The following is a 72089-nucleotide window of genomic DNA, read 5'->3' on the forward strand; positions in this document are numbered from 1 at the left end:
ACACACACACACACACACCCTAGCCAAGCAGAGGAAACATCTGGCCAGGATGCTAAGACAACACATACAAACATACACATATACACACCCACAAATACACACACGCGTGTGTGTGTGTGTGTGTGTGTGTGTGTGTGTGTGTGTGTGTGTGTGTGTGTGTGTGTGTGTGTGTGTGTGTGTGTGTGTGTGTGTGTGTGTGTGTGTGTGTGTGTGTGTGTGTGCGTGCATGCGTGCATGCTTCACTAATGTAATTTCCATACAGACAAGAGCTACTTGTGTGTCATATAAATGGAATGTTGTTTGTCAGCATGTTGACATCCCCTAATGAACAAACATCTAGTGCACCTGCGAATGTTGCTCTAATCCATAAATTACTTTTCTTATAAAACCCATTCATCATACATCAAGTGAACATCATTAAGAAAATCAGACTGAGTTTACTGTAAAGTATTTGTTAATTGTTCCTGTTTTTGTAGATCCATTGAATCAGTGAGTTATAACATGGTTCTGGCAACACCAGTTGCGTTTTATTCCTGCATGGGTCATATATTAATGTTTGCCTGAGTTATTAACCCTGTAAATCGCTTTGGATAAATCCACAAAACTATCGATCGTTTTTTATATATATAAGTAAGTTGGTTATAAGGAACTTTATAAACCAAATCTATGATTCTCATTGATTCTCATGCAGGCAGTTCAGGCAGTGGTGTAGACCAACAAAACATCCACAACAAACACAAACATCACGTCTTGTTTTGTCATTCTCTCTCCTGTTTAAGACAGAGTTGTTATCTGTGAGCCCCGGGCTTCCCCCCTCTATCCCTGTCTGCCTGTGTGTCTGTGTGTGTGTTTATCGGCCATGGTGCCACTGACTGAGAAATATGCCTCTACAATAGATCAGCCCCACAGCTCACTTTTACAAGAACACGGAAGGCATTAGTGTGGTTAAGAGTATTTCGTTTTGCCACAAGTTAATTTAGTAATTAGGCATTGTCCACATAGTTATCAACACACATCACTTCTCTCTGCAGTAAACGCTGTAGGGTCCACAGTAACCCTCTCACACACACACACACACACACACACACACACACACACACACACACACACACACACACACACACACACACACACACACACACACACACACACACACACACACACACACACACACACACACACACACACACATACACACACACACGCACGCACGCACACACACGCATGCACGTGCACACACACATGCACACACAAACACACACACAATGCTGAGCTTGCATCTTCTTACAATGTGTAAGAAGACACACGAACACAGTAAATCAGTCTGATTGTTACTTAGCCTAATTGGTCACTTAAGTCCAGTGTCACCAGACACTAATAAGAGAGCGTTGAGAGAACGTTTCATCAACCCTGTCGGAACACAATAGTGAGGACCAACAGAGCCCTATGGATAGTATCCTGTCTGCCTCTGTTTGTTTGGCCTGTCAGACTGATATGAGTGACAACCTCCATTCGTGCAGTAGCATTTCTCTACTAAGTCAACAGTTAGCTTGCCTCCATGCGGACCAGATATCCAGATATCACAGATTCAAAACTCTTGGAATCTCTCCATTGTCTTGCTGAAGTTAACATTCCTTCTTATCGTCTTTCTTTCACCATCCCTCCAACAGTCCATTCTCTCCCACCTCTCCCCAGTGGTGTAAAGTACTTAAGTAAAAATACTTTGAAATATTACTTAAGTCGTTTTTTGGGGTATCTGTACTTTACTTTACTTTTTCTATTTTTAACAACGTTTACTTTTACTTCACCACATTCCTTAAAATAATGTACTTTTTACTCCAAACATTTTCCTTGACACCCAAAAGTACACGTTACATTTTAAATGCTTAGCAGGACAGGAAAATGGTCCAATTCACACACTTATCAACAGAACATCCCTGGTCATCTCTACTGCATCTGATCAGGCGGACTCACTAAACACACATGCTTCGTTTGTAAATGATGTCTGATTGTTGGAGTGTGCCCCTGGCTATCCGTAAATTAAATAAAAACAAGAAAATGGTCCCGTCTGGTTTGCTTAATATAAGGAATTTTAAATCATTTATACTTTTCCTTTCATATATTTTTGCAATTACATTTACTTTTGATACTTAAGTATATTTGAAACCAAATACTTTTAGACTTTTACTCAAGTAGAATTTTACTCTGTAACTTTTACTTTTACTTGAGTCATTTTATATGAAGGTATATTTACTTTTACTCAAGTATGACAATTGGATATTTTTCCACCACTGCCTCTCCCTCCCTCTCCATCACTCTTTCCATCCCTCATTCTCTGCGCAGCTGTGTCCAGTGCTAGGGCAGAGAATGACACAGCAGACAACACTTCCTGTCTATGCATTTCCCAAATGTCTCCAGATAGACGAAGTGGACACAAGCTGGGAAAGGAACTAGAAACAAACTTGGTCCGACATTGGCTTGGGGAACACACACACACACTATAGTTTGCAAATATAACAACAAATTAAATCTGTTTTCTCCTATTCGAAACAATATCAGATAGCATAAATAGCTGACCATGTTTGTTTCTGCTCTGACCTCACATCACTGTTATTGTTTTCTTTCCTCCTCAGAATTTGTATTTCATTTAATCTTTATTTTATCAGAGTCATACTGAGACCAAGGTCTCGTTTACAAATGAGCCCTGAAATTACAGAAAATACAGAAAATCCACACATCAAAATATAAATACAACATGCAAGAAGAAAGAAAAAAATCATTCATCAGTAACAGGGTCCTCAATCAGCTTTCTGAATTACCCTAGAGGCACCAGAACTACCAACATATAAACATTCATCAGTAACAGGGTCCTCAATCAGCTTTCTGAATTACCCTAGAGGCACCAGGACTACCAACATATAAACATTCATCAGTAACAGGGTCCTCAGTCAGCTTTCTGAATTACCCTAGAGGCACCAGAACTACCAACATATAAACATTCATCAGTAACAGGGTCCTCAATCAGCTTTCTGAATTACCCTAGAGGCACCAGGACTACCAACATATAAACAGTCATCAGTAACAGGGTCCTCAATCAGCTTTCTGAATTACCCTAGAGGCACCAGAACTACCAACATATAAACATTCATCAGTAACAGGGTCCTCAATCAGCTTTCTGAATTACCCTAGAGGCACCAGGACTACCAACATATAAACATTCATCAGTAACAGGGTCCTCAGTCAGCTTTCTGAATTACCCTAGAGGTACCAGAACTACCAACATATAAACAGTCATCAGTAACAGGGTCCTCAATCAGCTTTCTGAATTACCCTAGAGGCACCAGGACTACCAACATATAAACAGTCATCAGTAACAGGGTCCTCAATCAGCTTTCTGAATTACCCTAGAGCACAGGTGTCAAACTCATTCCACGGAGGGCCGAGTGTCTGCGGGTTTTCGCTCCTCCCTTGTACTTGATTGATGAATTAACATCACTAATTAGTTAGGAACTCCCCACACCTGGTTGTCTAGGGCTTTATTGAAAGGAAAAACCAAAAACCTGCAGACACTAGGCCCTCCGTGGAATGAGTTTGACACCCCTGCCCTAGAGGCACCAGGACTACCAACATATAAACATTCATCAGTAACAAGGTCCTCAATCAGCTTTCTGAATTACCCTAGAGGCACCAGGACTATCAACATATAAACATTCATCAGTAACAGGGTCCTCAGTCAGCTTTCTGAATTACCCTAGAGGCACCAGAACTACCAACATATAAACATTCATCAGTAACAGGGTCCTCAATCAGCTTTCTGAATTACCCTAGAGGCACCAGGACTACCAACATATAAACATTCATCAGTAACAGGGTCCTCAATCAGCTTTCTGAATTACCCTAGAGGCACCAGAACTATCAACATATAAACATTCATCAGTACAAGGGTCCTCAATCAGCTTTCTGAATTGTTCCACAAATAAGGTGCAAGAACACTAAAAGCTGATTTACCTAACTCAGTAGAGACCAAAGGCATTTCCAGAGCTGGCCATCTCTGAGACCGGTGTGGTAACTCATAAGTCTAAAGTTTAATAATAATAATGATGTTAGGTACAGTTGGAGGTTTTGTAAAAGGGCTTTATAAATTAACATATAGAAATGTATCAACCTATGTGACATCAAAGAGGGCCAACCAACTTTCTGGTAGAGAATGCAGTGATGAGTACTAAAATTGTTGCCCATAATAAAGCACAGTGCTCTATGATGAACTGCATCTAGTGGCTTTAATGAAGTGGCAGCTGTGTTCATATAGATGGTGTCGCCATAGTCTAGGACCGAGAGGAACGTCGACTGAATAATCAACTTTCTACTATTTAGCGAGAGGCATGATCTATTTCGATAGAAGAAGCCCATGTTTACTCTCAGCTTAATAAACTCATCAATATGCTTTTTAAAATACAGCTTTTCATTTATCCAAATGCCCAGATATTTGTAAGCAGGGACAAGATCAATATAGGCACCACCCAAAGTACATACAGTGCCTTCGGAAAGTATTCAGACCCCTTGACTTTTTTAAACATTTTGTTATGTTACAGGCTTATTCTAAAATCGAATAATAAAAATAAACCCTCTGCAATTTACACACAATACCCCATAATGACAAAGCGAAAACAGGTTTTTAGATTTTAAAATACAAAAAAAAAATGAAATACCTTATCTACATAAGCATTAAGATCCTTTGCTATGAGACTTGAAATTGAGCTCAGATGCATCCTGTTTCCATTGATCATCCTTGAGATGTTTCTACAACTTGATTGGAGTCCACCTGTGGTAAATTCAATTGATTGGACATGATTTAGAATGGCACACACCAGTCTATATAAGGTCCCACAGTTGACAGAGCATATCAGAGCAGAAACAAAGCCATGAGGTTGAAGGAATTCTCCGTAGAGCTCCGAGACAGAATTGTGTATTTGTGTTGACACCGATGTTCCCATTTTCCACAGCACTTCAAACTAGTTTTTCCTTCCACAGTGCAGTGCATTTCAAATGCTCTTTGTATGATAACTGCCTAGCAAATCTGAAATATTTGGTACTATCAATAGCATTCATCCAGTTAAAATAATCAGCTTGAGTGAAGGCCTTGTCTGCGTTAGCAGTGGATCCAACAGAGAACTTTCGACATGGGAAACAAAATGCTGCATCTGCATCAAGCAAGTATTCCGGGCACTCTCTTCCTATGAACCCGTTGCTATTAAATTAATGTTTTTGGACAGAAAACCGGCGGCTAGTGTAGGATTTTAGGCTAACCTGGGCAGGCTCCTCCAATACTGCTGGTGACCTCGGTGGTTTGATGCTGCTGCTACTGCTCATCACTCTCCTTCTCCATTGTTTGGGTACTTTGGCGAAGCAAATTTCTGATGTCCATCGTGGCAGATTAGCTGGTTTGAGCTAGCTAAATAGGCTAAAGGTAATAATGCTTACACTTTGTACAGCTAGCTAAGAAGCAAACTAACTTGGTAGTGGTGTGGTGTGAGACACAGTTGAGTGAAGCAGCTTCACCAGTAAACTTATAAATCTAAATCAAATATTACATGCGGAAGCGTATCACGTTTTTTTCACTTAGCCTACCACGGAGATGACAAGCATTGGAGATAAATGTTTTAACTTGCTATTTTTACATAGGGACATAAAACTAAAACTGAGGAGGCTAGGCCCCTGTTTGCCCCCTCGTGGAGCCGGATCCTTGTGTACTGCTAGGGCAAAAACAAAAATGTGCACCCATTTCGGTCCCAAGGACCAGGATTGAGAACCACTGCTCTAAAGAACAACATATACAGTTGAAGTCGGAAGTTTACATATACTTAGGTTGGAGTCATTAAAAATCGTTTTTCAACCACTCCACACATTTCTTGTTAACAAACTATAGTTTTGGCAAGTCGTTTGGGACATCTACTTTATGCATGACACAAGTAATTTTTCCAACAATTGTTTACAGACAGATTATTTCACTTATAATTCACTGTATCACAATTCCAGTTGGTCAGAAGTTTACATACACTAAGTTGATTGTGACTTTAAACAGCTTGGAAAATTCCAGATAATGGTATCATGGCTTTGGAAGCTTCTGATCTAATTGACATCATTTGAGGCTAATTGACATAATTTGAGTCAATTGGAGGTGTACTTGTGGATGTATTTCAAAGCCTACCTTCAAACTCAGTGCCTCTTACCTTGACATCATGGGAAAATCAAAAGAAATCACCCAAGACCTCAGAAAAAAAATTGTAGACCTCCAAAAGTCTAGTTCATCCTTGGGAGCAATTTCCAAATGCCTGAAGGTACCACGTTCATCTGTACAAACAATAGTATGCAAGTATAAACACCATGGGACCACGCAGCCGTCATTGCTATGCAGACGACACACAATTAATCTTCTCCTTTCCCCCTTCTGATGACCAGGTGGCGAATCGCATCTCTGCATGTCTGGCAGACATATCAGTGTGGATGACGGATCACCACCTCAAGCTGAACCTCGGCAAGACGGAGCTGCTCTTCCTCCCGGGGAAGGACTGTCCGTTCCATGATCTCGCCATCACGGTTGACAACTCCATTGTGTCCTCCTCCCAGAGCGCTAAGAACCTTGGCGTGATCCTGGACAACACCCTGTTGTTCTCCACCAACATCAAGGCGGTGGCCCGTTCCTGTAGGTTCATGCTCTACAACATCCGCAGAGTACGACCCTGCCTCACACAGGAAGCGGCGCAGGTCCTAATCCAGGCACTTGTCATCTCCCGTCTGGATTACTGCAACTCGCTGTTGGCTGGGCTCCCTGCCTGTGCCATTAAACCCCTACAACTCATCCAGAACTCCGCAGCCCGTCTGGTGTTCAACCTTCCCAAGTTCTCTCACGTCACCCCGCTCCTCCGCTCTCTCCACTGGCTTCCAGTTGAAGCTCGCATCCGCTACAAGACCATGGTGCTTGCCTACGGAGCTGTGAGGGGAACGGCACCTCAGTACCTTCAGGCTCTGATCAGGCCCTACACCCAAACCAGGGCACTGCGTTCATCCACCTCTGGCCTGCTCGCCTCCCTACCACTGAGGAAGTACAGTTCCCGCTCAGCCCAGTCAAAACTGTTCGCTGCTCTGGCACCCCAATGGTGGAACAAACTCCCTCACGACGCCAGGACAGCGGAGTCAATCACCACCTTCCGGAGACACCTGAAACCCCACCTCTTCAAGGAATACCTAGGATAGGATAAAGCAATCCTTCTGCCCCCCCCCCCCCCCCCCCCCCTTAAAAGATCTAGATGCACTATTGTAAAGTGGCTGTTCCACTGGATGTCATTAGGTGAATGCACCAATTTGTAAGTCGCTCTGGATAAGAGCGTCTGCTAAATGACTTAAATGTAAATGTAAATACCGCCCAGGAAGAAGACGCGTTCTGTCTCCTAGAGATGAACATACTTTGGTGTGAGAAGTGCAAATCAATCCCAGAACAACAGCAAAGGACCTTGTGAAGATGCTGGAGGAAACAGGTACAAAAGTATCTATATCTGTCACGCCCTGGCCTTAGTATTCTTTGTTTTCTTTATTATTTTAGTTAGGTCAGGGTGTGACATGGGGAATGTTTGTGTTTTGTTGGTTTTGGGTGTTTCTATGGTAAAGGGGTTGTTGGTGTAGTATATGGGTTTGTGTTGAGTACATGTGTCTAGCGTTGTCTATGTATGTTTAGTTGTCTAGGAGAGTCTATGGTTACCTGAATGAGTTCCCAATTAGAGACAGCTGATTTCGGTTGTCTCTGATTGGGAGCCTTATTTAGGGTAGCCATAGGCTTTCATTTGTTGTGAGTAGTTGTCTATGTGATACGTTTGTCTCCTGTGTCGTCAAATGTATGTACCATACGGGACTGTTTGGCTGTTCGTTTATTTTGATGTCGTCTGTTTCCTGTCCGTGAGTTTACGTTTAGTTATGTAAGTTTATGTTCAGGTTACGTCAACGTCGTTTTCTTGTTTTGTATTTTTGAAAGTGTTTTGGTTTTTCGTGTTGCCATCATAGTTTTTTCTAATAAAGAGATGGCCTATTTCCCTACTGCTGCATTTTGGTCCGTCAATCCTCCAAACAGTCGTAACAATATCCACAGTAAAATGAGTCCTATATCGACATAACCTGAAAGGCCGCTCAGCAAGGAAGAAGCCACTGCTCCAAAACCGCCATAAAAAAGCCAGACTACGGTTTGCAACTGCACATGGGGACAAAGTTCGTACTTTTTGGAGAAATGTCCTCTGGTCTGATGAAACAAAAATAGAACTGTTTGGCCATAATGACCATCGTTATGTTTGGAAGAAAAAGTTGGAGGCTTACAAGCCGAAGAACACGATCCCAACCGTGAAGCACGGGGGTACAGCATCATGTTGTGGAGGTACTTTGCTACAGGAGAGACTGGTGCACTTCACAAAATAGATGGCACCATTTGGAAGAAAATTATGTGGATATATTGAAGCAACATCTCAAGACATCAGTCAGGAAGTTAATTCTTAAGGCTAGCCTAGACAACATCCGCTGAAATGGCAGATTAAAGCTTAACTTCTTGTTAATCTACCTATCGTGTCAGATTTCAAAAAGGCTTTACAGCGAAAGCACACCATTCGATTATGTTAGGTCAGTGCCTAGTCACAGAAAAACATACAGCCATTTTCCAGCCAAAGAGAGGAGTCACAAAAAGCAGAAATAGAGATAAAATGAATCACTAACATTTGATGATCTTCATCAGATGCCACTCATAGGACTTCATGTTATACAATACATTTATGTTTTGTTCGATAAAGTACATATTTATATCCAAAAATCTCAGTTTACATTGGCGAGTTATGTTCAGTAATGTTGTGCCTCAAAAACATCTGGTGAATTTGCAGAGAGCCACATCAATTTACAGAAATACTCATCATAAACTTTGATAAAAGATACAAGTGTTATGCATAGAATTAAATATATATACTTCTCCTTAATGCAACTGCTGTGTCAGATTTCAAAAAAGCTTCACGGAAAAAGCACACCATGCAATAATCTGAGTACAGCGCTATGCCACAAAAACAAGCCATACAGATACCCGCCATGTTGTGGAGTCAGTAAAAGTCATAATTAGCGTTATAAATATTCACTTACCTTTGATGATCTTCATCGGAATGCACTCGCAGGAATCCCAGTTCCACAATAAATGTTTGTTTTGTTCGATAAAGTTCATCTTTATGTCCAAATACCTCCTTTTTATTACCGCGTTTAGTTCACCAATCAAAATTCACAAGGCGGGCAAGTCCAGACGAAAGTCCAGACGAAAAGTCAAAAAAGTTATATTACAGTTCGTAGAAACATGTCAAACGATGTATAGAATCAATCTTTAGGATGTTTTTATCATAAATCTTCAATAATGTTTCAACCCGGACAATTCCTTTGTCTTTAGAAATGAAAAGGAACGCAGCTCGCGCGCGAGACTTAGCTCATGGCATTCTGCCAGACCCCGTAGTCAAACAGCTCTTATTCACTCCCCCTTCATAGTAGAAGCCTGAAACAAGGTTCTAAAGACTGTTGACATCTAGTGGAAGCCTTAGGAAGTGCAATATGACCCCATAGACACTGTATATTCGAAAGGCAATGACTTGAAAACTATAAACCTAAGATTTCCCACTTCCTGGTTGGATTTTTCTCAGGTTTTCGCCTGCCATATGAGTTATGTTATACTCACAGACATCATTCTCAATTGGCTCATTCATCCCCCTCCTCTCCCTTGTAACTATTCCCCAGGTCGTTGCTGCAAATGAGAACGTGTTCTCAGTCAACTTACCTGGTAAAATAATGGATAAATAAATAAAAAATAAAAATTCAAACAGTTTTAGAAACTTCAGAGTGTTTTCTATCCAAATCTACTAATAATGTGCATATATTAGCTTCTGGGCCTGAGTAGCAGGCAGTTTACTCTGGGCACGCTTTTCATCCGAACGTGAAAATGCTGCCCCCTATCCCAATTAAAGCTTGGTCGCAAATGGGTCTTCCAAATGCACAATGACCCCAAGCATACTTCCAAAGTTGTGGCAAAAGGACAACAAAGTCAAGGTATTGGAGTGGCCATCACAAAGCCCTGACCTCAATCCCATAGAAAATTTGTGGGCAGAACTGAAAAAGCGTGTGCGAGCAAGGAGGCCTACAAACTTGACAAAATTCCCCCAACTTATTGTGGGAAGCTAACTGAAACGTTTGACCAAAGTTAAACATTTTAAAGGCAATGCTACCACATACTAATTGAGTGTGTGTAAACTTCCGACTCACTGGGAATGTGATGAAAGAAATTAAAGCTGAAATAAATCATTCTCTCTACTATTATTCGGACATTTCACATTCTTAAAATAAAGTGGTGATCCTAACTGACCTAAAACAGGGAACTCTTACTAGGATTAAATGTCAAGAATTGTAAAAAACTGAGTTTAAATGTATTTGGCTAAGGTGTATGTAAACTTCCGACTTCAACTGTACTTAGTTTACCTGCATTCAATACTAATTTCTGTAATACAATGAAGGTAGACTGTAGTTCATATAGAGCCTGGTCAATCATGGGGCAACCTGCACATATGTTGGGTTTATTTTTCTGTTACTGCCACACACTCACCATCTCCCTCTCTCGCTCTCTCCTCATGAAACTCTTGTCTCTCTGGATGCAACTTCTGCCTGCTCATTGGCTGAAGCGGAGATTGCCCTTGCCGCCGGTTGGCTTAAAGTCTGTCCACTTTGTTTTGACATATAAGTGTCACTGTTTATCTGAACTGTGGCGTACGAATAGCCGTCCCACAAATGACAAACCCCGCACCCCATCCTGCACAGAGTGGATTCAGACAGCGATGTACATAGATCCTGTCCTGCTAGACAGCCTATATACCTTACTAAACTGGTTAATCTCCTAACATATAATATATTACAAGCCTAACATTTCTACAGCGAATAGGAGAAGAGATTTTTCTGATATTCTAGTGGATATTAAATTACATTTTTATTCAATCACCTCTTTGTATTTGAAGAAGAAAAAGGCTCACCATGCTCTCTGCTTGTCTGGAGTTCCTGGGGATGGGGTTGTGCCTACTGGGCTCGCTCCTGGTCATGATCGCGTGTGGGCTGCCCATGTGGAAGGTGACGGCGTTCATCGATATGAATATCGTAGTCGCGCAGACCACTTGGGACGGGCTCTGGATGTCATGCGTGGTGCAAAGCACCGGCCAGATGCAGTGCAAGATGCACGACTCGGTGTTGGCGCTCAGCCATGACCTGCAGACAGCGCGCGCCCTCACGGTGATCGCGGCGGTTCTTGGGGTGGCGGGTCTGGTGGTGACTATTGCCGGGGCGCAGTGCACTAACTGTATCAAGACCGAATTGGTGAAAGCAAAAGTGGTGCACGCCGGTGGGGTGGTCTACATAATCAGCGGTCTATTGGTGTTGGTTCCCCTCTGTTGGATGGCCAATAACATCATAGTAGACTTTTACAACCCAGATGTGTCCTCGTCCAAGAAGAGGGAGATAGGAGCGGCCATCTATATCGGCTGGGCCGCCACAGCCCTGCTCCTTCTGGGGGGAACCCTGCTGTGCTGTTCTTGTCCCCAGGGGGCCAAGAGTGCCTATCCCATCAATTATGCCCCCACCAAGACCATCTCGGCCAACGGAGACTTCGACAAGAGACATTATGTGTAGGCGATGAGAAGAGAGTTTTGCGCACATCCACACTTGCCACAGGAGCCGGACAGACAAGTTAATGTCCACCATTCCTGTTTGATGTCCATCACATACGTTATCTTTATTGTGGTCACTTAGAACGGAGGCTTTGATAAGGGAAATTATGTGTAGGCTAGACGCTAGACAATATCAGGATACTTTTTTCATTTGGTTTGATTGTCTGTTATGCATGCCGACTTCACCAAACGTTAACTTCCTCAGTTTGAAATCAGTGTATTTTTTTCGAACATATATTTCTGTGTGTTGTAGGCTACACCGTTGTATAGGGGTCTGGCGACCAGAAAATAAAAACAAAAATGTTGCCAATGAAACCATTCCCCCCGAGAGCGCAGCTAACGACCAAAACATTGAAACAGTGATCATCAACTAAGGGAATTTCGTATTTTTTACCCAACTTGTAACCTAAATCCAATGACATGGTTACATTTTTGGTTGATCTCAAGTTAAATTCACGTTAGTTGACAAATCAACCATATGTAAATCAAAACTAGACATTGAACGATGTCTGTGCCCAGTGGGACCTACTTGTTGTGTAGCCTATCCATTGTGTAGCGTTTTTATAAACTCTTGTATTTGCATATTACTATTTCATCAGTATTATATAGGCTTATTGTAAAGATGTTTTAAAGTTGATGTTATCATTTGACACTAGGCTATTGTCTGGCCAGAGTGGTCTGTCACTTCTGTGTGCAATGTGAATAAAGCCTATTGTTCTCAACTGGCTTTAGTGTCTGTATGTAAGTTGTAAATAGCTACATACATAGAAGCAGGGACTGGTTTTCAACATAGTTAATAAGTTTAGGTTCCCACACTGGACGTGTCCTTTGTAAGCAGTGAATGCTACTCAGAAAAATGTGTCCTCATATGATGATCAAATTAGCTTATTTGCATTTGAATGCTGTTGTATTGTACTGTATAACTAGCTGATTGTGGATCTGTTTTCCTAGCCCTCTTTAAACTATTGGGCAATTAATGTTTTATAATAAAAATGAAATCACAAACCCCCTTGTGTTTCTGTGTAGTATTATTGTCTGTTACATGTGCATTAGGCTATTTTTATTCTAATAGTATGTACTATTGACTGTTTATTAAGCACAGTTCACAATACAGTTTCAGTCGGATTACTGAGGTTTCTCTACATTGACCTTCTACCACACACACAAACATACAATATACAGTGCATTCAGGAAAGTATTCACTTTTTCCACATGTTGTTACATTACAGCCTTATTCTACAATGGAGTCAATAAAAGAAAAATCCTCATCAATCTACACACAAAACCCCATAATGATGAAGTGAAAACAGTTTTTAAGAACTTTTTAAGAAAACACAAATTCCTTATTTACATTAGTATTCAGTCCCTTTGCAATTAGACTCTAAATTGAACTCAGGTGCATCCTGTTCCATTGATCATCCTTGATACGTTTCTTCAACTTGATTGGAGTCCACCTGTGGTAAATGCAATTGATTGGACATGATTTGGAAAGGCACACACCTGTCTATATAATGTCCCACAGTTGACAGCGCATGTCAGAGCAAAAACCAAGCCATGAGGTTGAAGGAATTGCCCGTAGAGCTCCGAGACAGGATTGTATCGAGGCACAGATCAGAGATGTTCGATCGGGTTCAAGTCCATTCTCTGGCTGTGCCACTCAAGGACATTCAGAGACTTGTCCCGAAGCCACTCTTGCATTGTCTTGGCTGTGTGCTCAGGGTCATTGTCCTGGAAGGTGAACCTTTGCCCCAGTCTGAGGTCCTGAGCACTCTGGAGCAGGTTTTCATCAAGGATCTCTGTACTTTGCGCCATTCATCTTTCCCTTGATCCTGGCTCCCCATCCAACCTGACAGAGCTTGAGAGGATCTGCAGAGAAGAATGGGAGAAATTCCCCAAATACAGGTGTGCCAAGCTTGTATTGTCATACCTAAGAACACTTGAGGCTGTAATTGCTGCCAAAGGTGCTTCAACAAAGTACTGAATAAAAGATCTGAATACTTATGTAAATATGATATTTCAGATTTTTATATTTAATACATTTGCAAAAATTTCTAAACTGTTTTTGTTTTGTCATTATGGAGTATTGTGTGTAGATTGATAAGGTGGGAAAAACAATTTAATCCATTTTAGAATAAGGCTGTAACAAAATTTGGAAAAAGTGAAGTGGGCTGAATATTTTCTGAATGTACTGTGAATACATAAACATAGGACTGTGTGTAATCCTAGTCTCTGCTAACTCAGCACACCCCAACTATCACCTTCTGGTTTACAATGACATAAACAAGGACTGATGAATGTATTACTGGTTGTTAAACTTGAATCAAAGTGACTGTGAAACACAAACTAATAACACAGTGGTCCACAAACATGTATTACCCTGTGGCTCAAACATTTGTCATATGTTACTTAAAGCAGCAAGTGTGAGTCTAACAGAAAGGGAAAACTACAGGACTGTTCTCTGAACACAGTACAGCACATCTCAAATAGCAATGTATAATTAAAGAAGGAAATGGAAAAACAAACAACCTGACAATTGTTCACCCATTGTTAAACTCTCAGATTTTCACTACAGGATAGGGGATAGGAGTTAGGGATTAGGTGCTAGGGGGTAGGAGCAAGGGGGTAGAGGGTATAGAGCAGGGGTGCATTGTCGTAAACAACAGGTGTAGACTAACAGGGAAATGCTTACTTATGGAACCTTCCCAACAATGCAGAGAAAAATAGACAGAAGAAAAATTTTGAAAATTAAAAATACAAATGATATACACACACACGGGGGTACCAGTACCGAGTCGATGTGCAGGTTTGAGATCATTAAGGTAGATATGTACATACAGGTAGGAATAAAATGACTAGGCAACAGGATAGATAATAAACAGTAGCAGCAGTATGCGATGAGTCAAATGTAGCCATTGAGTCAAACTCAATGTCTGGACACCCGAGTATCTGCGGGTTTTCGCTACTCCCTTTGCTTGATTAGGAACTCCCCTCACCTGGTTGTCTAGGTGTTAATTGGACACAAATGGAAAGGTAATAATAAAAACCACTAAGTGTTTCCGCACTTTCATATGACTTAGTTGTGCTGCTTTAGAGAAACACTCATCACAGTTAGTGCAATGCTATGATTTGTCAGTCATATGGCTTCGCTAGTGTTTTTTCAAATGTTCTGGTCGGGTGAAGCTTTTACCACAATCAGAGCATTGGTGAGATTTTTCTTTATGTTTTCTTGTGTCTTTTTAAATTATTGACACAAGTAAAACTCTTACCACAAAGCAGTGGTAGGGCTTGTCTCTGGTTTTAGAACTGTTGTCACAACCATCACAATCATCACCATCATAATCATAATTATCAGAGATTGGGGCCATTTTCTTCACTTTCTCCAACGTTCTCTGACGCAGTTGTCTGTCTATATGTAAACTGTCCTCAAACATTGTATATGTAGAAGCGTTGTTTACTGTATCCATTAAACGCTTTTGATGATTTGGCTAGATTTGGCCCACAGTGAAGGAAAGCTAAGAGTCCCGATGCTGCTGTGTTGTCCTGGACTCGTGATATAACCGACAACTCTTTACTGCAACCAGTCAATTTTATATTCGGAAAGTGAAAGAAAAAAATATCGGTAGTCAGTTAACTCAACAAGAAATATGATTAACGAAATTACAAAGTAAACTATAGTCTTCGCAAACGTGCTTGTTAGCTACGGAAGTATGCAAACGTCAACCGTGTGACGTCATCGTACGCTTATCACGTGGTTTATGTTATAATAACCTGAGCCGCAGTGCACAGGTCAATGGGCAAAAGCGGTGCCGGGGAGCGCCATTCTCAAATGGATCAGTGATCTGCAGCGCTCGGTCATGTTGTCTACAAGGCAGACTGTTGCATCGTCTAGAAACATACAACATATTTTTTCCATAAAATATATGTTCGAATTGTCAAACTAGTTTTCATTGGGAAGGCAGATAAAGCGTTTGTATCAAAAGCAATCTCCTTTGTATGTGAAAACAGAATCCAACTCCTTACTCCATGTCCTTATTAATCTAGCTCAGGCTACGTCAGTTTTGTTTTGAGCCAACTGCGCAGTGAGCTTTGAACGGGGCACCACCCCGGTGGCAGCCCGGTTCCAAAAAGAATGCTATCACTTTTCACCAGGTGCAACCTCCGGGGTAACCCGGGACAGATAATCGAATCCATCAGTAGTGTGTGATTGCGGTCCGCAATTCTGTGTATTCCAGTATGTGGACATTCATACATTGATCGCCCCCCCTTGAGCGTCCCATTGGTTCCTGCTTGTGTTTAAGTGACACTTTTGATATTCTCCATTTCCCTTATTTGTCTATGCGATTAAAATGTGGGTCAAATGGAATTACAAGTATTATCAGAGTTTTTCGTTTAGGCTATGCCATCATTGTAGTATAATTAATGTGCAACGTTTTATCTTAAAATTAACGTGTAATCTGTTGATGCGTTGGATGCCAGATGTAACAGATATAACAGCCACCTAACCCCTCTATTTTTTAAAGCTGTGAGGAGGTGATGTAATGAACAAAACAGACACAGAAGCCCCAAACGTAACATTAACAGAACTGCAGGAAGGCAGTGCTCAGTAGACAGGGGCGAAGGACACTTTCTACCGGTGTTTTAGCTAGCTAGCAGTGTCGTCCTTTTTTTGGTATTTTTATGGCGGACTACATCCTATAAACTGTATTGCCGCCGCCTACTAAGTTAGCTGTGTAGCCCCCGCCTCCCATATGTGTACCGGAGTCCTAATTTAAACATGGACCAATAGAAGTATAAAGACGAGTACCTGCAGATACAGGAATGGCCACAAGCAGGAACGCTCTGAATTGCAGGCAGCAATCACAGCCTTCTCCATAATGTAGCCTACTGAGATAAATGACTGTAGTAGCCTTAACTGTTAATCCTTTGTTATGGGTCAGTTTAATGCACCATGCAAACTGTACAAAATGGATAGAAATATTGAATTATGAAGAAAATTGTGAATTATAAAATAAGGAATGAACATAAAGCACTTTGAGATCCAAGTGAAAAAATTCCACACACACACAGACAGAGAGAGACAGAGAAATTGAATAACGGCCTCAGAGGGAAATGTCTGTCTCTGGTCTATGCTGGGAGACTGGAGCTGACTGAATAAACAATACAGATTACACACACACATAATAATACACACAAACATACAATATAAATACATACATTGGAGAGACTGTGTGTAACCCTAGTCTCTGCTAACTCAGCACACCCCAACTATCACCTTCTGGTTTACAATGACATAAACAAGGACTGATGAATGTATTACTGGTTGTTAAACTTGAATCAAAGTGACTGTAAAAACACAAACTAATAACAGTGGTCTACAAACATGTATTACCCTGTGGCTCAAACATTTGTCAAATGTTATTTGGAAAGCAGCAAGTGTGAGTCTAACAGAAAGGGAACTACAGGACTGTTCTCTGAACACAGTACAGCAGATCTCAAATAGCAATGTATAATTAAAGGAGGAAATGGAAAAGCAAACAAAACAAACAACCTGACATAAAATGGTTCACATTTCAGCTGTTCTTTAAACCAGATTTTCACTAGAGGGCAGGGGCTAGCAAGGGGGTAGGAGCTAGGGAGTAGGAGCTAGAGGTTAGGAGCTAGGTGTATGAGCTAGGGGATGGAGGGTATAGGGCAGGGATGTCAACTCAATATCTGGTGGGTCGAGTGTCTGCCGGTTGTCGCTCCTCCCTTGTACTTGATTAGGAACTCCCCTCACCTGGTTGTCTAGGTGTTAATTGGACACAAATGGAAAGGAAATAATAAAAACCACTAGACCCTCCAGGAATGAGTTTGCCACCCCCTGGTATAGGGGCTAGGGGGTAAGAGCTCAGAAGGTAGTGGCTGAGGGTGGATTTGGGATCGGTGTGCCTCTACTGAAACCTGCCTGTGCCTGCTGTTCTCTTCAGGTCAGAGGTCAGGGTGGTGTCTTATCTGGTGTCGTTTCCGGTCGCCATCTTGGGAGAATCTCTTCCCACACTCAGAACAAATGTATGGTTTCTCTCCAGTGTGAATCCTCATATGTATGATCAGAGCACTCCGTCGAAAGCAGCGTTTTCCACAGCAGGGGCACTCATGAGGTCTCTCTCCTGTGTGAACCATCTGGTGTCTCCTCACGCTGTTAGAGCGAGAGAAAGTCTTCCCACAGACAGGGCAGGAGTAGCTGGCCCTCTCCCCAGCGTGCCACTGGAGGTGGATCCGGAGTGTGGTGGACTGAGCAAAACTCTTCCCGCACTCTGAGCAGCTGTATGGTTTTTCTCCTGTGTGAGATCTCTGGTGCACCTTAAATGCGCTTGGCTTGCTGAAAGTCATTCCACAGTCACTGCAAAGGTAAGACCTCTCTTTTACAGTTTTTCGCTGATGTCTATTCTGGTGGATCTCAAATTGTCTTTTGTCTGAGAACGCCTTTCCACAGTCAGAGCAATGGTGAGGTAGCTCTCCAACATGTACCTGCAGGTGACTATTTAACATTGCCTGTGTAGAGAACTTCTCCTCACACATAGAGCAGTGGTAACGTGTCTTCTCTTTGTGTTTCCGCTGGTGTCTTTTTAGATGTTCCAATCGAGTGAAGCTCTTACCACAATCGGAGCAGTGATTAGACTTCTCTTTATGTGTATACTGGTGTCTTCTCAAGTGATAGGCTCTGGTAAAAACTTTACCACAGTCTGAGCATTGGTGAAGCATCTTTCCAGCATGTTTCTGCTGGTGTCTTTCAAATGCGTGTAAGGACTGGAATAGTTTCCCACAGTCGGTGCAGAGATGAGGCTTTTCCCCGGCATGCACTTTCATGTGACTTCTTAGTTGTGCTGCTTTAGAGAAACACTCATCACAGTTAGTGCAATGGTATGATTTGTCAGTCATATGGCTTCGCTGGTGTTTTTTCAAATGTTCCGGTCGAGTGAAACTTTTACCACAATCAGAGCAGTGATGACATTTTTCTTTGTTATGTGTTTGCTTGTGTCTCTTTAAATGATAGACTCGGGTAAAACTCTTACCACAGTCTAAGCAGTGGTAGGGCTTGTCTCTGGTTTTTGAACTGTTGTCACAGACATCATCATCACCATCTTTATCACTACTGTCACTAGCAACATAATGATCATTACCATTATTATCATCATCATCATAATCGTCATCACCATCATCACCGTTATAATCATAATCATAATCGTCATCACCATCATCACCGTTATAATCATAATCATAATCGTCATCATCATCAACACCACCATCATCATCAGAGATTGTGGCCATTTCCTTCCCTTTCTCCAACGTTTTCTGACGCAATTGTCTATCTGTATGTAAACTGCTGTCCTTGCTGTCAAACATTGTGCAATTTAGTGCCACCCCCTCTACCTCAGGTGTCACACAGATTATTTTGCGATCTGTCTCTTTAAGAGAGAAAAGGTCAAGACATGACATGTCTTCTTCATCAGAGTCATTTGAATCAGTTTCAGTAACCTGATGCACTTTTCCATCTCTCTTTCCTGTTTTGGGTGACTTTTTTTCACTCTGCTTCGATTTGCACATTTTCTGTATGTGTCCTCTTTTGTTACATTGTCTACAGTCTTTGTCTTTAAACCAGCAATCGACAGGGTCATGTGCCTTTTTACCACACCGAAAGCATGCCTGTGATTTCGCTTGACGTCGGGTGTTAAACTTGTTCACTGTGCATTCCACTGTATTTTTCCTCTGTAACTCTCCTGCATCTTTTGCGGCAGTTTCCATTGATATGGCTATGTCCAATGCGCGCGCCAATGTCAGATCTATTTCTGATAAGAGCCGTTTCTGTGTGCTCTCGTTGTGTAACCCGAATACAAGCCTGTCTCTGAGCGCATCCGACAATCCCTGTCCGAACTGACAATACTGCGAGAGCTGGCGGAGCTCCGCAATGTACTCCGGTATTGACTCTGTCTTTTGCTGATTCCGTTTGTGAAATCGGAAACGTTCGGCTATGACCAGCGGCTTTGGATTTAGATGAGTCTGTAACGCATTTACAATCTCTTTGAAGGTCTTCTCTTCTGGCTTTGTCGGTGCTGTAAGGGTACATAGCAAGTTATATGTCTTAGCTCCCATTATACCCAGAAGTACCCCTACTTTCCTTTCACCTTCTACATCGTTAGCAAGGCAATACTGCTCAAGTCTCTCGATGTATGTAGCCCAATCCTCCATGGTGCTATCGAAATTGTCAATTTGCAGCAGCAGGTCCATTTTGGGGTAGAGCTATCAACGTAATATCCTCAATATCAAGCAAATAAAGTATGTTTTAGTCCATTTTTCTCCCCGATTTTGGTGTTCATTGCACGGTAGGAATTGTACTTCAAGCATAGATAACGTTTACATGACTTCTTTCTTCTTATGAGTTTCCGGCAGACGAGACGTTGTGTTGCGTATTGCTGCCATTCACAGGTCGGAGTGTGAATTGCACATTTTGTTACAAAAAAAGGTGAGTTTACATAACTTCATCTTGTACGATGTAAGAAATTGTAATAGATACTGGAAACTTGTTATAACAAAATTCTCAACACAAGCTATACTTGACACAACAGGCACCCATCCCCTCTTTTCCCCACACATGTTGTTCTCATCAGATAACAGCCACAGACCCACACACACTCCCCTCCCCCATGAACAGGCCCCTGTTAAAACAAACGCACATGCATTCTGCTCAAGGTTGAGACTATAAGACAAAGAACTGTGTTAAGAGCCAATGGAACGTCGACATCAGGCCCGGACAGGACTACCCACGACCCAGATCGACCAATCGGAAGGCCAGACTACAAGATCAACCTACTTTACTTGTTGCATATATAATCAGCACAACATGTTTAGAGGCCTCTTCTCCGACGATTCCATAAGAATCAGACAGAAAGGGGCCGTGCTGCACGATTTGCCAGATATCTTCACACTGAATAAACTGTCTTACTAAATACTGTTCCACCCTGTCCAGCGTATTGACTTGGTCTCATTTCTCTAGTAACGAATCATCAACAACGATCTTTGGGCTCATTCGACAGTGCAGACGATTTTAAAGGCGAGTCGAGGCAGACTAATCTAAAAATCACCTTGAATCATAAATAACTACTCAATGTTATTTGTAGATCAGTCAGTCGTTCACAATGTACCCATGATACATAGCGGTTTTGATGCTCTGGAACAAGGCCTATGACTTAATTGTTCAAATTCAAGCACAGAAAATTGACGCGCATGCGCAGTACTTGAATAAATATCACTGTCTCGTAACATATTAATTAAGTAGTCCCTAATATAAATGCTATATAATGGTATCTCATTATTTCATACATAACACATTGTCTATGGAGATGTCTTTTCTTCTGTATCCAATTGACACTTTTGATTTGGGAGGATTTAGCCGTCAGTTAAGTAAAGATAGGAGAGTCCTAGTCCAATAAAGGACTAAAGGAGTCTAACGTTACTCTTTATTGTCCAAGGACCTACATGTTCTGTTCAAATGCGAAATGGATTGGAAGCCAAAACAGCCAAATCCTCCATCTAAATGTGAACAGATTCTCAATTGGGGTATGGTTCTATAAACATAAATCCCTCTACTTTCATTTCACATCAAAATGATTCCATAAATGCAAAATACAGACTTACTGTACACCAGTGGAGGCTGTTGAGGGGAGGATGGTGCATAATAATGTCTGAAACAGAGCAAATTGAATGGAACCAAATAATGTGTTTGATGTACTGGATACCATTCCACTGATTCCTCTCCAGCCATTACCACGAGCACGTCCTCCCCAATTTAAGGTACCACCAATCTCCTGTGCTGTACTCTGGTTTAACCGGTTTTGGCACAGTTGCAACCAACAGTATTTTTCAGTGACAACACTTGTGGCGTCTGTCTTCTGTTTACACACAGGTGTTAGGAGACACATATAGCTAATTAGCACAGGTAGTCAACTCTGTCTTCCGTCTGTTTTCCGTAAACACGCGCGGTAACATGGAGATATGGCCATTTCCAAACCCGTACCGCAATTAATGCGTGTTAATATTCAAACCGAGATTCGTGGCTCTTAACAAAACTCCCCCATACAGAAGACGCCTTCATCCGATGTTTCTTATGTGTAATGTAATGGAACTGAATCATGATCAAGCTGGGCTAGGAGAATACCAGCTAGCTAGTTAGCTGTCCTGCTATGGCTGTGTTGCCTTTTAACATGTGATAAAATCTAAACTTTTCTCAATTAGTCGATCTAAGATTCGGACCGGGAAAGGAAAACTTGTAGTTAGCTTACTAAAAAAATATTGTCATCAAAATTAGCTAGGGAACTATCTACTCTTTAAAAACATGCTAGCTAGCTATGGAGGTAAGATGTAAACAGAGCGACGTCATCAGCTTCTTCTTCTTGTGGATTTTCGGTAGCCTGGACGCTTTGAGCATATGAACATCATCAGCTTTACCTCTCTCGCGGTTTTCTATTGGTTGTCACTAGTTACCACAGTCAAAGTCAGAGGGCCCGCCTACTCGACCAATTAGATGAGGGAGTGTGATGCCGGCTCAGAAAGCCTGCCTACCCGACCAATCAGATGAGGGAATTTGATGATGCATATGCCAGCTTACGCCTCGGTCACACCGACAGCTTCTTTGCATTTTGGTACACCAGAAGTACATTAATTTCCAATTGAACGCTGCGTTTGCCTTGCAGGATTGCGTTGTAGTGAGTTCTGTGTGGTGCATACGTTGGACTTATCGAATGTATGCGTCAAACTGTATGAGTAGACGGCTTGACAGAAATGGTAGCAGAAGGTGAATGTTGATATTTTGTTGCACACATATCCAGATGATGCTGCGTACCAATTTGCGCAAATCGCTGTAGGTGTGATCGAGGCGTTATGGTTCGTGGCAAATGCTGCATTTTCTAAACATCTCCACATCTGAGCAGCATGGTGATGAAGAAGATTTCTGTCCATACCGAGGTCCATCTGGAAGAGGACAGAAGAGGACCTCTAAGAAGGTGTTGTGGGTCAATGTGCAGGCCATCATAAAGAGATCACAGACCTCACTTATCATCTTCAAAATGAACAGTGCATGACGGACCTGTCTTCACATCTGCAAAGCCTATTGCTGGATATGAAGGCTCATGTTCCACAGCATAAATACATTTGCCTTTGGTTTAAATGTTTCACAGTGGACATCTAAAAACTGGTAGGACAGAGTGAGCGGAACATTCTACCAATTGAGTACATTTTGAATAGTACAACTTTTATTTCAACTCATTTTAAAATTTTATCATAAAGAGTTCAACTTAATAAAAAAAAAATCTCATATCAAGATGTTAAATAAATAAATGACCATAGTAAGTGCCCAAGTGCCAAATAACGTAATGTGGTTGAAATGTATCTTAAATTAGCCAATTTAATTGTGTACGCTTTACTTGAGGATTACTTGTGGATTTTGTGATAAAAAAAAAAATCAAAGTCTACATTTCTTTGTTTACATGCAATTTTAAGAACAATAGAGATATTGGAGTAAACAATAGATAGATAGATAGATCTACATTTTTAAGTCGTCAATTTTCTTCTTCCAACAGGGGTGGAGAGAATTTCTTTCAGTTCTAAAGTTAAGTTCCTGCAATTCTACACATTTTTCCATGATTTATGCCATGTTAATATGATATCTGAGTGAGTGACAAAAAAATCAACAGAGCCCCCTGGAGGTCCGGTTGGTAATTCAGATAGCTGGCTAGACTAAATGACCAATCTTTCATTTTTTTACTGACATGGGATAATTGAGTGACTTTCAATGAGTGACATATAACAAGAGGAACATTTCTGATGCACAACTAAGTTTTGAAACTGCCCCTTGTGTATTCTACTATTCTAACTCAACAGTAATTTGACACGCATACTTAGTAAAACAATTAAATGAACTGCAATATGCTGTCTTCAATCAACTCAGTGTGCAGTTCAATTGAAGTTCAACTAAAGTTATACTGCAGTAGGACTGTAGCATGCAGTTTATATTGTAGTTTATTTTCATTATAACTGTGTTTTTTTGTTTTTCGAAAACATTTGAGGTCCGGACCTTGGTGTCCTCATATGTAGGGTTAAGACAAGTAACTATGAGTAAGGGCAAACATCATGATAAGCCTGCAAGCGGAGTTTGAATAAGACATCCGATTTGCATTTAGAAATGTAGGTTTTATTATGGCTAATAAATAACCAAATCATTGATGGATCACTAGACAAAACAAATGCATGTCTCTCGTCTGCCCCTGCATTCCGGTCAGCATACGCGACATCACACTCCCTCATCTGATTGGTCGTTGCCCGCGAACCGTAAGCCAGCATACACGTTCAACATTCATCTGATTGGTCAAGTAGGCAGACCTTCTGACTTTGTGGCTAACTAGTGACCTTTTCAGTGATCAGAAGCGTATCACGTGGTTTCTGTGCATAATGTAGGCTACTGGGATAAATAACTGTAGTTGTAGCTAGTATCCTGCTTTGCCAAATCTTTTTTTGTTTTCCATCTATTAAATGCACCATGAATACAGTACACAATGATGAATGGATAGAAATAAAGAGTTATGAAGAAATGTATGAATGTGGTTCCTCTGTAGGTTTCTTCCGAGGTTCCTGCCTTTCTAGGGAGTTTTTCCAAGCAACCGTGCTTCAACATCTGCATAGAGGGGTTGGTTGTTTAGCAACAAAACAGACGAGTGCGCAACTATGGGGCAAAACAAACGGGGTTGGCTTAGATTGTTGACAACATGTAAGCTATATTTCATCTCCAATGTTTATTGAAAACAAATATATTTGCACAATGAGCACTTGTCTCTCAAATATATCATTACAATTGTTGGTTAGCTAGCTAGCAGATTTTAGCCATAATATGGGAAATAGTAAAAACCACTAGACCCTCCAGGAATGAGTTTGCCACCCCCTGGTATAGGGGAGCTAGGTAGGTTGGGGCTGAGGGTGGATTTGGGATCGGTGTGCCTCTACTGAAGCCTTCCTGTGCCTGCTGTCCTCTTCAGGTCAGAGGTCAGGGTGGTGTCTTATCTGGTGTCGTTTCCGGTCGCCATCTTGGGAGAACCTCTTCCCACACTCTGAACAAATGTATGGTTTCTCTCCAGTGTGACTTCTCATATGTATAATCAGAGCACTCCGTCGGAAGCAGCGTTTTCCACAGCAGTGGCACTCATGAGGTCTCTCTCCTGTGTGAACCATCTGGTGTCTCCTCACACTGTCAGCTCGAGAGAAAGTCTTCCCACAGACAGGGCAGGAGTAGCTGGCCCTCTCCCCAGCGTGCCACTGGAGGTGGATCCGGAGTGTGGTGGACTGGGCAAAACTCTTTCCGCACTCTGAGCAGCTGTATGGTTTTTCTCCTGTGTGAGATCTCTGGTGCAGCTTTAATGCGCTTGGCTTGCTGAAAGTCATTCCACAGTCACTGCAAAGGTAAGACCTCTCTTTTACAGTTTTTCGCTGATGTCTATTCTGGTGGATCTCAAATTGCCTTTTGTCTGAGAACGCCTTCGAACAGTCAGAGCAATGGTGAGGTAGCTCTCCAACATGTACCTGCAGGTGACTATTTAACATTGCCTGTGTAGAGAACTTCTCCTCACACATAGAGCAGTGGTAACGTGTCTTTTCCTTGTGTTTCCGCTGGTGTCTTTTTAGATTTTCCGGACGAGTGAAGCTCTTACCACAATCGGAGCAGTGATTAGACTTCTCTTTATGTGTATACTGGTGTCTTCTCAAGTGATAGGCTCTGGTAAAAACTTTACCACAGTCTGAGCATTGGTGAAGCATCTTTCCAGCATGTTTCTGCTGGTGTCTTTCAAATGCGAGGAACGACTGGAATAGTTTCCCACAGTCGGTGCAGAGGTGAGGCTTTTCCCCGGCATGCACTTTCATGTGACTTCTTAGTTGTGCTGCTTTAGAGAAACACTCATCACAGTTAGTGCAATGGTATGATTTGTCAGTCATATGGCTTCGCTGGTGTTTTTTCAAATGTTCCGGTCGGGTGAAGCTTTTACCACAATCAGAGCATTGGTGAGATTTTTCTTTGTTATGTGTTTGCTTGTGTCTCTTTAAATGATAGACTCGGGTAAAACTCTTACCACAGTCTAAGCAGTGGTAGGACTTGTTTCTGGGTTTTGAACTGTTGCCACAGACATCATCATCACCATCTTTATCACTACTGTCACTAGCAACATAATGATCATTACCATTATTATCATCATCACCATTATCATCCTTATAATCATAATCGTCATCATCATCATCAACACCACCATCATCATCAGAGATTGTGGCCATTTCCTTCCCTTTCTCCAACGTTTTCTGACGCAATTGTCTATCTGTATGTAAACTGCTGTCCTTGCTGTCAAACATTGTGCATTTTAGTGCCACCCCCTCTACCTCAGGTGTCACACAGATTATTTTGCGATCTGTCTCTTTAAGAGAGAAAAGGTCAAGACATGACATGTCTTCTTCATCAGAGTCATTTGAATCAGTTTCAGTAACCTGATGCACGTTTTCGTCTCTCTTTCCTGTTTTGGGTGACTTTTTTTCACTCTGCTTCGATTTGCACATTTTCTGTATGTGTCCTCTTTTGTTACATTGTCTACAGTCTTTGTCTTTAAACCAGCAATCGACAGGGTCATGTGCCTTTTTACCACACCGAAAGCATGCCTGTGATTTCGCTTGACGTCGGGTGTTAAACTTGTTCACTGTGCATTCCACTGTATTTTTCCTCTGTAACTCTCCTGCATCTTTTGCGGCAGTTTCCATTGATATGGCTATGTCCAATGCGCGCGCCAATGTCAGATCTATTTCTGATAAGAGCCGTTTCTGTGTGCTCTCGTTGTGTAACCCGAATACAAGCCTGTCTCTGAGCGCATCCGACAATCCCTGTCCGAACTGACAATACTGCGAGAGCTGGCGGAGCTCCGCAATGTACTCCGGTATTGACTCTGTCTTTTGCTGATTCCGTTTGTGAAATCGGAAACGTTCGGCTATGACCAGCGGCTTTGGATTTAGATGAGTCTGTAACGCATTTACAATCTCTTTGAAGGTCTTCTCTTCTGGCTTTGTCGGTGCTGTAAGGGTACATAGCAAGTTATATGTCTTAGCTCCCATTACACCCAGAAGTACCCCTACTTTCCTTTCACCTTCTACATCGTTAGCAAGCCAATACTGCTCAAGTCTCTCGATGTATGTAGCCCAATCCTCCATGGTGCTATCGAAATTGTCAATTTGCAGCAGCAGGTCCATTTTGGGGTAGAGCTATCAACGTGATATACTCAATATCAAGCAAATAAAGTCGAATTTTCACCCAAATTTCGGTGTCCATTGCATGGTAGGAATTATACTTCAAGCATTGATAACGTTTTCATGACTTCTTTCTTCTTATGAGTTTGCGGCAGACTAGACGCTGTGTTCCGTATTGCTGCCTTTCACAGGTCGGAGTGCGAATTTCACATTTTGTCACAACTTCATCTTGTACGGTCTTTGGGCCCCTTCGACATTGCAGCTGATTTTAAAGGCGAGTCGAGAATCACCTTGGATCATAAATAACGATTATAAATAACTGTTCGTTGACTCAATGTTGTGTAATTGCAGACTGCAATTCATGGGGTTTCTGTAAAACACCCTTTTCCTGGTAAAGAAACACCCTGAATTTGTCAGTTCCGGTGTTGAGACTGATGGTTTCTCAACATTTGTTGACTTTTACATAGGTCGGTCAGCCAGTCATTCACAATAAAGGTTAAATGGTATTTAATTTTTTTAACTGATAAAAAACGTTTTTTGATGGCCTCGAACACAGCCTTTTGAATTCGTTATTCAAAATCAAGCGAAGTGCATTGATGCGCAGGCACGGTACTTGAATTAGTACCACTGCTCTAGTAGCAACATACCTGCCTAGGATAAATGCTATATAATGGTATCACATTATTTCATACATAACACATTGTCTATGGAGATGCCTTTTATTCTGTATCCATTTGACACTTTTGATTTGGGAGAATGTGGCCTTAGTGAAGTAAAGATACAGTAGGAGAGTCCTAGCCCAAAAATCCACTAAAGGAGCCTAACGTTACTCCTTATAGTCCAAGGCCCTACATGTTCTGTTTAAAGGTGAATTGGCTTTGGAAGCCAAAATATCCAAATCCTCCATCTAAATGTGAGTCAGTTCTCAATTGGGGTATTGTTCTAGAAACATAAATCCCTCTACTTTCATACCACAAACAAAAGTATTCCATAAATGCAAAATACATACTTACTGTACACTGGTTTAATCGATTTTATCACAGTTGCAGCCGACAGTATTTTTCAGTGACAACACTTTTGGCTTCCGTTTACACACAGGTGTTAGGAGACACATATAGCTACACCATCGAGAGCATCCTGACTGGTTGCATCACTGCCTGGTATGGCAACTGCTCGACCTCCGACCGTACGACCCAGTACATCACTGGGGCCAAGCTTCCTGCCATCCAGGACCTCTATACCAGGTGGTGTCAGAGTAAGGCCCTAAAAATTGTCAAAGACTCCAGCCACCCTGGTCATGGACTGTTCTCTCTGCTACCGCACGGCAAGCGGTACCGGAGTACCAAGTCTAGGTCTAAAAGTCTTGTTAACAGCTTCTACCCCAAGCCATAAGACTCCTGAACAGCTAGTCAAATGGCAACCAAGAATATTTGCATTGCCCCCCCTCTTTTACGTGGCTCCTACTCTCTGTTTATTATCTGTGGATAGTCACTTTAACTCTACCTACATGTACATATTACCTCAATTACCTCGACTAACCGGTGCCCCCGCAAATTGAATCTGTAACGGTACCCCCTGTATATAGCCTCGCTATTGTCATTTTACTGCTGCTCTTTAACTTTTTTTCCCACTTATCTATTTTTTACTTAACCAGCAATGCAGTTTTAAGAAAAATAAGTGTTAAGGGCAAACATCATGATAAGCCTGCAAGCGGAGTTTGAATAAGACATCCGATTTGCATTTAGAAATGTTGGTTTTATTATGGCTAATAAATAACCAAATCATTGATGGATCACTAGACAAAACAAATGCATGTCTCTCGTCTGCCCCTGCATGCCGGTCGGCATACGCGTCATCACACTCCCTCATCTGATTGGTTGTTGCCCGCGAACCAGAAACCTGCTTACGCGTCATCAAATCCCCTCATCTGATTGGTCGAGTAGGCAGACCTTCTGACTTTATGGCTATGGTAATTAGTGACCTTTTCGTGATCAGAAGCGTATCACGTGGTTTCTGTTCATAATGTAGGCTACTGGGATAAATAACTGTAGTTGTAGCTAGTATCCTGCTTTCCCAAATCCTTTGTTTTCCATCTATTGAACGCACCATGAATAGTGTACACAATGATGAATGGATAGAAATATAGTTCAGATAATTATGAATGTGGTTCCTCTCTAGGTTCCTGCCTTTATAGGGAGTTTTTTCAAGCCACCATGCTTCAACATCTGCATAGACTGTTGGTTGTTTAGCAACAAAACCGACACATGCGCAACTATGGGGCAAAACAGACGGGGTTGTCTTAGATTGTTGACAGCATGTAAGCTATATTTCATTTTCAATGTTTGTTGAAAACATGCATACATTTGCACAATGAGCACTTGTTGTCTCTCAAATACATCGTTACAGTTGTTGGATAGCCATATTAGCATTGACATGAAATCATTCAAAGCACCTCAAAACAAGACATGGTATTGAAGAACAAGATGAAATGAGCTGAAACGAGCCACTTATGGTTCCCCACAAGGACTTCTGCCCCATGGAAGCGTGCACATTGTTTTATTGAAATCCTGCAGAATATATATCCTGCAGGAATAGGAAGTCCTGGAGGATATGCCACAGGATTTGCAGGGCCACTTTCCTGTAGGAATCATGCTGGTAAACTTTAGTTGGTTTTAATATGGCTGCTACACCAAAAACATCTGTGAGTATGCATGTGTGTTAGGCTCCATTTTAAATGGCGAATGAGAGATTGAAACTGTTTGTGGTGTTACCTTTGCCTAAATAGCTGTCCAGTGCTGCCATCTGTGGCAGTCAATCTCACTGTTGTTTACAGGCTCGGTCTTAACTGGGGACGACAGGAGAGAGATGAGAGTGGCAGAGCTCAGAATATAACTGCAGAACATTTCTGTGTTACATGAAAAACAGCGACAAAATTGTGTCAATTATATATTGTAGTAGTAAAAGACAACCTACTCACCTTTAACTAGTAGACTACTGGACTAATGGAGCTTTAACTAGCAGACTACTGGACTAATGGAGCTTTATCTAGTAGAGTACAGGACTAATGGAGCTTTAACTAGTAGAGTACTGAACTAATGGAGCTTTAACTAGTAGAGACTAATGGAACTTTAACTAGTAGAGTACTAGACTAACGGAGCTCCAAATGAGACAAAGAATCAGAAACAGATGAATTAGTAAATGTATTGTTTTCTCATGACCTTACCAACTCTAATGTGGTGTGGTGCCTTCTGCTAAACTGTTAGAAATGCAAGGTAAGGATTTCCAGTGTTATACTGTGTGTTTTCTGTGCTCCCTGTAGTCTAAGCAGGAAGGGAAAAGAACAGAACTCACATGTTGGTGATGAAACTGTCCAAGCAAGCTAAAAGTTGAACAGAGAGAAGAAGTAATGTTAATGGGACGACCCTCCCACTCTGTCTGCCGTATGCTTTCTCTTTGCTCTTGTTTACCTTATTAGTATGTCGGCGGGCGGAGCTGGGAGGGTCGTCAGCGACATGGGACACACCTGGGCCCGGGTGTGTCCCGGGATAAATACACCTCTTCCCCCATTCATTGGGGAGACTCTCTCCATGCAGACAGACTTAGATTGTGGCACCTTTCAACACCCCTCATTATCACATTTATGCACGCAAACACTCACTTACACTACTGATTACACACACCATTGTAATTGTATTTAGATTACTTCAGTTAAAATATTTTGATATTCCTTATCGCCACGTTGTCTCCCTTCGAGCCGGTTCGTGACAATTAAAATTACCAATTTCTATTTAAATCAAACGATTTCTATATTGTAATAAATAATATCCTTAATTAACAGCGTTGGACTGTTAGAACCTGTTATAACTACTTAGAACCTGCTATAACTACTGCTTGCATAAGTGTACACTGTTCCTCAATACTCTTCGATGTTACACACAAACACATTCTGTACTCAACAGATACTAACCACACACACACACCCAGAAACAGATGGCTGACTCAAACGTTGCATGACACTGTCAAAAAACGGGAAGCGCCCTGACCACAGACACTAACTGCTAGTTTCAGCAATCACATTCTCGTGACTCTCAAAACACACAGTCATGCCTCTGTATGAACACACACACACACACACACACACACACACACACACACACACACACACACACACACACACACACACACACACACACACACACACACACACACACACACACACACACACACACACACACACACACACACACACACACACACACACACACACCTCTCCCAATGGGTTGGGTTTAAAGGACAAAGAACACTGCCAAGAACCAATGGAGCATCAACACCAGGTCAGGACGGGACCTTCCTCAACCCTCATCGACCAGTCAGGAGAACAGAACTACTAGACTCAACCTACGTCATTTCAATGTATAAAATCTAATGCACACTATGTTTAGGGACTCTCTTCCGCTAGTTCCCTCTGAGCTAAACGAACGAGTCTGTGCACACTTTGCAAGATATCTTTGACTCTGAATAAACTGCCTTTACTATATCTAAGTCCACCCTGTCCAGCGTCTTGACTTGGTCCCATTCTCATGTAAATGATCATCAACAATATTCAATTGAGAGCTAATATATTTCAGCAAAATGTGATTTTTCATAGATATACGTTGGTTATGTAATGTTCCAAATTGCATACTTGCGTTCTATCTAGAGCGTATAGCAAGTGCGTAAGTCAACTGTCATTTTTCAAGTGCGATTCCAAATCTAAGAAAGCGAAACGGCAAGTAATGTTCTAATTTTCCAGGAAGTTCTATTAGCATACTAGGGAGGTTTGGAAAACAAAGCACGCATGGGAGCATACATTTTCGTTCCCTTCGCCAGGGCAACACAGCGGATAAAAACTTCTGAATTAATGGCGGACATAAGTTCCCACTTGTGAGAAAATGTTCCAGAGGAATATATTTGTCAAATGTAAGTATTGTTTATTTATTCACCAAATTATGTTAAAATGTTGAACAAATTACTTTCATATGAATTCATGAGTCACTGCTGTTTATCAGCCAAGCGAAGTTGTAACGGCTCTCTTTCGGTGAGTGAGTAGACCAAGGCGCAGCAGGTGATGAATACATAATGTTTATTTGACAAGACGGAAAAACACGAAACGAAAATACACTTGAATGATAAACAAAATAACAAAACGAACTAGACAGACCTAAACTATGAACTTACATGAAACGAGGAAACACATGAACAGGAACGACCGAACAAACGAGACGAGACAGTACCGTGTGGTGCAAAATACACAGACACAGCGACAATCACCCACAAACAAACAGTGAGAACAACCTACCTTAATATGACTCTCAATTAGAGGAAAACGCAAAACACCTGCCTCTAATTAAGAGCCATACCAGGCAACCCAAAACCAACATAGAAACGGAAAACATAGACTGCCAACCCAAAACACACGCCCTGACCATCACACACATACAAAACAACAGAAAACAGGTCAGGAACGTGACAGAAGTTAGCTCGTCGGACGCAATGGCTAGCTAGCAGGCGATCTCGTCCAGGTTATCAACTGTTTAGGGATGACAAACTAAACAAAATAAATGTTAAATCTAGTTTGAGCAGTGAGGTTAATTTGTCCTCCCTTGGCCTCAGGTTGAAGCACATCGCACCCCACCACCCAGACAGATGTAAAGAACTTGGGAACCTCCCATCCACCAGGGAAATCACCCAATTCCAGGAGTTTATTCAGGAGTTTATTCAGCAGCGTGCAACGTCACTGTTAAAAGTAGACCCACACATATTATTCTCTATCATGGAGAATTGTCAGCTCATTGTAACATATGAAGCTAATTTACAATAGACGTGGGTGATTCTGCCCTATGTGCAAGTTTTTATTGCTGCCCAGCAAACATGTTCAATTATTCATTGTCTAAAATTTAGACCGCAATTAGTTGAATGTGAATAGGCTAAGGATGGCAATTTTAAAAAGGCCATCAGACTGTTAAATAATGTTTACATACTGTATTTTAGTCATCCTAATATTTATATATTTCTTAATTCAATTATTTTACTTTTAGATTTGTGTGTATTGTTATGAAATGCACTGTTGGAGTTAGGAACACAAGCATTTCCCTACACCTACAATAACATCTGCTAAATATGTGTATGTGACCAATAACATCTGCTAAATATGTGTATGTGACCAATAACATCTGCTAAATATGTGTATGTGATCAATAACATCTGCTAAATATGTGTATGTGACCAATAACATCTGCTAAATATGTGTATGTGACCAATAACATCTGCTAAATATGTGTATGTGATCAATAACATCTGCTAAATATGTGTATGTGACCAATAACATCTGCTAAATATGTGTATGTGACCAATAACATCTGCTAAATATGTGTATGTGACCAATAACATCTGCTAAATATGTGTATGTGACCAATAACATCTGCTAAATATGTGTATGTGACCAATAACATCTGCTAAATATGTGTATGTGACCAATAACATCTGCTAAATATGTGTATGTGACCAATAACATCTGCTAAATATGTGTATGTGACCAATAACATCTGCTAAATATGTGTATGTGACCAATAACATCTGCTAAATATGTGTATGTGACCAATAACATCTGCTAAATATGTGTATGTGACCAATAACATTTGATTAGAATGAGGTGTACTAAACACGCCTTGAATGTTAATCTCCTTGATGTCCCTCACTTGGGGATGCTAAAATGTTTTTTCATCTACTGAGCCATTTACTTTATGTTAGTATTATATTTTTGGGGCGGCAGGTAGCCTAGTGGTTAGAGCGTTGGGCTGAGCTGACAAGGTACAAATCTGTCTTTCTGCTCCTGAACAAGGCAGTTAACCCACTGTTCCCCGGTTGGCCATCATTGTAAATAAGAATTTGTTCTTAACTGACTTGCCTAGTTAAATAAAGGTTCAAATAAAAAAAATATTTGTAATTGCATTGTCGATAAGGAACCTGCAAGTAAGCATTTTGTTGGACCATATATATCTTGTACATATGACTAATAACTTTTGTACAATGGTCTGTGTTTTAAGGATTCATGCACAGATACAGGAAAACCAATGAAAGGGTTAATATTACTAAAACATTTGAAGTGTTGATGTCTCCCCACGGTTCTGGTTTTGAGGTTTGGGCATCTGGGGGATGCAGATCATCTGTCTAATCCCCTGCAGGGACAGAGGCATTAATAATATTACAATGGTGTATTCATTTAATATTCCTGTTATATATGCATGCATATAATTAAATTGGACATTGCCATTTATAATATGCCAGATTTTTTTTGTATCCAATGCGTTTAGCTTGCATTAGAATGAAGTAGTCTAGGCCTTCTAATCTATTTGTATTGCATAATATTGCCTATCATTTAGATATCAATGCATAAGGTGAATATAAAACCAAGCTATTGTGAAAATCAGAGTAATTTAATAATGTACATGGGGGTTGTATGATTTTATCACAATGGAAATAAAACACCAGCTGTCCTAATGCAATATTAGCTTTACAGTGAAAGACCACTATTCTGGCTATTTATCATTCTTAAACAGTAAGAAAAATAGCTTATTTAAAACATTTTTTTTTACTTCAGCCTCTGTACAATGCATGAAAGTTTACTTGTCATACATCCACAATGATGTAGCAGGTTTCCTCTCTCCATCCACCATATGGGTCAGTCGGCGTGCACCAACCACTGCATCTATTTCTTCAGTTATATCCTTTGTACTCCCTTTCAGAGCCATTCAAGAGAACCCCCTTGGTAGGTTCTCTGCTTCACAGATCCATACATGACAAGCTATCTTTTTCAGGTGCAAAGCATGCTCCTTCTGCTCCTTGGACATACAAAAAACTAAATAAACCCAGTTCTTGTTATTTTCACTGACATTTAACATATCTATGATTTTCATTGAGACTTCAAATGGATCTCAGGTATCTCGATCAATCAAAACCCTCACTCCGACTAAAATAAGTCAGAGACCGTTTGATTAACTAGATTCCACGACCACTTGACTTCTCTTGTTTCCTTTTTTATTTGCCACTGTCATCCATTCCTTCTCACTCTTCTCCACTCGACGTGCCATCAGTTTGACACAAAACATCCGCCATCTTCCCCAGCAGCATACTCTACTAGCCAACGTGCAGGCAAGGAAGGCGTGGAGTGTGCCCACTCAGTGGGGGTGACCTTGACAATTTGTTAAAACGAGAGGCCGTCTGGATCTTTAAGTTAAAGACCCTTGCTCCCTTTGTTCTCAACAGAAGAGTTTGCGCTGAAGCCATTCTTGTGATTATTGTGATTTTGCTATCCATTGTAAATAATATTGTCTTTGTAGGCCTATAAGATGCGGCCAAATTGTATCTATGATCGTATGCTATCTATTCAAGCTTTTTTTATATGTTCTCTTTATATCTGTAAATCAACCAATGAAATCAAGCCACAGCCGGCCATGATTAGACACCTGTGTGTCCTTTGAAACTCTATATAAACTGGTGACCTGCAGTGTTTGTCATTACACCCTGATGAAGACAGCTTGGCTGTCAAAACGTTGGTTATACAATTATTGCATCTGAGCTCCTAGAGTGTGCGGCTCTCTTTATTTGTTAAGCTTGTGTGGCCTACTACTTCGCGGCTGAGCCATTGTTGCTCATAGACATTTCCACTTCACAATTACAGCACTTACAGTTGACCGGGGCAGATTTACCAGTGCAGAAATTTGACAAACTGACTTGTTGGAAAGATGGCATCCTATGACGGTGCCATGTTGAAAGTCACTGAGCTCTTAAAAGTAAAGCCATCCTACATGCAATGTTTGTCAATGGAGATTGCATGGCTGTGTGCTTGATTTTATACACTTGTCAGCAACAGGTGTGGCTGAAATAGCCGAATCCAGTCATTTGAAGGGGTGTCCACATACTTTTGTATATATAGTGTATCTTAAGATGAATGCACAACTGTAAGTTGCTCTGGATAAAGCCGCCCACAGATTTTAGCTGTCTTATGTCACGATTTTTCCATCCCAGACAAAATGTTGATGTTAGCAAATTCGTGGTCGTAAACGATTGTCGGACTTCTTGGGCCATTCAGTGTGACAGGGTCTATGTCTGCTGATTTAAGTACCGTTACCAATGGCTAAGATGAGGTAGGACACTTTTAAAAAAAAAAATAATAATTAATTAATTCTATTACAGCATATTGGATGACTGTCATTGCTATTCCATTCACCCAGCTCAATGCAACAGCCATAGGTTTAGGCTATTACATGATAATACAATTTTCCCTATACCCATCATGAGGTTGCTACAACCTAGCCAATGAATTAAAGTTTACAGCATAGGTGCACACAGGTCGAGAGAAACTTGAGTTGACAGACATTCAATACCGCCTTGCACACTCTTGACCAAATCTAGCTGATCTAGGGCGTAATCATTAGTCCAACAGTTGCACACAAGTTTATATTGGTCAAATTCAGGGATGTTTATCCCTGTTCCGTTGCTTCCGTGTAAGAAACGTTTCTCAACAGAATCGGCGGAATGAATACACCCCTGATCACACACAAACACAGTTCACTTTCATAGCAGCCACATACAAACAGTATGTTCTCTTTGCTCATTGTATTCCTTCTCGCATCTAAACGCTCTCCTCCTCTCACTTTTCCCTTCGCTTGTGGACTTCAATGCAGAACACATCAGCTGTCTGTGACCAGGGAAAAAAAGAAACTTTTCAAGCCAAAACATTTCAAAACTGCTAACCGCTACACACAGCCTACCTACATCATTGTCACCACATTAGCTAAAGTAACGTCATAGTCAACATAGCTAATAGAACTAATGTGTTACTAATCCCGCAACAATCATGCAGTACAGTGTACAGTCAGCAAGCAGTTACACTGGCAGGACCCGGTGGCAATAAATTAGAACAGGTATTCTCAAACTGGGATGCCGTTGGAGGAATGCCAAATAAAAATGTGATTCACATAAAACATAAAAAAATGTCTTTTACATTTTCAAACAGTACATTTATATTTTCCAACAGGGCTATACATATTGGTGAGTTTTTTTTCTCGCCTGAGTAGCCTTGTTTCACTGCCAAAAATAAAATTAAACAATCTAGCGTTCAGTGAAATAACAACACAATGTCAGATACAGGTAGCCTAGTCAAATAATTAACATCCAATCACCTTAACTGTTACTCTCTCGTGGGGAAACCTTCACTCTTGCACAGACATTTAGAAACATGGCAATTTGAAAAATAAGCCATGGGAGTTTTTTGGGTGAGAAAAGACAACTTTCGAGTACTAAGACCATGTATAAAAGCAACAGATACCATTAATAAGAAGGGGCTAGAAGTGTTATATGGTGAGCTACAGATTGGCTAGGACAGGCAAGCCCCATACTATTGTGGAGGACTTAATTCTTCCTGATGCTGCGGATATGGCTGGGACAATGCTGGGGGAAAAGGCCAAAAAAAGATACAGACAATGCCTTCATCAAACACTGTTTCACGACGCATCAGTGACATGGCGGGACATTTTTTGAAACAATTACTGCTTCGCAGACAAGCCAATGAATTATATGCGTTACAGCTGGATGAGTCAACCGATGTGGCGGGCCTGGCACACCTCCTGGTACAGTTGAAGTCGGAAGTTTACATACACCTTAGCCAAATACATTTGAACTTAGTTTTTCACAATTTCTGACATTTAATCCTAGTAAAATGTCCCTGTCTTAGGTCAGTTAGGATCACCACCCTATTTTAAGAATGTGAAATGACAGAATAATAAGAGATTTATTTAAGCTTTTATTTCTTTCATCAGAATCCCAGTGGGTCAGAAGTTTACATACACTCAACTAGTATTTGGTAGCATTGCCTTTAAATTGTTTAACTTGGCTCAAGCGTTTCGGCTAGCCTTCCACAAGCTTCCCACAATAAGTTGGGTGAATTTTGGCCCATTCCTACACATTTTCTATAGGATTGAGGTCAGGGCATTGTGATGGCCACTCCAGTACCTGGACTTTGTACCTTGACTTTGTTGTCCTTAAGCCATTTTGCCACAACTTTGGAAGTATGCTTGGGGTCATTGTCCATTTGGAAGACCCATTTGCGACCAAGCTTTAACTTCCTGACTGATGTCTTGAGATGTTGCTTCAATATATCCACATAATTTTCCTCCCTCATGAAGCCATCTATTTTGTGAAGTGCACCAGTCCCTCCTGCAGCAGAGCACCCCCACATGATGCTGCCACCCCCGTGCTTCATGGTTGGGATGGTGTTCTTCGGCTTGCAAGCCTCCCCATTTTACCTCCAAACATAACAATGGTCATTATGGCCAAACAGTTCTATTTTGTTTCATCAGACCAGAGGACATTTCTCCAAAAAGTACAATATTTGTCCCCATGTGCAGTTGCAAACCGTAGTCTGGCTTTATGGCGGTTTTAGAGCAGTGGCTTCTTCCTTGCTGAGCGGCCTTTCAGGTTAAATCGATTTTGGACTCGTTTTACTGTGGATATAGATACTTTGTACCTGTTTCCTCCTGCATCTTCACAAGGTCCTTTGCTGTTGTTCTGGGATTGATTTGCACTTTTCGCACCAAAGTATGTTCATCTCTAGGAGACAGAACGCGTCTCCTTCCTGGGCGGTATGACGGCTGTGTGGTCCCATGGTGTTTATACTTGCGTACTATTGTTTGTACAGATGAACGTGGTACCTTCAGGAATTTGGAAATTGCTCCCAAGGATGAACCAGACTTGTGGAGGTCTACAATTTTTTTTCTGAGATCTTGGCTGATTTCTTTTGATTTTCCCATGATGTCAAGCAAAGAGGCACTGAGTTTGAAGGTAGGCCTTGAAATCCATCCACAGATACACCTCCAATTGACTAAAATTATGTCACTTAGCCTATCAGAAGCTTCTAAAGCCATGACATCATTTTCTGGAATTTTCCAAGCTGTTTAAAGGCACAGTCAACTTAGTGTATGTAAACTTATGACCCACTGGAATTGTAATACAGTGAAATAATCTGTCTGTAAACAATTGTTGTCTTGCACAAAGTAGAGGTCCTAACCGACTTGCCAAAACTACAGTTTGTTAACAAGAAATTTGTGGAGTGGTTGAAAAACGTGTTAATGACTCCAACCTAAGTGTATGTAAAATTCTGACTTCAACTGTATATGTCCGTTACGTTTATGGGGGGTCAATTAAGGAAGACATCCTCTTCTGCAACCACTGGAAACCAGGACATGAGAGGATAATTTTTAAAGCACTGGACAGCTTTGTGACATCAAATGGATTTTGGTGTTGATGGATTTTGATGTTTTGGTATCTGTACTGATGGCGCAAAAGCCATGACAGGAATACATAGTGGAGTGGTAAGGCCCCTGCAAGCAGTTGCTCCCGACGTCACTTGGGTACACTGCAGCATCCACCGAGAGGCTCTTGCTGCAAAGGGATTTCCTGACAGCTTGACAGACGTTTTGGACACAACAGTGAAAATGGTTAACTTTGTTAAAGCAAGGCCCCTGAACTCTTGTGTATTTTCTGCATTATGCAATGATATGGGCAGCGACGATGTAACGCTTTTACAACATACAGAAGTGCGCTGGTTATCAAGGGGCAAATTATTGACACGTTTTTTTAAATTGAGAGACGAACTTAAAGTTTTCTTTACTGACCATAATTTTCAGTTGTCTGACAAGTTTCTCACACGACTGGCCTATCTGGGTGATGTTTTTTCTCGCTGAATAATCAGAATCTTGGATTACAGGGACTCTCCGCAACTATATTCAATGTGCGGGACAAAATTGAGGCTATGATTATGAAGTTGGAGCTCTTTTCTGTCTGCATTAACAAGGACAGCACACAGGTCTTTCCATCATTGTATGATTTTTTTGTGTGCAAATGAACTCAAGCATAAGGACAATGTCAAATGTGATATAGCGAAGCACCTGAGTGAGTTGGGTCCGCAATTACTTTCCCGAAACAGACGACACAAACAACTGGATTCGTTATCCCTTTCATGCCCTGCCTCCAGTCTACTTACCGATTTCTGAACAAGAGAGCCTCATCAAAATTGCAACAAGCGGTTCGGTGAAAATTGAGTTTAATCATAACTCACTGGCAGATTTCTGGATAGGGTTGCGCTTTGGCAAATCGCGCTGTTAAGACACTGATGCCCTTTGCAACCACCTATCTATGTGAGAGTGGATTCTCGGCCCTCACTAACATGAAAACTAATTACAGGCACAGACTGTGTGTGGAAATTATTTAAGACAGACTCTCTCCAATACAACCCAACATTGCAGAGTTATGTGCATCCTTTCAAGCACACCCTTCTCATTAACCTGTGGTCAGTTATTCACACTTTTTGATGTACAAATAAGGTTTTATATGTAAGATAAATAAAGAACAAAATTATTTATTATTATTATTTGTGCCCTGGTCCTATAAGAGCTCTTTGTCACTTCCTACGAGCCGGGTTGTGACAAACTCTCACTCATGCTTATGTTTAATAAATGTATCATATAGTGTGTTTGTGGCAGGCTTACAATGATGATAAAAAACATTTGAGAGTGCGCTGACCTTGGTGCTAGAGGGGGTACGCAGCTGGAGGTTGAATGTTTGAAGGGGTACAGGACTATAAAATGTTTGGGAACCACTGAATTAGAAAAACCAAAAGCTTACCTTGATGTGGAAAAGTTCCAGCGTTGGAAGCCATAGCCAGCTAGCTAACATGGCATTGCTCTGTTTGAGCTGGGTGTTTAAGTAGGCTAAACTAGCTAGCTGCATTTGCTAGCTGTGAAAGTGAAACAAAAATACACAAAATATGGCTAGCTCTCTCGTGTCCTTCATTTTTGAAGAAATGAATTTGTCTACTGTTCAACTTTTGTATTTCTCACTCTGAGTCAACTACTCACCACATTTTATGCACTGCAGTGCTAGCTAGCTGTAGCTTATGTTTTCAGCATTAGATTCATTCTCTGATCCTTTGATTGGGTGGACAACATGTCAGTTCATGCTGCAAGAGCTCTGATAGTGATTATGACAACTTCCGGAGGACATCCTCTAACCTGAGTAGGTCCATGGAAGGGAAACATGAGCCTCCTAGATTTTATTTTGAAGTCAATGTATCCAGAGGAGGACTGAAACTAGTTGTCCTCCGGGTACACCATGGTGCTACCCTACAGAGTGCAGTTGAGGCTACTGTAGATCTTCATTGCAAAACAGTGTGTTTTAATCAATTTTTTGGTGACATGAATATATTTAGTGTAGTTTTATCTCAAAAGGATCACTTTTTTATTTTTTTATTTCACAATTAACATTTTTATGAAAGGAGCCTCCACTGACCCCTATGTTCTACCACAGCGACCATCTTATTTTGGGGAAGTCTACTTGATTCGGAGTTCGACAATATAAAGTTTGTATGTGTAAGAAATTGTAATAGATACTGGAAACTAGTAATAACAACATTTCAACATAAGCCATCTTTTATACAAAATACACATACTCCTCATTTCTCTTGGACATATGCTGGACTCATTAAGACACCAACTACAGACACACACAATTCCCCTCCCCCATGATAACCACAGACACACACAACTCAAGGTTGGAGCACAAAACAAAGAACTATCTCAGGAACCAATGGAATGTTGACACCAGGCCTGATCAGGACTACCCAAGACCCAGATCGACCAATCGGAAGGCCAGACTTTCAGATCAACCTACTTTGCTTGTTGTCTATATAAAACTGTACAACTGTTTAAACTGCCTCTTTTCCGGACAATTCCATACGAATCAGACAGAAAGAGCCTTGCTGCAAGATTTTACTAAGATATCTTTACATGTGATTAAACGGCCTTATTATAAAATTATCCACCTCGTCCTATTGTCTCCTCTTGTTCTCCTGTCTCCAGTAAACGTTTTATCAACATATGTGAAAATTATGCATACTTTAAGCTTTTCCGAACTCACTTCACTCGTGCATAAGCATATGGAGAGGCTTACGCTGCAGGTTCTGGCACATGCGCAGATCAAATTAACAGCTACAGTTGCTGTAGTCTGTCGGCTGACGTAGACTCTCAAGCCAATCGCAGAATGTGACCACAGAACTTAATTAATGTAATTGGTTCAGAGTGGGTTTTGATATTTTAACCTGCGTGACGTGATCGCGTTTGGTGTGGGGGCGAAAATAAATGTATGCATGATGGCGCACGCGCGCAGACGGTTTGGGTTTCGTGTCAGGATCAAACTAAACTCCTCACACTGCTAAAGCGTCTGGCTCCGGAAGAGGAGGATGATTCCCGAGCTGTTCAACGCTCTCGTGCTGATGGCCGGGTTGGGCTAGATGGGCAAGATATCAAACAACATCGTAGCCCTATACAACCACTTCAGGTATCGTATTTAAATACACGTGCCAAACACACACACACATTGTTAGGTCTGGATTCTTTGAAGTGTTGAGTGACAAAGTGATGACAAAAGTTGTACACAGATAATATTGGGTTGATAGATTGAGGGATGGATTGTTTCTCTGCCCCCTGCTCCAGTCCCCTCCACCTCAGATCTGCATGGTCTGTTTACAGTGTCGTATGGTGGAGGACTCATCATGTACACAAATGCGATCTCTACCCCCACTCCTACCCATCTTCCTCCTCTTACAGTTGAAGTCGGAAGTTTACATACACTTAGGTTGGAGTCATTAAAACTCGTTTTTCAATCACTCAACAAGAAATTTGTGAACTATAGTTTTGGCAAGTCATTTAGGACATCTACTTTGTGCATGACACAAGTAATCTTTCCAATTGTTTACAGATTATTTCACCTATAATTCACTGCATCACAATTCCAGTGGGTCAGAAGCCTCCTATCCCTACACCAGCTCCTCTCCCTCTGCTCTGAATGTGTCTTCGTTACATGGCCGAGGAGGGGAAAATGCTTTCTTCAGCCTCACTCAGGGTTAATACTGGAACCTATTACTGGACAGATATGATGGGAAGGACCGCCACTCCATCGATTCCTAATCCCAGTCCTTCAGCACCACCCCTGGACCAGCATGTGTGAGAGGAGGGACCATCAGGGTCAGGAAGAGCGTGATTGGCCAGGAGAAGAGGAGAGATGGGCCTAATCCCAAATGTTTGCCAAAACCCTATGCACTGGCAGAGATCTGAGAAGATTTAATTGGTACAAGTAATAGGGTGAAACTTCCACTCAGCCTATTACCAAATCTTCTCAGGTCTCATTTGGGATTGGGACCGAGAGTGGGGGGGGACCGAGAGTGGGGGCAACAGAGGAAGACCGGGGCGAGGGGGAGACCGGGGAGAGGATAGTGGGGGAGCAGGGGACAATTGGTGAGAGAGAGGGTGACATAAATGCAGTTTATAACCTGTGTGTCTTGAGGTAGTTGTGTAAAGCAGAAGACACATTTCAACATCTCTCAAAAAGGACAAAACAATGCAGAAGACCTTTTTGTCTTGACAACTAAGTCAAGGTACAGGTACAAAGAAGATGTAATGGCTTTAGAAGCTTCTGATAGGCTAATTGACATAATTTGAGTCAATTGGAGCTGTACCTGTGGATGCATTTCTATGCCTACCGTCAAACTCAGTGCCTCTTTGCTTGACATCATGGGAAAATCAAAAGAAATCAGCCAAGACCTCAGAAAAAAATTGTAGACCTCCAAGTCTGATTCATCCTTGGGAGCAATTTCCAAATGCCTGAAGGTACCACGTTCATCTGTACAAACAATAGTACGCAAGTATAAACACCATGGGTTTACCGCCCAGGAAGGAGATGCGTTCTGTCTCCTAGAGATGAACGTATTTTGGTGCCAAAAGTGCAAATCAATCCCAGAACAACAGCAAAGAACCTTGTGAAGATGCTGGAGGAAACAGGTACAAAAGTATCTATATCCACAGTAAAACTAGTCCTATATCGACAGGACCTGAAAGGCTGCTAAGCAAGGAAGAAGCCACTGCTCCAAAACCGCCATAAAAAAGCCAGACTACGGTTTGCAACTGCACATGGGGACAAAGATCATACTTTTTGGAGAAATGTCCTCTGGTCTGATGAAAGAAAAATAGAACGGTTTGGCCATAATGACCATCGTTATGTTTAGAGGGAAAAGGGGGAGGCTTGCAAGCCGAAGATCACCATCCCAACGGTGAAGAACAGGGGTGGCAGCATCATGTTGTGGGGGTGCTTTGCTGCAGGAGGGACTGGTGCACTTCACAAAATAGATGGCTTCATGAGGGAGGAAAATTGTGGATATATTGAAGCAACATCTCAAGACATCAGTCAGGAAGTTAAAGCTTGGTCGCAAATGGGTCTTCCAAATGGACAATGACCGCAAGCATACTTCCAAAGTTGTGGCAAAATGGATTAAGGACAACTAAGTCAAGGTATTGGAGTGGCCATCACAAAGCCCTAACCTCAATCCCATAGAACATTTGTGGGCAGAACTGAAAAAGCGTGTTTGAGGAAGGAGGCCTACAAACCTGACTCAGTTACACCAGCTCTGTCAGGAGGAATGGGCCAAAATTCACCCAACCTATTGTGGGAAGCCTGTGGAAGGTTACCCGAAACATTTGACCCAAGTTTTTAAATTGTTTAAGGCAATGCTACCAAATACTAATTGAGTGTATGTAAACTTCTGACCCATTGGGAATCTGATGAAAGAAATAAAAGCTGAAATAAATCACTACTATTATTCTGACATTTAACATTCTTAAAATAAGGTGGTGATCCTAACTGTCCGGAATTGTGCAAAACTAGGTTTAAATGTATTTGGTTATGGTGTACGTAAACTTCCGAATTCAACTGTACATGTCTGGGTTGCAATACCCTGGCCCATTCTACTACAACAATACCCCTCATAATGTGCTGACCTGGTCCAAGGCCATCTACTCCACCCTGGAGAGGTCCTCCTGGAGGAAAACACCTTCAACTCCTCCAATGCCCATCAGAGGCTATTACCAATGAGAGGAAAGAGGAAGTATTTGAAAGGAGGGCGCAGAGAGATGGTGTGGCTATAGGGAAGAGTAGTGAATGAGGGGGCTTGTTTATCTGGGTCGGGTTACCCCGGTGGGAGTTGGAAAAGGGTGAAAAGTGATTGCATTTGTTTTGGATCCATGCTGCCTCTTGGGTGTGAACCTTGTGCCCCACTCTGACTGACAGCGAAGTCGGCTAAAAACAAAAGTGGCGTAGATTAAGCACGTGAGGTGATGAGTAGGATTCCTTGTTCACATGCAGAAGTGATTGCTTTTGATAAAAACGCTTTCTGCCTGTTGTATGTTTCTGGATGATGCACCTAGCTGCCTTTTTGACAACATGACCGAGCAGCGCAGATTGAGTCAAAGGGCGCTCCTCCCTCCCCGCTTTCGCCCGATGATGTGACGGGCCATTCCTCGTTCAACCCGGGCCAGTGTAATATTACTCCCTCATTGCTATTAAACCTTACTTTAGATTAGAAGGTGTATTTCGTAGCGATGCTCCTTGAATGAATTTACTTCTGAATCACTGGACCAATTGACTAAATTCTGATTCTAATAGTTTTCCTGTATCCTGATGGGTCCCAAATCAAATTAAGTCGTACTCTGGCTGATGATTTTGATACATGATTTAAATACTTAAAATTAAGAACTTAGCATATTAAAAGCAAATGATAAATGTGTGATTTTTCTTGGAGTTGGCTTAACCTGGTCTGTGAAACCAGCCCTTTGGCAAGATTAATACTGAAATGTTGCCACGTCACTATACAGCCACAGAGCATAACTATTTAACATTAAAAGATTCAAGGGAATAATCATGTGATCTTGTGTTTTTAATTTCATTATGTACGATAAAACATGTACAACAGCAGTTTGAGGCACGAGCTTGATGGGCTTTGTAGCGAATCCTCATAAAAAAAGATACATTTGCTACACAACCCAACATTTGATCATTTATACTTCTGAAACCCAAGAGCTCCTGTATAGCTGCGTCATTCAGTTTCATCTGAACAGATCACACAACTGATATTAGACATTCAATGCAATAGTCCTAATAACTAACAGCCAGAGGCAAACATATTAAACCACTTCCCAGTTGTTGCAGTTCCATAACAGTCTCAAAATATCATATTGTCAATGTACAGCCTAGAGAGCTGCATCAGACCAGGCACAGCAGGAAGGTTCTGAGATGTGTGTCCTTGTTTAAAAACTCAAATGCATTTCTCCCCCCTGCTTGAAGTAATCATTGATCCTTTTCCAACATGGTGATAACTAACTACTAGTCTCACCCACCCACCAACCTAGCCTGAGGATGAGGTTAGACAACAGCAGTAGAATCCTTGTTTAAAACTACCAAATTTGGTGACTAAATATTTCCAAGGAAGAGAACAGGGAGGAATGGACTGTAAAGGACTGTGATTTCCCTTGTTGCAGGTGAAGGCAGGACAGTCCAGACACTGCACTGCCCTCGTGTGGCTTGAATTAGCACTGCACCTCACACGGACAACAGGATCACGCTCAGGAGGACGCAACCGCATACTGGACATTGCAGACAGAAATGCCATGAACAGAACTGAAATGATTCCTCACTATGCATGTCTCAGAGACATGTCAGTTCCACACAATACATTTCTATCTGATCACCACCCAGGACAGCACCTTTTTGTTTGATTTGGACAGAGCTAGTCATCTTCACCCTGGTTATCCACAATGAGGACATGAGTCCACTAACATCTATTATGTTACCAGATACCATCAGGTTAAGGCAGATAATGTTTTAAGGCAGAAAGGAAGATGCATATCTTCATGTTGATATCTAAAGTAACAAATTGCTTGGATTGTTTAGTAATTGTTGCAGTAATACAGGAGTCAGCTGGGGTGCAAGTTGTCCTGAACCCTGGCCTGGTGGTGTCCCATTGGAGTGGTAGGTAGGTGCCACTCCCCATTGGTCCAGGGAAAGATGTTCTCTCCATAACAGTTGAGGTTAGAATTTTGGCATTGGGTAATCTGGTCCTAGATCTGTGGTTAAGGGCAACTTCTACCCGGAGCTGTGTGAGCCTATCTCCATGTCTGGCATTCCTTCCAGTTCAGTAGCTGATGAGACTGTGCAACACTACACTGCAGTCCTGAACGCAGCCCTGGGTGTAGTGGCTGTTATGAGCCAATCTGAAATGGCACCCTATTCCCTATGTAGTACACCACTTTTGGCCACTGGAATCTATCCAGAAGTAGTGCACTATGTAGGGAATATACGGCCACCATTTGGGTCTAAATCGCAAGTCTCTATGGTGCGTACTCCTTCAGCAGCTGGCCGGCTATCACCAGTCTCTGGATCTCACTGGTGCCTTCATAGATCTCAGTGATTCGCGCGTCGCGGTAGTGCCTCTCCGCTGGCATGTCTGTCACGTAACCCATTCCCCCAAGAACCTGGATTGACTTTTAGTTCAACAGATAGAGAAAAAGGGGTACATTTTTAAAGGTTTAGCATCTGAGAAATGTCAGTGAATTCCATATTGATTATAGATTGATTCAGTCACTAGTTATAGAGGTAAGGACATGACAGGCTCTCTGATGCGTACCTGGTGGCCGCAGAAGGTAGCAGCCTCAGACGCTGCTAGTTTGGCCATCGCTGCTTCCTGTAGGGACAGGAAGGACGAAGTACAACGTAATGTAATATGACAGAGAGGATGGTGTGTGTGTGGTGTGGTGGGATGTGTACCTTGGTGAAGGGTTTCTTGGCGTCTTTTAGCATTGCAGCCTTCCAGGTGAGGAGACGAGCACTTTCAACAGCTACAGCCATGTCTGCCAGCTTGAACTGAAGCATAGAGATACACACCCTTCAAGTGGAACTGACAGTATTTTAGCATATACACCCCCAGGAAGAACATGACACTGGACTGTGCGTTTCCAGGCAGTAGCAACAGCAACTTTAGATCATTAGAACGCGTTCGCCAAAAGCCACAAAATACAGCTGAATGCATTTCTGTTAATAAGTAAATACCACAGGAGTCCTCTTACATTAGTGAACTTTACAGTCCTATTGATTTTTTGGACTACCAAGACATGTATTGGTGTATTATATGAATCATGCATTGAACTGCATCCATTTATTCTACCAACAGTGGTTAGTGTACGTCATGGAATGTTGAGTCAAATAAACTATTTTTTTTAAATGTCTTATAAAGTTGGTTTTGTAGCATAAACTGAGAATTTGATATTTTTTGACTGATGATTGTCTGTTTCATATCTGAAAAGTAGTTAACGCGGTCAGTTCCACTTTAATATAACAGACACACCTTAACATTTAAACTTTTACCTGTACGGCCTGCAGCTTGCCAATGGGAGTTCCGAAGGCGGTGCGTTTGTGAGCGTAGTCCGCAGCACAGTCCAGAGCAGCCTGAGCAATACCCAGAGCCTGGGAAGCTATACCTATACGCCCACTGTCCAGGGTTTGCTGTGGGAGGGGGAGGAGGGGGGGGGGGGGGGTCAGTACACACAGACAAGCACATAATCACTCACATTTACTATGCACACACAACCAACACCCCATCCCCACTTAAAAACCGACCATGGCTATCTTGAAGCCAGATCCTCGTGGCCCCAGCATGTTGCCCAGGGGTATCCTACAGTCCTCCAGGATGAGGTTGGCAGTGGAGGTTGCTCTGATGCCCAGCTTGTCCTCCTTCTTCCCCAGGGACAGGCCAGGATGGGGCATGGGCACCAGGAATGCACTGATACCCTATGGAGTGGGGGGGAACAACACACTGAAATGCATGTATAAATTACATTGATTATAATATCAAAATACTGAGAAACAGAGAGAGCAAGTGAGAGAAAAGGAAGAAGGAATATTGGGGGTTTCACTATGACTTGACTCCAACAACGATGTATCTAACCTTGTGTTTGAGTGACTTGTCAGTGGTAGCGAATATGACAGTAGCCGAAGCATCCCAGCTGTTGGTAATCCAGGCTTTAGTCCCGTTCAACACCCACTCCTCTCCCTCCTGTCTAGCTAAAGTAGACGCTGCTCCTGCATCACTACCATTACCTACACAGAGATGGGGGAGAGAGAGAGAATCAACACCCACTCCTCTCCCTCCTGTCTGGCTAAAGTCGACGCTGCTCCTGCATCACTACCATTACCTACACAGAGATGGGGGAGAGAGAGAGAATCAACACCCACTCCTCTCCCTCCTGTCTGGCTAAAGTAGACGCTGCTCCTGCATCACTACCATTACCTACACAGAGATGGGGGAGAGAGAGAGAATCAACAACCACTCCTCTCCCTCCTGTCTGGCTAAAGTAGACGCTGCTCCTGCATCACTACCATTACCTACACAGAGATGGGGGAGAGAGAGAGAATCAACAACCACTTATCTTCCCCAGTTGGAGTGTAGTAGTAAATGGAGGGCTCTGGGACACAGTGTGTGTTGTGTGCGTCTGTGGTGTACCTGGTTCACTAAGAGCGAAGCAGCCAACTTTCTCTCCAGTCGTGAAGGGAGTGATCCACTGTTCCTTCTGCTTCTGTGTTCCAAACTTCAATATTGGCCCTATGTACAAAGACTACACACACACACCCTTTAGTATCAGTGCTAGATACAGCGACAACATAAAACACACACACTCTTACGTACGTTGTTGACCGAGACCACACATCCAGTGCTGCCGCAGCCCCTACTGATCTCCTCCACGGCCAGAGAGTAGGCCAAGTAGTCCATTCCTGCTCCTCCCAGCTCCTCAGGAACCTCTACAGCCATCACCCCCATAGCACCCAGCTCTCGCACCTGTAGAAACACACAAGTGGATGCATTAGAGGGCGTGTGTGTGTACTTCATATTCTGTGTTCTACGTGTGTGCCTGTTTAGTGATGCGTGTTGGTTCACATGCCCGCAAATTGCTAATAACTCATCCACAACCACCTGACTGTGATTTTCACTGAGGCCCCACCCGACCCTAACACAAAAATAGGCCGATCGAAAATGAGTCAGAAGGCGTACCGATCTTTTTGACAGGGGGTGCCGGATTTCTTTTTTTAAGCCTAGATATGTTAATCAACTTGTCTATAATTAGATACATGCAGCTTCTCATCTGTCATTACTGCCCTAGAAGACTAAATAAGCCCTTGCTCACCAGAATGTATAAAGTAAATATAAGATAAATACATAATATATCCTTTGTCAAGATAAACCATCCACCTGACAGGCATATCAAGAAGCCAATTAAACAGCATGGTCATTACACAGGTGCACCTTGTGCTGGAGACAAAAGGCCACTAAAATGTGTTGTTTTGTCACGCAACACAATGCCACAGATGTCTCATATTTTGAGGGAACATGCAATTGACATGCTTACTGCAGGAATGTCCACCAAAGCTGTTTCCAGAGAATTTGTAAATTTCTCTACCATAAGCTGCCTCAGAAGGGGGTCCTTAGGAGAATTCCTGTCTGGCCGGGCATGGCTCCCCAGTGAGAGGGCCTGGCTCCCAAGTGGGTGGACCTATGCCCTCCCAGGCCCACCTATGTCTGCGCCCCTGCCGAGTCATGTGAAAAGGTCCTAATGAATTTATTTCAATTGACTGATTCCCGTATTTAACTAGGCAAGTCAGTTAAGAACAAATTCTTATTTACAATGACGGCCTACCAAAAGGCTTCCTGCGGGGACGGTGGCTGGGATTAAAAATAAATAAAACAGGACAAAACACACATCACAACAAGAGAGACAACACTACATAAAGAGAGACTTAAGACGACAACATAGCAAGGCAGCAACACATACAACACAGCATGGTACAAACATTATTGGGTACAGACAACAGCACAAAGGGCAGTAAGTGTCCATGATTGAGTCTTGGAATGAAGAGAATGAGATAAAACTGTCCAGTTTGTGTTTGTTGCAGCTCGTTCCAGTCGCCATCTGCAGCGAACTGAAAAAAGGAGCGACCCAGGGATGTGTGTGCTTTGGAGACCTTAAACAGAATGTGACTGGCAGAATGGGTGTTGTATGTGGAGGATGAGGGCTGCAGTAGATATTTCAGATGGGGGGGTGAGACCTAAGAGGGTTTTATAAATAAGCATCAAACAGTGGGTCTTGCGACGGGTATACAGAGATTACCAGTTTACAGAGGAGTATAGAGTGCAGTGATGTGTCTTACAAAGGAGCATTGGTGGCAAATCTGATGGCAGAATGGTAAAGAAAATCTAGCCACTCGAGAGAGCACCCTTACCTGCCGGTCTATAAATTATGTCTCCGTAATCTAGCATGGGTAGGATGGTCATCTGAATCAGGGTTAGTTTAGCAGCTGGGGTGAAAGAGGAGCGATTGAAATAGAAGAAACCAAGTCTAGATTTAACTTTAGCCTGCAGCTTTGATATGTGCTTAGAGAAGGACAGGGCACCATCTAGCCATACTCCCAAGTACTTGAATGAGGTTACTACCTCAAGCTCTAAACCGTCAGAGGTAGTAATAACACCTGTGGGAAGAGGGGCATTCTTCTTACCAAACCACATTACCTTTGTTTTGGAGGTGTTCAGAACAAGGTTAAGGGTAGAGAATGCTTGTTGGACACTAAGAAAGCTTTGTTTATAGAGCATTTAACACAAAATCCAGGGAGGGGCCAGCTGAGTATAAGACTGTATCTGCATTTAAATGGATGAGAGAGCCTTCTACTGCCTGAGTTATGTTGTTGATGTAAATTGAGAAGAGCGTGGGGCCTAGGATCGAGCCTTGAGGTACTCCCTTGGTGACAGGCAGTGGCTGAGACAGCAGATTTTCTGACTTTATACACTGCACTCTGAGGTAGTTAGCAAACCAGGCCAAAGACCCCTCAGAGACACCAACACTCCTTAGCCGGCCCACAAGAATGGAATGGTCTACTGTATCAAAAGTTGTGGCCAAGTCGACGACGAGACAGCCTATAGGGAGGAGGTCAGAGACCTGGCCGTGTGGTGCCAGAATAACAACCTATCCCTCAACGTAACCAAGACTAAGGAGATGATTGTGGACTACAGGAAAAGGAGGACCTAGCACGCCCCCATTCTCATCGATGGAGCTGTAGTGGTGCAGGTACAGAGCTTCAAGTTCCTCTGTGTCCACATCAACAACAAACTAGAATGGTCCAAACACACCAAGACAGTCGTGAAGAGGGCACGACAAAGCCTATTCCCCCCCAGTCAACTAAAAAGATTTGGCATGGGTCCTGAGATCCTCAAAAGGTTCTATAGCTGCAACATCGAGAGCATCCTGACTGGTTGCATCACTGCCTGGTACGGCAATTGCTCGGCCTCTGACCGGTCATTTCACTGAGCAGCCATTACGAACACAGGCTGTAAAACAGTGATCACTAAGGTCATTACAGAGAACACCAGACTCATACCGATCAGGATTATTTGTGAAGATAACATCGGAGGCCTGTTCTGGGTGTATGGAGTCATACCTTGTGGGATTGGTGATTTGAGAAAGATTTGGGGAGTCCCATTGCTTTAAGACTTGGTCAGGTGTTTTAAGCATGTCCCAGTTTATTTATTTATTTTACCGTTATTTTACCAGGTAAGTTGACTGAGAACACGTTCTCATTTGCAGCAACGACCTGGGGAATAGTTACAGGGGAGAGGAGGGGGATGAATGAGCCAATTGTAAACTGGGGATTATTAGGTGACCATGATGGTTTGAGGGCCAGATTGGGAATTTAGCCAGGACACCGGGGTTAAACACCCCTACTCTTACGATAAGTGCCATGGGATCTTTAATGACCTCAGAGAGTCAGGACACCCGTTTAACGTCCCATCCGAAAGACGGCACCCTACACAGGGCAGTGTCCCCAATCACTGCCCTGGGGCATTGGGATATTTTTTTTAGACCAGAGGAAAGAGTGCCTCCTACTGACCCTACAACACCACTTCCAGCAGCATCTAGTCTCCCATCCAGGGACTGACCAGGACCAACCCTGCTTAGCTTCAGAAGCAAGCCAGCAGGTCATCTAGAAGGATCTAGAAGGACAAATTGAAACTTAGTGTAAGGGGCCAGGAGAGAGCTTAGGGCAGGTAGGGTACAGGCCGGTGCTGATGGAGGACGATAACACCCAGCGACAGTCAACAAAAGAGCTATTTGAAAGTTTAATGGTTAAAACCAGCAAATCAAATTGTTTGGGGACAGACTTGGTGGATACAACTGAGCACTGACGGTGATCCTTGGTAAAGTTTACCACTCCCCCACCTTTGGAAGACCTGTCTTGCCGAAAAAGGTTATAACCAGAAAACACTCTTCCTTGACCACGTCTCAATAATGACCAACACATCTGGATTGGAGCTGTGAACCCACACTTTCAATTGATACATTTTAGGAAATAAGCTTCTAGTGTTATCGTGCAGAAAACCCAGGCTTTTACGAGAGCAGAAATCAGCGAATCAGATATCAGACCACAAGTTAGAATTGTTGCTAGCAACAGTAGATGGGCCAGGGTGTACATGAACATTTCCAGATATCATCAACAGTAATACAATCAAGGCACGGCATAGGACAGGGAGAGCTCTGCAGTGCTGATTTATGACATCTGAATGTGCATCAGCTGGCAACAAGATCATTTTGTACAGCAATTTCATCAGGTAACATGAATACAAAGCCGGCGAGAGGTTGTTAGAATATGATGGGAGGCCAAAAGTCTGAAACCAATACAAAGTCAGAGTCCCGAGTGTGGGAACAAACAGTCTGTCCCACGGTTGGGTAAAGAAAAATTGTAGTCAACAAAGCACAGGAGTCATGAGGCAAATAGCAAAAAGCACAAGAAAAAAATGACTTGGGGCGAGCAATTGTAAATTCAGAGTCACTCGCCCCAACAGTGCGTGTGTGCTGGAGGTGAGCGAAAGCTCGGGAGATGGGGGTACCTGTGCCAGACAGGGGGAGACAGGCCAGGGCAGACAGTGAACAGATCGCCAGGTGGAATCCAAGCAGCAGGAGTAGGTATCACTCCCACCTGGGAGAAAGTTTCATTTCTGGAGGCAGATTTCTTGTAGAAAATGCCAGTGAATGGTCTTTGAACAGCAGGAGGGGGCTTCAGAGGACACTTCAAAGGCTCCTGCCACTTGTTGGGGCCAAAGGCCTCAATACCTTTTACTTTTACACTTCACATAAGCATTGGGGAGGAAATGCAATAACCCCCCAAAACAGGAAAGATTTACAGTGCAAAATTACCAAATGACATCGGTTTGACCGGTTTTAAGGAAATTAAAAGCAGTGAAAACAACCCAACATGTTTCTGAGAAGATTTCAGTTCAGCTTGGATGCATGCATACTTTGTGGTTTAAATACTATCAGTTTTTAGGATTCTGATAAAGATAGCACCTTTACAGACGTTACCTAAACACACATTCATTCTTTTAAAAAAGGCCCAGAAGTGACTAAAATATCACCCATAATATTTTTTTTTTTTTGGGGGGGGGGGGGGGGGGGGGTTAGAAAAAGTATTTTCTTTCATGGCTAACTACCAGGAAGTTTGAAAAGACAGGCTGAGTGGGCGGGAAGCTTATATCCATAAGCTTGCCTTGACTGACAGATCTTTGTAATGTCAAGAAACTTGGATGCAATAAAATCATCAAGCAAATTTGGTGAAACACAAAGCAACTCAAACATTGTAATTGCATCAATTGTGTCACTTTTTCTTTTATACATTTCCCATTCGGCATGTCTCTTATGATGCAGTTCACAGGAGCACTGACGAATGTGTTGACATGACAACTGTGTCAGAGTTTTGAACGACCCTTCCCCCCTTTGTTCAATGCTGGCTGAAGACCTACCTAGCCAGTAACTAGCTAACACCAGACACAGATGAAAGAAGACAAGTGTCTCTGCCATAGATAAATAGCGTAAACTTTTAATTATATTTGCTGACACCCTACAGTCAAATTTTGGCATCTGTAGAGTAGCTACCTAGCTATATAAACCATGGCACTCCTCAAATACACCTTCTCCAGTGTTGGTTACAAGACGGCACTACTTATTTAAATTAGGTAAGAGAATATAATCTTACCATAGGTGTATTAAAATGAGTTAGTGTGATGTCACCCTATCCCCTTAATAATCCGCCTCAGTAACTTTATGATCAATGTAGAAGCAACTCGTTTTTCATACTTTGGTCAGCATATTTTTATCTGGTTTCATCCAAATATCATCCAAACAATTGAGTGTCATGACCTTAAAGATGCTGAAATAAATCATTTCTTCACTCCTGTTCAAAATGTACATTTGGTGTATCAGTAATGCAATAAAATGCTTCATTCTGCAGGAGTTAATACACAACAAAAATATAAATGCAACAATTAAGATTTTACTGAGTTACAGTATATAAGGTAATCAGTCAATCGGAATAAATTCATTAGGCCCTAATCTATGGCTTTCGAATGACTGGGAAATGGTCACAGAAACCTTAAAAAACGTAGGGGAGTGGATCAGAATACCAGTCAGTATCTGGTGTGATCACCATTTGCCTCATGCAGCACAACATCTCCTTCGCATCTAGTTGATCAGCCTGTTGATTGTGGTCTGTGGAATGTTGACCCTCTCCTCTTCAATGGCTGTTTGAAGTTGCTGGATATTGGCAGGAACATGCTTTCGTACATGTTGATCCAGAGCATCCCAAACATGCTCAATGGGTGACCTGTCTGGTGAGTATGCAATTGTGTTTGTTGCCTGTAGTTTATGCCTGCCTGCCTGCCTGCCCATACCATAACCCTACCATGGGGCACTCTGTTCAACGTTAACATCAGCAAACGGCTTGCCCACACACGATGTCTGCCATCTGTCCGGTACAGTTGAAACCGGCTGTCAATCGTGAAGAGCACACTTCTCCAGTGTGCCAGTGGCCATTGAAGGTGAGCATTTGCCCACTTAAGTCGGTTACGACGCCGAACTACAGTCAGGTCAAGACCCTGGTGAGGATGATGAGCACGCAGATGAGCTTCCCTGCGCAAGTTTCAAAAAGCATTTGGCGAATGGCATGTATTTGGCGCTCATACAGTCAGGCTCACGCACTAATGACATACAAATAATTAAATAAAAAAACTTCAATTTAGCCTATAGATATGAACTGCACAAGAATTGTGCATTTTTAATGCATTTCCCCCCCCTTTATTCAACCTGCCTGCCACCCACACAATATTTCATGACCCTAAACCCACCATTCCGGCGGATATAACCGGGGTTAGCGATGGGATTTTGACGTTTGACTGTTCGAGTACTAGCATAACAATTCCTCATTGAACACTGCATGGTGATGAATTATTGCGATGACATACGCTCCATCTTTATCAAACAAATATTTTAGCATATTTTCAGGTGTGGAACCTGTCTATGTTTATGGGGGTTATAGCCTGGGCTAGCTAATTCTAAATGGCACTAGCAGTTCGCAAAGTAGCCAAAGCAGAAAATAGACGGGATGCAATTATTCCTAAACTGCAGCTTGTTGTTGTTGGAACACATATTTACCTACTTCAAATCAACCAGTCCATTGTGAATTTTTGATAAAACTGTCCTCATTTGGGAAGGAGTGTAGATTGTGTATCCCATCAGAGGCATTTTTTATGCCCAGTTTGTATAGGCATTTCTGTAGGCCTAACATGAGAATGTGTGTGAACTCAGCACGCGTGTGTAGAGGGAGTGGTCAGAACGCGAATGAGTGAAAGAGATATGGAGGGGAAAGGGAATTTAGGGAGAAAAACTATGTTGCCTTGGAATCTTTTTTGTTGTGCCCCGCAAATACACATGTACAAATGGAACACTAAAGAAAGCAAATTAACATTGTCTTGAAGACAATGTTAATTTGTCTTCAAGACAATGGTCGAAACAATGGTTTCAATCCACAAAGCACATTCCACCAAATAATTTTATTGGATTTATCATCTCCTCTGGTCAAAGATCGAGTTTTGACATGCAATCGAGGACTCAATTACTCATGCCTATAACCGCGGGGACTGTGGGTTGTGAGTCAACCCGAGCATCACTAGTGTGTGTGTACCTGTTGCACTGGGAAGAGATGTTCCTTGTCAAGTTTGCCAGCTATAGGACCCAGCTCTCTGTCTGCGTAGTCTCTACAGGTTTGTCTCATCATCTGGTGCATCTCTGGTAGCTCAGCTAGAGAGGACAGAGACCTACAGCCACTGACACACAGGCCCAGGGCTGGAAAGGGGGAGAAAGACATGAGAGAGAAAGGCTTTAGTATTGTAAGAGCTGCTCATGTCTAGCATGAATTCACAACATCATAACTCGACTGTTAGACAGTGTTACATGAATACAACTGCCCAGGTCGACCGAGTGACAACCAATCATTGTAAATAGACCCAACACACCAGGGCCGTCACCAGAGTTTCATACCATTCAGGGATCAGTCCCGAAGACCAGGGGCTAAGGGGTTTGCAGGTCAGAGAAAAATTATTTTAGAAAAGGCAAACATTTATTGCAATGCTAGATCATTTTACATGACTGGATGTAACCGATGTGAAATGGATAGCTAGGTAGCGGTGGTGCGCGCTAGCAGCCTTTCAGTCGGTGACGTCACTTGCTCTGAAACCTTGAAGTAGTGGTTCCCCTTGCTCTGCAAGGGCCGCAGCTTTTGTGGAGCGATGTGTAACGATGCTTCGTGGGTGACTGTTGTTGATGTGTGCAGAGGGTCCCTGGTTCACACCCGGGTCCGGGCGAGGGGACGGACTACAGTTATACTGTTACATGGAGACAATACAATAATATTTTATATACCACACAAATTACCTAAATGACAAGTTACTGACATTGACATAGAGATCAATAAAATAAATGACCCAAATCTTAAATGAAACTAATAGCATTAAGCCAATGAAAACGGTCCCACAGTTGACAGTGCATGTCAGAGGAAAAACCAAGCCATGAAGTCGAAATAATTGTCCGTAGAGTTCAGAGACAGGATTGAGTCGAGGCACAGATCTGGGGAAGGGTACCAAAAAATGTCTGCAGGCATTGAAGGTCCCCAAGAACACAGTGGCTTCCATCATTCTTACATGGAAGAAGTTTGGAACCACCAAGACTCTTCCTAGAGCTGTCCACCCGGCCAAACTGAGCAATCAGGGGATTAGGGCCTTGGTAAGGGAGGTGACCAAGAACCCGATGGTCACTCTGACAGAGCTCCAGAGTTCCTCTGTGGAGATGACAGAAACTTCCAGAAGGACAACCATCTCTGCAGCACTCCGCCAATCAGGACATTATGGTAGAGTGGCCAGATGGAAGCCACTCTTCAGTAAAAGGCACGACAGCCCGCTTGGAATTTGCCAAAAGGAACCAAAAGGACTCTGACCATGAGAAACAAGATTCTCTGTTCTGATGAAACCAAGACTTGACTCTTTGGCCTGAATGCTAAGCGTCATGTCTGGAGGAAAACTGGCACCATTCCTATGGTGAAGCATGGTGGTGGCAGCATCATGTTGTGAGGATATTTTTCAGCCACATGGACTGGGAGAAAAGCAGCCAACAAGTGCTCAGCATCTGGGAACTCGTTTGAGAATGTTGGAAAAGCATTCCAGGTGAAGCAGACTGAGAGAATGCCAAGAGAGTGCAAAGGTGTCATCAAGACAAAGGGTGGCTTACTGAAGAATCTCAAATATTTTGATTTGTTTAACACTTTTTTTGGATACTACATGATTCCATATGTGTTATTTCATAATGTTGATGTCTTCACTATTATTCTACAATGTAGAAAATAGTCAAAAGAAAAGAAAAACCCTTGAATGAGTACATGTTCAAAATTTACACTACCGGTCAAAAGTTTTAGATCTTCTTGATGTAGGCTAAGTAGCCTAACTATTGTTTAACAAAATTTTAGTACACAGAGTTAAACACGGCAACTTGTATTTTGTTGAAATAAAATAATATTTTAGCCTATAGCGCATACTGTTGAGTTGTATTCGAGAAAAATAATAATCTACATTTCAGCACAATCATCCTAAACTGTCATAAGAAATGACGTGGTGTTTTTGGTATAACAGTAGCCTAACATTATCTATGCTATTATATTAAGTTTGTTATGTACAATATTCATTAATCATGAAGTGATCTTGCGAAAAATAACCATTCCGAGAAGTGGTGAAGCATCGCTCCACTGCGCACTGGCAGCACTACACCCTTGATTATAACGGTTGAGTTTCACGTAACTATAGCTCTATGAACTAAACGGCGCATTCAGTTGACACCCCCAAAAAATAAATGTACACCATCGCAAAAGATTCAGGGCCGACCCAAAATCATTCAGGGCCCCAAAAGCAAGGTCCTGGTGACGTCCCTGACACGCACACACACAGTACCATCCACAATACATAACTGGCTAGGTAAATCTCCCCACACTGACAACCCCCTGCCTGTGGGGTAAAAGTTGGAGACTGGACATGAAGATGACCTAATGATGATGATGCATGTTGATAAAGTTAATACCGGCAGCGTACCACCCTGTATCCCACTGCTGGCTTGCTTCTGAAGCTAAGCAGGGTTGGTCCTGGTTGGGAGACCAGATGCTGCTGAAAGTGGTGTTGGAGGGCCAGCAGGAGGCACCCTTTCCACTGGTCTAAAAAACTATCCCAATGCCCCAGGGGAGTAATTGGGGACATTGTCCTGTGTAGGGTGCCATCTATGGGATGTTAAATGGGGTGTCCTGACTCTGTGGTCACTTAAGATCCCATGGCACTTCTTGTAAGAGTAGGGTGTTATCCCCAGTGTTCTAGCTAAATTCCCAATCTGGCCCTCATAACATCACGGTCACCTAATCATCCCCAGTTTACAATTAGCTCATTCATCTCCTCTCCCCTGTAACTATTCCCCAGGTTGTTGCTGTAAATGAGAATATGTTCAGTCAACTTACCTGGTAAAATATAAAAAAATAGAGGCCCTGGATGAAGGTAGGCTGTGACTTGTAAACTAAAACGATTATTCAGTAGCAAATGACTAGTCATTTAACTTTGCAAATTCCCTCAAGAAGTAAATAATAGCAATAATAATCGTGATAGCCGTTTATATCGATTTATTGGTCGGCTGTTAAAAGGATCCGCCCCTTTAAATTTTCTTTTGCCTAAAATGACATACCCAAATCTAACTGCCTGTAGCTCGGAACATGAAGCAAAGATATGCATATTCTTGGTACCATTTGAAAGGAAACACTTTGAACTTTGTGGAAATGTGAAAGGAATGTAGGAGAATATAACACAATATATCTGATAAAAGCTACCATCATCTTTGAAATGCAAGAGAAAGGCCATAATGTATTATTCCAGCCCAGGTGCAATTTAGATTTGCCACTAGATGGCAGCAGTGTATGTGCAATGTTTAGACTGATCCAATGAACCATTGTATTTCTGGTCAAAATGTTGTATCAAGACTGCCCAAATGTGCCTAATTTGTTTATTAAATAACTTTGTTCAAAATTGTGCATGCTCCTCAAACAATAGCATGGTATTCTTCCACTGTAATAGCTACTGTAAATTGGACAGTGCAGTTAGATTAACAAGAATTTAAGCTTTCTGCCAATATCAGATTTGTCCTGGGAAATGTTCTTGCTACTTACTAATGCTAATCACATTAGCCTACGTTAGCGCAACTGTCCCATGGACGGGACACCGATCCCAAAGAAGTTCACTATACTGAACAAAAATAAAACGCAACATTCAACAATTTAAGAGTTACAGTTCATATAAAAGGAAATCAGTAAATTAAAATAAATTCATTAGGCCCTAACCTATGGATTTCAGATGACTGGGAATACAGATATGCATCGGTTGGTCACAGATACCTTAAAAAAAAGGTAGGGGTGTCACCGCGATTTGTCTCATGCAGCGCGACATCTCCTTTGCATAGAGTTGAATAGTCTTTTGATTGTGGCCTGTGGAATGTTGTTCCACTCCTCTTCAATGGCTGTGCGAAGTTGCTGGATATTGTCGGGAACTGGAACAGACTGTCATACACGTCAATCCAGAGCATCCCAAACGTGCTCAATAGGTATCAGCATTATCATGCTGAAACATGAGGTGATGGCAGCAGATGAATGGCACGATAATGGGCCTCAGGATCTCATCATGTTCTCTGTGCATTCAAATTGCCGTCGATAAAATGCTATTGTGTTTTTTGTCCATAGCTCATGCCTGCCCATACCATAAGTCCACCATGGGGACCTTGTTCACAACATTGACATCAGCAAACTGCTCACCCACACAACACCATAAACATGGTCTGTGGTTGTGAAGTGGTTGGATGTACTCCCAAATTCTCTAAATCAATGTTGGAGGCAGTTTATGGTAAAGAAATGAACATTCAGTTCTGGCAACAGCTGGTGAACATTGGTGAACATTGCTGCAGTCAGCATGGCAATTGCACACTTTCTCAACACTTGAGACATCTGTGGCATTGTGTTGTGTGACAAAACTACACATTTTAGAGTGGCCTTTTATTGTCCCCAGCACAAGGTGCATCTGTGTAATGATCATGCTGTTTATTCAGTTTCTTGATATGCCACACCTGTCAGGTTGATGGATTATCTTGGCAAAGGAGAAATGCTCACTAACAGGGATGTAAACAAAATTTGTACACAACATTTAAGAGAAAGATTTTTGTTCATATGGAAAATGTGTGGGATCTTTTATTTCAAGTCATGAAACATGGGACCAACACTTTACATGTTGAGTTTATATTCTTGTTCAGTGTAGGTGAAAGGTCACCTCTGTCCTCTCGCTTTTAACCTTTATCTCAGTGCGAGCGTTTTCCCGAGAAAACACGGGTGGACAACGAACCCGATACCTTGAAATGCGAATAGATTCATTACAATCTGTGTATTACATAGCTAACCACCCAACAAAAGTCAGTGCAAACAATGGTTACTTAACGTTAACTGGTTGCAGTCCTTACTTAACCCCATTCAAGTTCAAATGCCTCAAACTATTACTAGCTCAACTAAAGCCAGACTAATTTACTGCCATTGCAAATGCAGCATTCTAGTAATGCATAAAAGCTGTCAATCGTTTTTGGGGGTGGTTAGCTAGCTAAGAAGCCAACTAAAAGCTCGATATGGAACTAGCTGTCGTTACTTAGCATTGGTCTTTAGCTAGCTAGCTCATTACCAAATACTAGCCGAGTAATGTAGCTAGCTTGCTAGCACCCCGGCACATGACTGTCAGTCTATTCATTGTCGAAGGATCAACACACAAACAAAATAAGTACAATATCACTTTGTATTCGAGAGACAAAGGAGCATTTTTCAATAGTTTGTGCATTAATTGTATACTGACCTTTTCCAGCTTTGAAGAGTGCTGCCATGTTTATGCTTGTCTCGAAACCAGACAGCTGGAGTAGCTATCAACCCACGTGACATAGTTCGAGTGACGTCTGTACTTTTTGTTATGGTTATGTAGACTGCGTTTCTTTAAATATTTTTTTTTTTTATTGCAGATTAACCAGTATACAACCAGACAATGATAACATATGCTAGGGGGTACAACAAATGACAGATTATACAAAAACCTTAAAAGAAACACATATTGATTGCTGTGACAGCTTTCTTATTAGAAGAATGTAGAATGGTCTTAATGTACTGCTCGAATTCCTTATAGAAAACACAAGTGGTCTTTTATTCGTGAATTTACATTTATGAATATGACATTTTCCCATTAGCACAATTAGATTTGAGGTAAAATTGTTGTTCTTTATCTTTACTATGGTTAAGGAAACCGAGCTGCACATTCTCCCATAAAACAAAAGTCATCAAGAATATTAACAATTATAAACTGTGAATATCTTTCCATAATTTCTTTACATGCAGACAATGACAAAATAAATGCAAAACTGTGTCTGGATGCTCAACACAAAGTACAGTCAATGTTAATGTCTTTTTTGAGTTTCTTCAGGTAATGATTCGCAGGGTAATACTTAAGGATCACTCTGAAAGAGACCTCTGACCTTGTTAACAAGCAGGTATTTGTGGTAATAACCAGACTTTTTTCCAACAGATATTGACAAATGTATTCCAGTAAGTTGTGACATAAGGAATGGATACAATATCCCTTTGAAATAAAGCACGTACAGATCTGTTGTTTTGAGGGAGCAAGGAGGAACACATTTTTCCTATTGGAGAGTCAACTGGATTAAGTTAGGGTAGGTCAAGAAGGTGAGGTAGCCTACATTTCTTATCAGAATTATTTAGCTACATATTTACATCAGTATAGCGGCAGCCTTATGTGCAGAACTGGCTGATGTTAAAACAATCGGATGCCCTGTTGTAGCCTAAAATGAGCTCATTTGATAATTTTCCCATTTTAATGATGATTTATCGTGTCTACATCTTTTTCTTTGGTCATTTTATGGGACCATTGGCAGAAATTCAAAGGTGAACATTTTAAATCACAAAAATATTGTGTTTTGTCATAAACTGACCATAACTCCTATGTCATAGATCTAGATAGGAAACACATTTCAAGGTCCCATTGAATAACCTTATACAAGCTTTATCTACATGCATCCTCATGGTTAGGTAATAATAATTTAAACTGTTCAATCTATAGCTTAGAGACAGGAGGACTGTGCTCTCTGTTAGTGGTGAGAGGGGCTGTGTTCAACCTTTAACCCCTCATTAATCAGATGGTCCTTTCTCAGTCTAACAGGACAGATGGAGAGGAGAGGGACAGAAGGAAGAGAGAGAGAGATGGACACAGTGAAGGAGGGAGACAGAGAAAGACAAAACATTGGGAGAAAGCAGTCAGACAGACATAAGGGAAAAGAGAGAAAGAAACAGTGAATAACAAACAGAGAGAGAAAGACAGTGAAGCACAAAATGCTGTGGTAAAAATGTTGCCACAGGCTCTGAATAAAAGTAGTCCAGGCAAAAGGAGTTCAAGTTTTTCAAAACATGTTTATTATTTGGCATCATAAAAAGTCATTTAGGTTGTTCCAGTTGGTACGATGCTGTCATTCTATCCCTTTAGGATGGAGGGATGAGGGTGGGTGAAGGGAAGGAAAGGAGGGATAGGGTTGGAGAAATAAAAAGCGCCTGTTGGGCGGGTTGAGTGAGGGAGGGCTGGCTGCAGTTACAGCGTCCGTCCACCAGAGTTCACTCACTTGCTGGCGGAAGTGAGGTTGAAGCAACCACGCTGATGGAACTGCATGTCCCTGACGCGACGCATGGACTGGATCTGGGGCTGGAAGGCACAGAACTCATTGTAGTGTCTGTAGTCACCACACTCAAACAGGTACTGGTAGCCTCTGTATCCGGGGTACTGGTAACCCACCCACCTGGAGAGAGAAAGGGTCAGTTTAGTTTAGTTACACTATATTTAGATTTATAGTATTTCTAGGCTGTTTTTAGATTAAAATGAAGTCATATAATGGAGTTCTACAGTCATAAATGTACCTTTGATATTTTATGACACACAAACATAACCCAGTCCTCCCCATGACTGACGGAATACTTCCCTTTATAGCGTGACACTTCCCACAAGGCTTCATGTTGTAGGCACAAGGCAAGGGACCTGCAGCTCTGCCTTAGGCTCTGGGCCATATGTCACTATACTGCTACTAATGTATTACTACTCTATTTCTAGCTTCTCCTGCAGATATGAGCTTTACCACTGATATAGCTGATGATTTGTCAGTTTATTTAACCAGGTTCTCAGCAGCAGAGTAGCCCTACTGCTGTGATACATATAATATATAAATGTGGTGTGTGTATAAGGATGAGTGCGTGCGTGTGTGTGTGTACTCACACTCCGCCGGGCACCCTCACGCTGCCCACCCTGTCAGTGAAGCCGTGCGCCCAGAGGGTGGGCACGTCATCCTCCTGGATCTCCATCTTATTGCCCTTGAAGTCGGAGAGCTCAAACAGACAGATCTTGTGCTCCATGCTGTCCTGATGAGGGAAAGAGGGAGAGAGGGAAGGAAGGAAGGAAGGGAAGGAAGGCGAGAGAATGTCAGGGTACAGTGTTGGAGGTTAACTCCACTAGCTACTGTATTAGCCCTGGTCACCAGATGTTTTTGCTTTAGCAAACTCCTTTGTCATTGTCATGTTGGGAATGTTTGTGTGTGTGTGTGAAAATGTGAGAGTGTGTGTGTGTGTTTGGCATGAGTCTGTGTGTATGCGAATGTGTGTGTGTGTGTTCCTCACCATGCGGATGGGTCTGAGGGACATGAGGCAGTCACTACGGTAAGAGTTGCTCCAGGTATCCCAGCGAGGGTACTCTCCCTTCTCCAAGATGAACATCTCCCCACGGAAGTTAGTCTGCTCAAAGGCAACAAAGCTGGAGAGGGGGGGCCACCAGGGACAGGGGGGGCACAAGGGGGTGATGGGGGAGAGAGGGATTAGAAGACGGGATGAAATGAGTGTGAAGAACTGTGAAAAAGTACAGGATCAGTGTTTGATCTCAGATGTTAAAGTGTTCCTGTGTTTTGGACTAGATTACAGTGGAGCTTACTGATTGCGTAATCATACCCTATTCGTGTGTGTGTGTGTGTGTGTGTGTGTGTGTGTGTGTGTGTGTGTGTGTGTGTGTGTGTGTGTGTGTGTGTGTGTGTGTGTGTGTGTGTGTGTGTGTGTGTGTGATCTTTCCCTGTAGATGTGTGTGTGTGTGATCTTTCCCTGTAGGTGTGTGTGTGTGATCTGTAGGTGTATGTGTGTGTGTGATCTTTCCCTGTGTGTGTGATCTTTCCCTGTAGGTGTATGTGTGTGTGTGATCTTTCCCTGTAGGTGTGTGTGTGTGTGTGTGTGTGTGTGTGTGTGTGTGTGTGTGTGTGTGTGTGTGTGTGTGTGTGTGTGATCTTTCCCTGTTGGTGTGTGTGTGTAGGTGTGTGTGTGTGTGTGATCTTTCCCTGTAGGTGTGTGTGTGTGTGTGTGTGTGATCTTTCCCTGTAGGTGTGTGTGTGTGTGTGTGTGTGTGATCTTTCCCTGTAGGTGTGTGTGTGTGTGTGTGTGTGTGTGTGTGTGTGTGTGTGTGTGTGTGTGTGATCTTTCCCTGTAGGTGTGTGTGTGTGTGTGTGTGTGTGTGATCTTTCCCTGTAGGTGTGTGTGTGTGTGTGTGTGTGTGTGTGATCTTTCCCTGTAGGTGTGTGTGTGTGTGTGTGTGTGTGTGTGTGTGATCTTTCCCTGTAGGTGTGTGTGTGTGTGTGTGTGTGATCTTTCCCTGTAGGTGTGTGTGTGTGTGTGTGTGTGTGTGTGTGTGTGTGTGTGTGTGTGTGTGTGTGATCTTTCCCTGTAGGTGTGTGTGTGTGTGTGTGTGTGTGTGTGTGATCTTTCCCTGTAGGTGTGTGTGTGTGTGTGTGTGTGTGTGTGTGTGATCTTTCCCTGTAGGTGTGTGTGTGTGTGTGTGTGTGTGTGTGTGTGTGTGTGTGTGTGTGTGTGTGTGTGTGTGTGTGTGTGTGTGTGTGTGTGTGTGTGTGTGTGTGTGTGTGTGTGTGTGATCTTTCCCTGTAGGTGTGTGTGTGTGTGTGTGTGTGTGTGTGTGTGTGTGTGTGTGTGTGTGTGTGTGTGTGTGTGTGATCTTTCCCTGTAGGTGTGTGTGTGTGTGTGTGTGTGTGTGTGTGTGTGTGTGTGTGTGTGTGTGTGTGTGTGTGTGTGATCTTTCCCTGTAGGTGTGTGTGTGTGTGTGTGTGATCTTTCCCTGTAGGTGTGTGTATGTGTGTGTGTGTGATCTTTCCCTGTAGGTGTGTGTGTGTGTGTGTGTGTGTGTGTGTGTGTGTGTGTGATCTTTCCCTGTAGGTGTGTGTGTGTGATCTTTCCCTGTAGGTGTGTGTGTGTGTGTGTGTGTGTGTGTGTGTGTGTGTGTGTGAGATCTTTCCCTGTAGGTGTGTGTGTGTGTGTGTGTGTGATCTTTCCCTGTAGGTGTGTGTGTGTGTGTGTGTGTGATCTTTCCCTGTAGGTGTGTGTGTGTGTGTGTGTGTGATCTTTCCCTGTAGGTGTGTGTGTGTGTGTGTGTGTGTGATCTTTCCCTGTAGGTGTGTGTGTGTGTGATCTTTCCCTGTAGGTGTGTGTGTGTGTGTGTGTGTGTGATCTTTCCTGTAGGTGTGTGTGTGTGTGTGTGTGTGATCTTTCCCTGTAGGTGTGTGTGTGTGTGTGTGTGTGATCTTTAACTGTAGGTGTGTGTGTGTGTGTGTGTGTGATCTTTCCCTGTAGGTGTGTGTGTGTGTGTGTGTGTGTGTGATCTTTCCCTGTAGGTGTGTGTGTGTGTGTGTGTGTGTGTGTGTGTGTGATCTTTCCCTGTAGGTGTGTGTGTGTGTGTGTGTGATCTTTCCCTGTAGGTGTGTGTGTGTGTGTGTGTGTGATCTTTCCCTGTAGGTGTGTGTGTGTGTGTGTGTGTGTGATCTTTCCCTGTAGGTGTGTGTGTGTGTGTGTGTGTGATCTTTCCCTGTAGGTGTGTGTGTGTGTGATCTTTCCCTGTAGGTGTGTGTGTGTGTGTGTGTGATCTTTCCCTGTAGGTGTGTGTGTGTGTGTGATCTTTCCCTGTAGGTGTGTGTGTGTGTGTGTGTGTGTGATCTTTCCCTGTAGGTGTGTGTGTGTGTGTGTGATCTTTCCCTGTAGGTGTGTGTGTGTGATCTTTCCCTGTAGGTGTGTGTGTGTGATCTTTCCCTGTAGGTGTGTGTGTGTGTGTGTGATCTTTCCCTGTAGGTGTGTGTGTGTGTGTGATCTTTCCCTGTAGGTGTGTGTGTGTGTGTGTGTGTGTGTGTGATCTTTCCCTGTAGGTGTGTGTGTGTGTGTGTGTGTGTGTGATCTTTCCCTGTAGGTGTATGTGTCCACTTACGGGCCGCACTCAACGATGATACTGCGCACTCTCTCCATGCCGCGGTCACACACGTTCATGCACTCGTTCTGGATCTCCATCATTCTGCCCTGGAAGTTCTCCTGGTCGAACAGCATGATCTGCAGGGGTCAGAGGTTAGATGACATCATCAACAGGAGAGGTCAAGGGTGAGACACTGTCCTTCTTCCAGAAATATTGTATTCTATATTTGCCATTTTACCATAGAATAAGAAGGAATATGGTGCCTTTTACTACTGCAGGTTTGTAACTACTGTAGGACTCAGAGCCCTTTACAGTTGGGGCTGGTAACTACAGTAACTCAATCTATCAATCAGTTAGAAAGCTCCATTATCACTCTGACTACCTGGACAGGAGCTTCCTTCCACTAAACCCAAAGCCCCCTGTACTGCTGTGAAGGCTGTAAGATGTCTGGGGTCATCTTAAGACCCACTGACTGAGTAGCAATGTTTCCAATCACAACAAACCTCCTGTATAATGCTCTAGCCATAGTCAATTAACCTGGGTCAAATAAAGGCTAAAGGCAAATGGCTAACTTTAGACTGTTTGCTGCTCCCACACAATGGGTGGACATTACTCTTTTTTTCTGCAGTTACAATTTGAATCCAGCTCCTGTGCCAAGTGGGCTGTGTCTATATATAATGGTGATGTGGTGACTCACTTTGAAGTTTCCCATGCCAGGGTCTCCGGTCTTGGTGGCCTTGCTGGTGGCAGCGGGGGCAGGGGCTCCCTTGTCCTTGGCATCAGTGCCCTGACTGGAGGCGGACTTGGCGGTCTGAGACATGGTGAGGGATCAGGAGATTCTGACAGAGCGGGAGGGAGATGGAAAGTATGGAGGGAGACGGGGTAGAGGGAGGGAATGGAGAGATGAGTGTGGGAAGAGAGGGGGCAAGGAAAGGAATGTCAGAGGAAAGAGAGGGTGGAGCAGGCAGAGACAGTAAAAGAGAGGATTGATGGAAAGAGGGCGAGTGAGGAGGATAGAGATGCAAGTAGAGAGAATGGAGGGGAGATAGATTGAGAGAAAGAGGGACAAGGAGAAATACATGTAAAAACAGTCAAAACACAATCAGGTAAAGGTGTGGTATCAATGATCTTACTGCAGAGTGAATGTGTGTTGATTGTGTGTTACTATTTTATTTTTGTAAATAACTGAGGCAGGACACAGAGGCCACACACTTCCATAGGATGGATCAGAATCACCAATAAGAAAGTAACCATCCAATGTAGCAATCCAGCCTGGGGTCTGAGTGCCTCATGTAGGCCCTGAGGCCTGGGCCTCTGTTAGGGGCTCTGCCCCGCTCGAGGGTGACACACCCAGGCATTGTAGGCTGAGAGGAGTGGGCCCTTGTGTACTGTTTGCCGCTGTGGATTGTGTGTGTGGGTGGGGTGTGTCCTTACCTGCGTGTACAGCTTGTAGTGCCGTGTGGGGTAGGCTGGCTCGTGCTGGCCCCCTCAGTGGAGAGCCCTAGCTTTTATACCCTGGCAAGGGCCGAACGCCGGGGCTCGCAGGACAATAAAAACACAAGCGTCATCAGAGTTGATCTGGACCAAAGCACCCCAGGTCATCGCATCACCCAGAAGCCCCCTCCTCCCCCGTGCTGCATGTAAGCACTTTACTGTCAATGGAAAGCCCTGACAATGGCACTTTCCCCTCTGTTAGTGCGCTGGGCCTGTAAACTATAGCAGCATATAGAGAACAGGAATGCATAGACTTGAAGGGCGCAAGGAGTTAATCCTCTAACACATACACACGCAGCTGCATGCAGACACACATGCATGCACTCATGTACAGACACGCAGACACACACACACACACACACACACACACAGTGTTTCTCTCTTATCTTTCTCTTACTCTTAACAGGAAAAACTTTACATGGTATAGCCATAACTGATTTACTCTTTCTACTTCTTCTTCTATGTAGTTCCAAGCACAATGTGTGAAAAGTAGTTTATGAATAAAGTTATGATCACTATTCATATTTATTTATTATCGGAGAAGATGTAAAGGACATGTAACCAGGTGATAATGTCTCACAGCACTGTCTGTCTGTCTGTATCCCACACATGTTTTACATGGATATAATGCTAATATACAGACACTATCACACAGCATTTTGAAACACAGAAAAGGGTGTTAAAGGAGGATGAGATGGAGAAAAGGAAGAGAGAGGAGAAATAGTAGAGCCTGTAGGACACTGACAAAGCCTTAATCCTTGTCTTTTCTCCTCTCTACTACTCTCTTCTTTCCTTCCCTCCATCTCCCTCTACCCCCTCACCACAGGTCTTTATGGAAAGTGTTCATGTTCTACACACATTGTCCAATCAAGTACAGGTCCCTCCATTGTATAGGTCAATGTCAATGATCATGAAGTTATGGTTTTAAGAATAAAGATTACTTTTTCAATGTTGTGGGCATCGTGATCCTTGAAAGATTGATTGATTGTTTGTTTGATTGGTTAATTAACACATTTAGATGGATACAGTGCCTTCAGAAAGTATTCACACCCCTTTAATTTTTCCACATTTTGTTGTGCTATAAAGTGGGATTAAAATGAATTTAATTGTCATTTTTTTGTCAAAGTGGAAGAAAGTGTCAAAGAGGAAGTGGAAAAATTCTAACATTTGTAAAAAGAATATGAAAAAATAAAACACTAATATATCTTGATTATATACAGTTGAAGTCGAAAGTTCACATACACTTACGTTGGAGTCAATAAAACTCGATTTTCAACCACTCCACAGATTTCTTGTTAACAAACTATAGTTTTGGCAAGTCGGTTAGGACATTACTTTGTGCATGACACAAGTCATTTTTCCAACAATTGTTTACAGACAGATTATTTCACTGTATCACAATTCCAGTGGGTCAGAAGTTTACATAAACTAAGTTGACTGTGCCTTTAAACAGCTTGGAAAATTCCAGAAAATTATGTCCTGGCAGCATCATGTTGTCGGGGTGCTTTGCTGCAGGAGGGATTGGTGCACTTCAAAATAGATGGCTTCATGAGGGAGGAAAATTATGTAGATATATTGAAGCAACATCTCAAGACAGTCAGGAAGTTAAAGTTTGGTCGCAAATGGGTCTTCCAAATGGACAATGACCCCAAGCATACTTCCAAAGTTGTGGCAAAATGGCTTAAGGACAACAAAGTCAAGGTATTGGAGTGGCCACAAAGCCCTGACCTCAACACTATAGAAAATTTGTGGGCAGAACTGAAAACGCGTGTGCGAGTAAGGAGGCCTACAAACCTGATTCAGTTACACCAGCTCCGTCAGGAGGAAGGGGCCAAAATTCACCCAACTTAGTGTGGGAAGCTTGTGGAAGGCTACCTGAAACATTTGACCCAAGATAAACATTTTAAAGGCAATGCTACCAAATACTAACTGGGTGTATGTAAACTTCTGACCCACTGGGAATGTGATGAAAGAAATAAAAGCTGAAATATATCACTCTACTATTATTCAGACATTTCACATTCTTAAAATAAAGTGGTGATACTAACTGACATAAAACAGGGAATTTTTACTAAGATTAAATGTCAGGAATTATGAAAAACTGAGTTGCTGCCACCCCCGTGCTTCACGGTTGGGATGGCGTTCGATGGCTTCAAGCCTCCCCCTTTTTCCTCCAAACACAACAATGGTCATTTTAGTCAAACAGTTCTATTTTTGTTTCATCAGACCAGAGGACATTAATCCAAAAAGTATGATCTTTGTCCCCATGTGCAGTTGCAAACCGTAGTCTGTCTTTTTTATGCCGGTTTTGCAGCAGTGGCTTCTTCCTTGCTGAGCGGCCTTTCAGGTTATGTCGATATAGGACTCGTTTTACTGTGGATATTGTTACGACTGTCATAGTCGTTCTCCTCAGACGAGGAGGAGCATGGATCAGACCAACACGCAGAGTGGTTAGTGTTCATTATTTAATGAAAGTAAAACAGAACACTTCAAGACACAAAACAACAAACGTAACCAAACCGAAAACAGTCCCGTGTAGTACGAACACTGACACGAGATACAAACACCCACAAAACACACGTGAAACCCAGGCTGCCTAAGTATGATTCTCAATCAGGGACAACGATTGACAGCTGTCTCTGAGAATCATACCAGGCCGAACACAAACAATCCAACATAGAAAATCAAACATAGACAAACCCACCCAACTCACGCCCTGACCAACTAAATAAATACAAGAAAAAGGAACAGGT

At 42.4% G+C, this 72089-nt stretch overlaps 5 protein-coding genes and 1 long non-coding RNA gene across 6 annotated transcripts; 2 read left to right on the forward strand and 4 right to left on the reverse strand.

The window, feature by feature from the left end:
• Window positions 1–10836: 10836 nt before the first annotated feature.
• On the forward strand, window positions 10837–12771 carry LOC129818096 (claudin-5-like). Its single transcript, XM_055873661.1, has one exon. It carries the CDS (start codon window positions 11080–11082, stop codon window positions 11725–11727), a length of 648 nt encoding a protein of 215 aa, XP_055729636.1. The 5' UTR covers window positions 10837–11079; the 3' UTR covers window positions 11728–12771.
• A 70-nt stretch (window positions 12772–12841) lies between these two features.
• On the reverse strand, window positions 12842–20215 carry LOC129818094 (zinc finger protein 70-like). The gene has a single exon (XM_055873659.1). It carries the CDS (start codon window positions 20028–20030, stop codon window positions 17733–17735), a length of 2298 nt encoding a protein of 765 aa, XP_055729634.1. The 5' UTR covers window positions 20031–20215; the 3' UTR covers window positions 12842–17732.
• Window positions 20216–23966: 3751 nt separating this feature from the next.
• Window positions 23967–27421, reverse strand: LOC129818095 (zinc finger protein 572-like). Its single transcript, XM_055873660.1, has one exon. It carries the CDS (start codon window positions 27066–27068, stop codon window positions 24828–24830), a length of 2241 nt encoding a protein of 746 aa, XP_055729635.1. The 5' UTR covers window positions 27069–27421; the 3' UTR covers window positions 23967–24827.
• Window positions 27422–30722: 3301 nt separating this feature from the next.
• On the forward strand, window positions 30723–34050 carry LOC129818097 (uncharacterized). Its single transcript, XR_008753905.1, has 2 exons — window positions 30723–32024; window positions 32718–34050. It is a non-coding gene; the product is annotated as an uncharacterized LOC129818097 (long non-coding RNA).
• Window positions 34051–45906: 11856 nt separating this feature from the next.
• On the reverse strand, window positions 45907–62461 carry acads (acyl-CoA dehydrogenase short chain). Its single transcript, XM_055873662.1, has 10 exons — window positions 62371–62461; window positions 57096–57256; window positions 49726–49875; window positions 49543–49654; window positions 48988–49139; window positions 48660–48830; window positions 48408–48545; window positions 47811–47906; window positions 47671–47727; window positions 45907–47527 (listed from the first exon to the last, which is right to left on the reverse strand). The coding sequence occupies exons 1-10, from the start codon at window positions 62396–62398 to the stop codon at window positions 47375–47377; spliced, it is 1218 nt and encodes a 405-aa protein (XP_055729637.1). The 5' UTR covers window positions 62399–62461; the 3' UTR covers window positions 45907–47374.
• A 1505-nt stretch (window positions 62462–63966) lies between these two features.
• On the reverse strand, window positions 63967–70555 carry LOC129818099 (beta-crystallin B1-like). Its single transcript, XM_055873663.1, has 6 exons — window positions 69277–70555; window positions 68540–68681; window positions 67861–67979; window positions 65235–65367; window positions 64837–64979; window positions 63967–64366 (listed from the first exon to the last, which is right to left on the reverse strand). Exons 2-6 carry the CDS (start codon window positions 68660–68662, stop codon window positions 64189–64191), a joined length of 696 nt encoding a protein of 231 aa, XP_055729638.1. The 5' UTR covers window positions 68663–68681; window positions 69277–70555; the 3' UTR covers window positions 63967–64188.
• Window positions 70556–72089: the final 1534 nt, after the last annotated feature.

The sequence above is a fragment of the Salvelinus fontinalis genome, chromosome 21 (genome assembly GCF_029448725.1).
Source record: "Salvelinus fontinalis isolate EN_2023a chromosome 21, ASM2944872v1, whole genome shotgun sequence".
Classification (NCBI taxonomy): domain Eukaryota; kingdom Metazoa; phylum Chordata; class Actinopteri; order Salmoniformes; family Salmonidae; genus Salvelinus; species Salvelinus fontinalis.

Coding starts and splice junctions, on each gene's coding strand:
- LOC129818095 (XM_055873660.1), bottom strand. CDS start 27,068: ATGGACCTGCTGCTGCAAATTGACAATTTCGATAGCACCATGGAGGAT.
- LOC129818096 (XM_055873661.1), top strand. CDS start 11,080: ATGCTCTCTGCTTGTCTGGAGTTCCTGGGGATGGGGTTGTGCCTACTG.
- LOC129818099 (XM_055873663.1), bottom strand. CDS start 68,662: ATGTCTCAGACCGCCAAGTCCGCCTCCAGTCAGGGCACTGATGCCAAG. Junction 67,980..68,539: donor CTGGCATGGGAAACTTCAAA/GTGAGTCACCAC, acceptor TGACCCCTGCAG/ATCATGCTGTTCGACCAGGA. Junction 65,368..67,860: donor ATCATCGTTGAGTGCGGCCC/GTAAGTGGACAC, acceptor CCCCCTCTCCAG/CTTTGTTGCCTTTGAGCAGA.
- acads (XM_055873662.1), bottom strand. CDS start 62,398: ATGGCAGCACTCTTCAAAGCTGGAAAAG. Junction 49,655..49,725: donor GTGTGGTCTCGGTCAACAAC/GTACGTAAGAGT, acceptor GTGTGTGTGTAG/TCTTTGTACATAGGGCCAAT. Junction 48,546..48,659: donor CTGGCTTCAAGATAGCCATG/GTCGGTTTTTAA, acceptor CCCCTCCCACAG/CAAACCCTGGACAGTGGGCG.
- LOC129818094 (XM_055873659.1), bottom strand. CDS start 20,030: ATGGACCTGCTGCTGCAAATTGACAATTTCGATAGCACCATGGAGGAT.